Genomic DNA, 72,089 nt, shown 5'->3' with positions numbered 1-72,089 from the left:
CCAGTGCCAGCACATGCACAGACATCTCTCTCATGACTGCCCCTCCCCCCAATCCAATGCACATTTCTCCAGTCCAAAAAACAGAACCAGGGTGGGCTAGTACACTGGCTGGCACTACTGGGACGGGTGAGATGGTGGGAATGGGATCCATTAACTAAGTTGTTATAATTAATCAACCTACCTACCTGGCTGCCTCCTGTCACAGTCTCAGAAGATTCTTCTTTGTGTGGGCGGCGGGCCGCGGGCCTTCCCTGGCAGAGTCTGGGCTGTGGCTGGCTGCCGCTGGCGCTGCTCGCTTCTTCTTCTGCTCTGGGGGCGGAGCTGTGGCAACGTCAGACAGACGCGAAGAAGTGCCTGCCTGTGCGGCAGCGGCGGCATGCTCACTCACAGCCACCACTCGAGTCTCTTAAAGAGGCAGGCAGAGCGGGGCTCAAAGCGGCCGCCGGCGGGGGGGCCCCCTCCTTTCCATATTAGTCCGGACCGCGCGCCGCCCAGGACTCCATGCACAGCTGCGCTTAGCGTAGCGGAGTTAGAAAACTTAGCAGCGCTTGTATTGTGGGCCGGCGCTGGGGGGCCCCTGTAAGAGCCGCATTCAAGGGGCTAAAGAGCCGCGGTTTGCCGACCACTGATCTAGGGTGCTATCAAGAACCATATGAAGCTGATGCAGCAATCACCAGATCCTTTGAAGTCCCACTTCTAACCACATAATGGCACAGATTTGCTAATGTATACCTAAAATCTGTTTGAATAGTGTCAAAAATTAGCGCAATTTGAAACAACTAGGGTTTCTCCAAAATTTCTGACTCACTCAATAAGGAGATATGACATGGGGAAAGGGGCATGGCCTAAGATGTTATTTTTTGTGTCAAAATTGTACTACAATTCTGGAGTATAATTCTGTCTCAAAGTAAGCCAACCAATAGTTTGTACAGTCAGAGAAAAGCGTCTTTCCCTGCTCCACATTTATCATCTGGCCTGAACCCCTGTGATAAATCTGGTGTATATGCCATCTACAGGCTAAGTACAATCTGCCCCAATGTCACATAAGATTTTAGACCTTTTTATGAAGCTAATGCTCCAAAAAGAATAATCTGTTATGCCTTGTGTGATAAGGGGCCAAGACTTAGTGGAAAGGGGGTGGCTTGAGATGCAACAATGTAAACCAATAAAGGAAACCTATAGGTGCTATAAAGTTTGACAAAATTGCCTAGCCATATACCAATTTTTTTTATACAGCATATCCCAATGTGAGTAATGTGGTGCAACTTTAGGCCCCTGTCTATGTTTATGCTGTGTACATTTTAGACAAGATGTGTAAATCTGCTACTATGTGTTGAGCTGCCATTCAAGGAAGACATTTAAAGGGGTTTTCCGAGACTTTTCTATTGATGAGCTATCCTCTGATCAGTGTCAGTGGGGGTCTGACACTCAACACCTGACACTCCCGCTGATCAGCTATATGAGAAGGCACCAGCACCAGCACTGCAGTGCCATGACCTTCTCACATTTTTCCCAAGGCTATGTGACGGTCACATGGCCTAGGCGCAGTTCAGCTCAATTAAAATGAATGGGGCTGATCTGGGATACCAATCACAGCCGCTACCTAATGGACGACGCTGTGCTAGGTGAGCTGAGAGAAGACCATGGCACTCACAGGACTGTCGGTACCTTCTCAAACAGCTAATTGGTGGGGACCTGGGTGTCAAACACTGATGACCTATGCACAGGATAGGTAATCAGTAGAAAGTCTTGGAAAATCCTTTTAAGGTTTAAGAAAAATCTCAACTAACGAGTTGGTGGTTAGAGACATGTGGAAGAATAAGAAGCTTTAATTAGATGACAACCTTTGGTCTGAACACAAAATGGTCCATAAAGGAGATTTAGTAATTTAGGTGAGATATTTGCTAGCATAGAAGTTGGAATGTCAGCAAGCCAGGCAACATCGTGGTTCCAAATTTCAGGACCATGGACAGGCTCCTGTAAGAAACCCTCCCTAGTGTCATGGTCTTACCTTCTTGCTGTTCTCCTTCGTTTGACATGTGCTGGCGGCCATCTTGGTTTCTGGGTTTCTTGTAGCCTCCCACCCTGCGGCTCCTCCTTCCCACTGGGAGGAGCTGGATGCCCAGCTCATATATATAGGAGGTCAGTGGCTTCAGTTCCTTGCTTGGTCCTCCTGTGTTCACATGCTTCTAGACTGCTGCTGCTTCTGGTTCCTGATCCTGGTTTCGTCCGACTACCCTGCTGGTTCCTGATCCTGGTTTCGTCCGACTACCCTGCTGGTTCCTGATCCTGGCTTCGTCTGACTACCCTGCTGGTTCCTGATCCTGGCTTCGTCTGACTACCCTTCTGGTTCCTGACCTCTGGCTTCGCAAAGACTCTGCTTCGGTTTCGCCATCCGTTTAAACTTTTGCTTTACAGCTTTATTTTCAATAAAGCCTTCTTATTTTCACTTATCCCTTGTTGTACGTCTGGTTCGTGGTTCCGTGACATTAGGACCAAGCCATGAATTCTGACGGTACAGGGCCATCCTCGCTACCCACGCTGGTTGCCAGACTTGATCAGCAGGATCACCTGTTGGGTCGGTTCGCTGTGGCGTTGCAAACCCTGCTTGAACGCACGGCTCATTTCGCTCCCGTTGCCGATGGGTCGGTTGTCGCTCCTGGGCCCGCTCCTACTGCCGCTCCGGTTGTTGCGCCAGAGTCTACCCCGACACCTGTTGTTGCACCTGCGGTGTTTCGGGGTATGACCGGTTCTGCCCCTCTTCCACAGCGCTTTGGGGGAGAGCCAACTCAGTGCCGAGGTTTCCTTAACCAGGTGGGCATTTATTTCGAGTTGCTGCCACATGCCTTTCCCACTGAGAGATCAAAGGTGGGCTTCTTGATCTCGCTGCTCTCGGACAAGGCCTTGGCCTGGGCCAGCCCTTTATGGGAGAACAACAATCCGGTGGTTGCCGAGTTTTCCGGTTTTGTTGCTTCTCTTCGGAAGGTATTCGATGTGCCGGCTCGTGCTGCCTCTGCTGCGAAGCTCCTTATGTCCATCAGACAGGGTTCACGATCCGTAGCTGAATACGCCATTGAGTTTCGTACCCTGGCAGCAGAGGTGGGCTGGAATAATGAGGCTCTGGTCGCTGCTTTCTCTCATGGTCTCTCGGATGCCTTGAAGGATGAGGTTGCAGCTAAGGACCTACCAGTGGAGCTCGAGTCTCTTATTTCTTTCCTGATTTTGATTGACACCAGACTCAGGGAGAGACCTTCCTTTAAGGAGAGCCTGCAGAGGTTTTCTAACAGATTGGCGCCTACGTTTGCTGTCCCACCCGTGCCTCCCTCTCCTCCCACGCCTCCTGGGGATGACTTGTCTGGGGGTGAACCCATGCAGCTGGGGTTTGCTCGCCTGTCCGAGGGGGAGAGGGTACTCCGGAGACGCGAGGGCCGATGCATGTACTGTGGTCTCGGTGGGCATTTTCGGTTGGCATGTCCGAACCGTCCGGGAAACGCTCGCACCTGAGATCCTGTCGGGGGCAGATCTTGGGTGGAGTCTCCTCGTCCCCGGTTTCCCGTGTTGACAAACCACTGATCACTGTTGTCCTCTCCTGGGTCGGGGGCTCGGTGACGACCCAGGCGTTGGTGGACTCTGGTGCTGGTGGTTTGTTCATTGATAATGTGTTCGCTGCCGCCAATTCCATTCCTCTGCAGGCTCGAGGTTCCCCACTGGCTCTTGAGGCGATAGACGGCAGACCCCTTCTGCCGCCACACGTGACTCATGAGACCCTTCCAGTGGGGATAGCCATTGGTGCCGTTCACAGAGAGTCGGTCTGCCTCCAGGTTATTTCGTCTCCACACTACTCGGTGGTCTTGGGGTACCCCTGGATCCGGAAGCATAATCCGACTTTCGATTGGAGATCGGCCGAGATCCTCTCGTGGTCACCGCAGTGTGGGGCTAGTTGCATCCATGGGTCTGTCAAGTTGCTGTGTACTTCCTCGGACTCTCTGTTGCCTCCTGAATACGAGGAGTACCGGGATGTATTCGAGAAGGTGCGCGCGGTTGCCCTACCTCCGCACCGCCCATACGATTGTGCCATAGAGTTACAATCTGGTGCCGTTCCTCCTCGTGGCAAAGTCTATCCACTGTCGGTAGCGGAGAATGAGGCCATGGAGGAGTACGTGAGGGAGGCGCTTTCACGCGGACACATTCGCAAATCCTCGTCCCCGGCAGGGGCTGGATTTTTCTTTGTGAAAAAGAAGGGCGGTGAGTTGAGGCCTTGCATCGATTACAGGGGTCTCAATCGCATCACGATCAAGAACGCTTACCCGATACCCTTGATTTCCGAGCTGTTCGATCGCCTTAAAGGTGCCACGGTCTTTACCAAACTCGACCTGAGGGCGGCATATAACCTGGTAAGGATCAAGGCGGGCGATGAGTGGAAGACCGCGTTTAACACCAGGACCGGTCATTATGAATCCTTGGTTATGCCCTTTGGGTTGTTTTCCGTGACCTGTTGCAGCAGTGTGTGGTGGTCTATTTGGATGACATCTTGGTATATTCTGAATCCATGGAGGCCCACATTCTGGATGTCAGACGAGTGTTGCAACGGTTACGAGAGAACAAGCTGTTCGGTAAGCTTGAGAAATGCGAATTTTACCGATCCCAGGTAACCTTCTTAGGTTACATCATTTCCGCTGAGGGGTTCTCCATGGATCCTGAGAAGGTTTCGGCTGTCTTACAGTGGCCCCAGCCCAGTGGTCTTCGTTCCCTGCAGCGCTTTTTGGGCTTCGCCAATTATTATCGGAAGTTCATCAGGGACTTTTCCACGCTAGCCAAGCCTCTCACGGATCTGACCAGGAAGGGCAGTAATTCCCAGGTCTGGCCGCTCGAGGCCATCCGAGCTTTTGAGGCTCTAAAGTCCGCCTTTGTGTCGGCTCCGATTCTGTCGCATCCCAACCCTGGGTTGCCCTTTGTCCTCGAGGTGGACGCGTCTGAGACGGGAGTAGGCGCCCTTCTGTCTCAGCGTAGAACACCAGAGGGTCCTCTGCTTCCTTGTGGGTTTTACTCCCGGAAACTGTCTTCCGCGGAGTGCAACTATCAGATTGGTGACAGGGAGTTATTGGCCATCGTGCAGGCCCTTAAAGAATGGAGGCACTTGCTCGAGGGTTCGGTGGTTCCGGTCCTCATCCTGACGGACCACAAGAATCTGACCTACCTTTCTGAGGCCAAGAGATTGACACCACGTCAGGCCAGATGGGCTCTGTTCTTGTCACGTTTTAATTACGTGGTCTCCTACCTACCCGGTTCCAAGAACATCAGGGCGGATGCCTTATCACGGCAGTACTCCGAGCTGTCCAGGGAGGAGTCGATTCCGACTTCGGTCATACCTCCGAATCAGATCTTGGCCGCCATTCGCACCAGCCTGACCTCTCCCCTGGGTGAGCAGATTTTGGCGGCTCAATCTGGTGCTCCCTCTGGGAGACCCAACGGCAGATGTTTTGTGCCTGAGGAGTTGCGCACTCGGTTGTTGCGAACCTACCATAACTCCAAGACCGCGGGGCATCCTGGAAAGAATCAGCTGTCCTGGGCTGTTTCACGTCTGTTCTGGTGGCCTTCCCTACGTTCCGTCATCGCCGCATATGTAGCGGCATGCTCCGTTTGTGCCCAGAGTAAGTCCCCTCGGCACCTTCCGTTGGGCCTTCTGCAACCCATAGCCACCGGGGAGCGCCCATGGTCACACCTGGGGATGGATTTCATTGTGGACCTCCCTGCATCCCGAGGCCATACGGTCATTCTCATGATTGTGGATCGGTTTTCCAAAATGTGCCACTGTGTTCCTCTCAAGAAGTTACCCTCTGCACAAGAGTTGGCCACGATTTTTGCCAGGGAGGTCTTCCGGTTGCACGGTTTGCCCAAGGAGATTGTGTCGGATCTGGGGAGTCAGTTTGTGTCCAGGTTCTGGCGCGCCTTTTGCTCCCAGTTGGGGATTCATCTCTCCTTCTCCTCGGCCTACCACCCTCAGTCCAATGGGGCCGCAGAACGATCCAATCAGGCCTTGCAGCAATTCCTTCGTTGCTATGTCTCCGATCACCAAGACAATTGGGTTGACCCCCTGCCTTGGGCTGAGTTTGCCAGGAACACGGCGGTGAACTCTTCCTCTGGGACGTCTCCCTTCATGGCCAATTATGGGTTCCAACCTGCCGTGTTACCGGAGGTATTCTCTCCCCAGGATATTCCGGCTGTGGAGGATCACCTTTCCGTCCTACGTGCTTCTTGGGTACTGATCCAGAAGTCCCTTGAGGTCTCTGCGCAGCGCCAGAGACTCCAGGCTGATCGCAGACGAGCGTCTGCTCCTTCCTACCAGGTCGGAGACCGTGTATGGTTGTCCACCCGCAACCTCAACCTTCGAGTGCCCACTCCCAAGCTGGCGCCTCGCTTTGTTGGTCCCTTCCGAGTGCTTCGCAGGGTAAACCCGGTAGCCTATGCCCTTGCGCTTCCTCCTGGCATGCGGATCTCCAACGTGTTTCATGTCTCCCTGTTGAAGCCACTGGTGTGTAATCGTTTCACTTCCTCGGTTCCTCGGCCTCGTCCGGTCCAAGTGGGTAATCGTGAGGAGTATGAGGTGAGCAATATCCTGGACTCACGCCTGGTCCGCGGTCGGGTGCAGTTTTTGGTCCATTGGCGTGGTTATGGTCCAGAGGAGCGTTCCTGGGTTCCCTCCGCAGATGTCCATGCTCCTGCCTTGCTCCGAGCCTTCCACGCACGCTTCCCTCAGAAACCGTTCTTTACTCCGCGGAGGAGGGGCCCTTCAGGGGGAGGTACTGTCATGGTCTTACCTTCTTGCTGTTCTCCTTCGTTTGACATGTGCTGGCGGCCATCTTGGTTTCTGGGTTTCTTGTAGCCTCCCACCCTGCGGCTCCTCCTTCCCACTGGGAGGAGCTGGATGCCCAGCTCATATATATAGGAGGTCAGTGGCTTCAGTTCCTTGCTTGGTCCTCCTGTGTTCACATGCTTCTAGACTGCTGCTGCTTCTGGTTCCTGATCCTGGTTTCGTCCGACTACCCTGCTGGTTCCTGATCCTGGTTTCGTCCGACTACCCTGCTGGTTCCGGATCCTGGCTTCGTCTGACTACCCTGCTGGTTCCTGATCCTGGCTTCGTCTGACTACCCTTCAGGTTCCTGACCTCTGGCTTCGCAAAGACTCTGCTTCGGTTTCGCCATCCGTTTAAACTTTTGCTTTACAGCTTTATTTTCAATAAAGCCTTCTTATTTTCACTTATCCCTTGTTGTACGTCTGGTTCATGGTTCCGTGACACCTACAGTAGGTGAACCCGATTTTGTGTCAATCTCGCTCTCTTTCTCGGCGAGATTGAGCACCTACGAGCCCCATCGCGGGAGCCAGCGCCGAGCTGGCTTGCCGCGATGGAGACAGAGCCGTCATAGAAGCGACGGGAGATCCGACTTGGATTCCCGCCAATTCTACACGTGTGCGGCGTTTGTTATGAATCCTGAGGGGGAAGTCCCCGCCGGATTTTAAATAAAAATCCGGCCTGGGTCCCCCCCTCAGGAGCATACCGGGCCCTTAGGTCTGTTATGGGTTGTAAGGAGAGCCCCCCCCTACGCCGAAAAAAACGGCGTAGGGGTCCCCCTACAATCCATACCAGACCCGTATCCAAAGCACGCTACCCGGCCAGCCAGGAAGGGAGTGGGGACGAGCGAGCGCCCCCCCCCCCCCCTCCTGAGCCGCACTGCGGCCCCCCCACCTCAGAGCACCCTGTCCCCATGTTGATGAGGACAGGGCCCCTTCCCGACAACCCTGGCCGTTGGTTGTCGGGGTATGCGGGCGGGAGGCTTATCGGAATCTGGGAGCCCCCTTTAATAAGGGGGCCCCCAGATACCGGCCCCCCACCCTAAGTGAATGAGTATGGGGTACATCGTACCCCTACCCATTCACCTGCAAGAAAAGTGGTAAAAACACAAATAAACCACACAGTGTATTAAAATATTTTATTTTTCTGCTCCGGAGGCCGCCCCCTGTCTTCTTTATTAGCTCTTTTACCAGGGGGGGCTCTTCTTCTTCCGCTATCCCGACGGGTCTTCTCCGCTATCCGGGGGGTCTTCTCAACTCTCCGGGGTTCTCCTTCTGTCTTCTCCGCTATCCGGGGGGGTCTTCTCAACTCTCCGGGGTTCTCCTTCTGTCTTCTCCGCTATCCGGGGGGGTCTTCTCAACTCTCCGGGGTTCTCCTTCTGTCTTCTCCTTCTGTCTTGTTGACTCGGCGCACCCCGGTTCTTCGTCTCGCGAGACGTCTCGCGAGACGAAGAACCGGGGTGCGCCGAGTCTCGCGAGACGAAGAACCGGGGTGCGCCGAGTCAACAAGACAGAAGGAGAAGACAGAAGGAGAACCCCGGAGAGTTGAGAAGACCCCCCCGGATAGCGGAGAAGACAGAAGGAGAACCCCGGAGAGTTGAGAAGACCCCCCCGGATAGCGGAGAAGACAGAAGGAGAACCCCGGAGAGTTGAGAAGACCCCCCGGATAGCGGAGAAGACCCGTCGGGATAGCGGAAGAAGAAGAGCCCCCCCTGGTAAAAGAGCTAATAAAGAAGACAGGGGGCGGCCTCCGGAGCAGAAAAATAAAATATTTTAATACACTGTGTGGTTTATTTGTGTTTTTACCACTTTTCTTGCAGGTGAATGGGTAGGGGTACGATGTACCCCATACTCATTCACTTAGGGTGGGGGGCCGGTATCTGGGGGCCCCCTTATTAAAGGGGGCTCCCAGATTCCGATAAGCCTCCCGCCCGCATACCCCGACAACCAACGGCCAGGGTTGTCGGGAAGGGGCCCTGTCCTCATCAACATGGGGACAGGGTGCTCTGAGGTGGGGGGGCCGCAGTGCGCCCCCTGCCCCAGAGCACCCAACCCCCCCATGTTGAGGGCATGCAGCCTGGTACGGCTCAGGAGGGGGGGGGGGGGGGGGGCGCTCGCTCGTCCCCACTCCCTTCCTGGCTGGCCGGGTAGCGTGCTTTGGATACGGGTCTGGTATGGATTGTAGGGGGACCCCTACGCCGTTTTTTTCGGCGTAGGGGGGGCTCTCCTTACAACCCATAACAGACCTAAGGGCCCGGTATGCTCCTGAGGGGGGGACCCAGGCCGGATTTTTATTTAAAATCCGGCGGGGACTTCCCCCTCAGGATTCATAACAAACGCCGCACACGTGTAGAATTGGCGGGAATCCAAGTCGGATCTCCCGTCGCTTCTATGACGCGCTTGCTGGGATGTGCTGTCACTATTCCAGTGAGTGCGAGATCTCGGCACCATGTTGCCGAGTATCAGCACGACGCTGTCGTGCTAAAAGCACAATCTCACAAACACCTACTGTAGGTCGCTGCCCCTGAGATCCATGCGTACACTCCACTACCACATTTAGTTCTTGACTAGGGGTACTTTCATACTGGCGTCGCTGGATTCCGGCAGGCAGTTCCTTCGCGGATCCGTCTCACAAATGTATTGCAATACCGGATCCGTCTCTCCGGTTGTCATCCGGATAAACGGATCTGGTATTTACTTTTTCACATTTTTAAAGGTCTGCGCATGTGCAGACCGCAAAACCGGATCTTTTTTTCCAGAACACTTAGAGCCGGATCTGGCATTAATGCATTTCAATGTAAAATAAGGCCAGATCCGGTATTGCGGCAAGTGTTCTGGAATTTTGGACGGAGAAAATACCGCAGCATGCTGCAGTATTTTTCTCCATCCAAAAACCGTACAGTGACTGAACTGAAGACATCCTGATGCATACTAAACGCATTACTCTCCATTCAGAATGCATTAGGATAAAACTGATCAGTTTTTTCCGGTATTGAGCCCCTAGCACGGAACTCAATACCGGAAAAGAAAAACGCTAGTGTGAAAGTACCCTTAAAGGGAATCTGTCACCTGCTTTTACCATTTTAAGCTGGCACCATCACTATGTTGACTAAAGTACCTTATTTCCAGCAGTCTTCTTTTTACTTATTTTCATTTGTAGTTTTGATATAAAAGCGATTTTTATGTTATGCTAATTAGGGTCCAAGGTGCCCAGAGGGGCGTTTTTTTCACTCTCCGGAGCCCAGTGACGCCCCCCTGCAGTGCCAAGAATGCCTCCTGATCCTCAAATAACCTCCCACAGCCCCGGCAAACGGTTCCGCCCCCTCCCCACGTCATAGTCTACCTTATAGAAATGCCCCGCCCTTCTTCCTGTCTGCGGCCAGAAAACTCGCGCAGGCGCAGTACTGCCAGCGGCCTGCGCCTGCGCGTTCATCAACGTCCTGAGGTCAACAGCGCTCAGGTCACATCACTGGGCTCGGCGCATGCCTAGTGAGACTTTTGAGGCTGTTGCCCTCAGGACGTTGATGATCGCGCAGACGCAGGCCGCTGGCAGTACTGCGCCTGCGCAAGTTTTCTGGCCGCAGACAGAAAGAAGGACGGGGCATTTCTATAAGGTAGACTATGATGTGGGGAGGGGGCAGAACTGTTTGCCGGGGCTGTGGGAGGTTATTTGATGATCAGGAGACGTTCTTGGGCACTGCAGGGGGGCGTCAAAACTACAAAACGAAAATAAGTAAAAAGAAGACTGCTGGAAATAAGGTACTTTAGTCAACATAGCGATGGTGCCAGCTTAAAATGGTAAAAGCAGGTGACAGAATCCCTTTAAATAAACAATGGCTAGGAACCTTTAATTTACTTTTTCCACATCCTATAACATGATATCACATTGAAGTTTAGAACTGCTCCCTCTGTAGATACACAGAAAGACATAATAAACATTTCCTTCTGTATTGGCATACAGTGTGTGACTTGTAACAAACCCCTGGTAGTCTAGTTGTCCTTACATTGCTCGAGGAAGAACTTCATCTAACTTTTTATCCATTTTATTATTAACAAGTCCTTAAAAGACATCCTGTTTCTTTGGTTTCCTCTATTTCTGAAACCTGCTTCACTACTTATAACTTTCAACTGTGTTTTTAGCAATGTGTGCATTGCCATCTGTGGTGTAAATGTTGTTTTCATATGTAGCACACAAACAACTTCCAAGACGACATTGCTTCCAAAGTGAATGTAACCAAGATTTACCACCTCTAATTTCTTACATGAAATTAAAGGGGTTGTGAAGTGCAAGGTTCTCAATATAATGAAATCGACAGGAGTCCAACTCTTGGCACCCCAATCAGCTGCTTTTGCTGCAAAATTACCTGTGTGCTGTCTCCTTTGCAGCAGCGGCACAGTGTAACATAGTAACATAGTAACATAGTACATAAGATTTGTCCATCCAGTTCGGCCTGTTATCCTGCAAGTTGATCCAGAGGAAGGCAAAAAAAAAACTGTGAGGTAGAAGCCAATTTTCCCTACGTTAGGGGAATAAAAAATTCCTTCCCGACTCCAATCAGACAATCAGAATAACTCCCTGGATCAACGACCCCTCTCTAGTAGCTATATCCTGTAATATTATTACGCTCTAGAAATACATCCAGGCCCCTCTTGAATTCCTTTATGGTACTCATCTTTACCACCTCCTCAGGCAGAGAGCTCCATAGTCTCACTGCTCTTACCGTAAAGAATCCTTTCCTATGTTTGTGTGCAAACCTTCTTTCCTCCAGACGCAGAGGATGTCCCCTCGTCACAGTCACAGTCCTGGGGATAAATAGATGATGGGATAGATCTCTGTACTGACCCCTGATATATTTATACATAGTAATTAGATCTCCCCTCAGTCGTCTTTTTTCTAAAGTGAATAACCCTAATTTGGATAATCTTTCAGGGTACTGTAGTTGCCCCATTCCAGTTATTACTTTAGTTGCCCTCCTCTGGACCCTCTCCAGCTCTGCTATGTCTGCCTTGTTTACAGGAGCCCAGAACTGTACACAGTACTCCATGTGTGGTCTGACTAGTGATTTGTAAAGTGGCAGGACTATGTTCTCATCACGGGCATCTATGCCCCTTTTGATGCAACCCATTATCTTATTGGCCTTGGCAGCAGCTGCCTGACACTGGTTTTTGCAGCTTAGTTTGCTGTTTATTAAAATTCCTAGATCCTTTTCCATGTTAGTGTTACCGAGTGTTTTACCATTTAGTATGTACGGGTGACTTGCATTATTCCTTCCAATGTGCATAACTTTACATTTATCAGTGTTAAACCTCATCTGCCACTTATCTGCCCAAGCCTCCAATCTATCCAGAACCCTCTGTAGTAGTATACTGTCCTCTTCAGTGTAAATTACTTCACACAGTTTAGTGTCATCTGTGAAAATTTATACTTTACTATGCAAGCCTTCTACAAGATCATTAATAAATATATTGAAGAGAATAGGGCCCAATACTGACCGCTGAGGTACCCCACTAGTGACAGTGACCCAATCTGAGTGTGTACCGTTAATAACCACCCTCTGTTTTCTATCATTGAGCCAGTTACTTACCCACATACAGACGTTTTCTCCCAGTCTGAGCATTCTCATTTTATATACTAACATTTTATGTGGTACAGTGTCAAATGCTTTGGAGAAGTCCAGATATACGACATCCATTGATTCGCCGCTGTCAAGTCTAGAACTTACCTCCCATAGAAACTGATTAAATTAGTCTGACATGACTGATCCCTCACGAAGCCATGCTGATATGGCGTTATTTGCTTATTTCCGTTGAGATGCTCTAATATAGCATCTCTCAGAAAACTTTCAAACAGTTTACCCACAACAGATGTTAAACTTACCAGCCTATAGTTTCCAGGCTCTGTTTTTGGACCCTTTTTGAATATTGGCACCACATTTGCCATGCGCCAATCCTGTCGGATATTCCCTGTCAGTATAGAGTCTGCAAATATCAGAAACAAGGGTCTGGCTATGACATTACTTAATTCCCTTAGGATATGGGGGTGTATGCCATCCGGTCCTGGTGATTTGTCTATTTTAATCTTTTTAAGTCGCTGATGTACTTCTTCCTGGGTCAGACAGGATACTTTTAATGGGGAATTTACTTTTACATTCTGCATGTCATCTGACAGTTTATTTTCCTCAGTGAATACATTGGAGAAAAAAATATTTAACAGCTTTGCTTTCTCCTCGTCGCTCTCTGCGACTCCCCCCTCATTACTCTTTAAATGGCTGACACCTTCAGATTTATACTTTTTAACATTTATATAATTGAAGAACATTTTAGGGTTAGTTTTACTCTCTTTGGCAATTAATCTCTCGGTCTCTAGTTTGGCCGCTTTTATTTGTTTTTTACATGTTCTATTTTTTTCCTTATAGTTTTTCAGTGCTTCCGTGCTGCCCTCCAGTTTTAGTGATTTATATGCTTTCTTTTTGTCATTTATTGCTTTCTTTACAGTTCTATTTACCCACATTTTTTTTTTTTGTTCCTTAACCTTTTATTCCCATACGGTATGTACCTCACACAATGAGATTTTAGGATGCTTTTAAAGATATCCCATTTTGTGGCTGTATTTTTATTTTTGAGGACTTTGTCCCAGTTATTTAGGTCTATGGCCTCTCTTAGTTGGCTAAATTTAGCTTTTTTTAAGTTTGGTATTTTTGTTCCTCCCTGTAGAAACGCTCTTTTGAATGATAATTGGAAGATTATTACTTTATGGTCACTATTTCCCAGGTGTCCCCAACCTGCACGTCTGTTGTTCCGTCAGGCCTATTGGTTAATACTAAGTCCAGTATGGCCGTCCCTCTAGTCGGGTCCTGAACCAGTTGGTTGAGGTAATTGTCTTTGGTTATTGCCAAGAACCTGTTTCCTTTATGAGATATACAAGTTTCAGTTTCCCAGTCTACATCTGGGTAGTTGAAGTCCCCCATAATAACCACCTCATTATGATTTGCCACCTTGTCTATCTCGTTTAGTAGTAGATTTTCTGAGGACTCTGGTATATTAGGTGGTTTATAGTAAACTCCTATTAGTAATTTATTATTGTTTTTAGCTCCATGTATCTCTACCCACAGTGACTCCACATGTTCATGTCCCTCACTTATATCTTCACGGAGTGTGGGCTTTAGACAGGACTTTACATGAAGGCAAACCCCTCCCCCTCTCCAGTTTTGACGATCCTTTCTAAACAGACTGTAACCTTGTACATTAACTGCCCAGTCATAGCTATCATCCAGCCATGTCTCAGTTATTCCCACTATGTCATAGTTCTCCTCACACATCACTAATTCCAGCTCCCCAGTTTTATTAGTCAGGCTACATACATTTGAGAGGTTTATGTATATTTTTTACCTTACACCTTTCCTTCTGAACTGTTCTAGTCCCTCCTTCCATTCCTCCCCCAGTCCCACTACCTTGCCCCCGGTCTCTATCTTCCCCTCCTATAACATAATTACCCTCCCCCAGTCCCTAGTTTAAACACTCCTCCAACCTTCTAGCCATCTTTCTCCCCAGCTGCCCCTTCCCCATTGAGGTGCAGCCCGTCCCTACGATAGAGCCTGTAGCCGATAGAGAAGTCGGCCCAGTTCTCCAGGAACCCAAACCCCTCCTTTCTACACCAGTTCTTGAGCCACTTGTTAATCTCCCTAATCTCCCGCTGCCTTTCTTGTGTGGCCCGTGGTACAGGCAGTATTTCGGAAAATACTACCTTTGAGGTTCTTGCCCTAAGCTTTTGACCTAAATCCCTGAAATCATTTTTAAGGACTCTCCACCTACCTCTAAATTTGCCATTGGTTCCGAAATGGACCATGACCACTGGATCTTCTCCAGTCCCTCCAAGTAATCTGTCAACCCGATCCGCGATGTGTCGAACTCTAGCGCCAGGAAGACAGCACACTGTTCGGCGATCATGGTCTTTGTGACAGATTGCCCTATCTGTTCCCCTAATAATGGAGTGTAATTACAGCTTCTCATCCCATTCACTTAAATGGGACAAGAAGTTGTAGATATGTAGCAGGGGTAACATGCACACTCTTAACTCAAATTTCTTAACTCATCGCGTTATCTTGAAACAAAAGCCATTGAAAAGCAATTGCTTAACACATTTAGTTGTATTTAGTTTAGATAACATGTCTCATAAAGCATGTGTGTTAACCCTGCTACATCCGTACACTCTGTTACTTCTATAATTGAGATGACATGCAGGTAATTTTGAAGCAGCGCCACCGGTGCCACTACCTCTTCAAACAGCTGATCGGCGGGAGTGCCAGGAGTTGTACCCCTGCCGATCTGATATTGATGACCTATCCAGAGGAGAATTTTTATTTAAACAGTCCTCCTCATCATGCTGTTCACATTTTGACATCATGAGACCAAGACGACACCTAACAATTGATTAACAGTACCTCGCCATTGGAAGGCTTCAAGCAGGATGTTCTCAACCAGAAGTGGCCACTGAGCACAGAGTGTCACAGAGGGTCAACAGCAGGTTTTAACAGAAATACAGAGAGACTAGAAGAGTCACAGAAAAGTATAAAAGTCTACATCCTTTGGCCACATCCCATACTGATGACCACTTCATTGTAAACAATGCCCTGCGGAACCGGATGATAAATACCACACAACTCCAGGCCCATTTAAGGGAGGTAAGGGGCACCCAAGTGTCATGTCAGACCATTCGTAACCATTTACATCAGCGTGGTCTTCATGCTAGATGACCTGCAAGGGTATCTGACCACACCACTAGGCACAGGCATCATCATCTTGCATGGGTCAGGGATCATTTACACTTGATGAAAAGTTGATTCACGCTGAGCAGAAATTATGGCCACCAACGATGTTGGAGACGTCAAGGAGAGCACTATGCATCAGCCACTGTTGTCATCATACAAGCCTTTGGTGGTGGTGGTGTTACAGTGTGGCTAGATGTGTCTATTCAATATAGAATTGCCCTACACTTTGTGAATGGTACATTGACAAGACCATACTACTTGAATAACATCATTAATCCAGTCATTGTGCCTCTGCATGAACAACACAGGCTGAATTTGATCTTCATGGACGACAATGTGCAGCTCATCGAGGTCTCATCATTAGGGAACGGCTGCTGGTAACTGGGGTACGTCAAATGGAGTTGCCTGCACTTTCTCCAGACCTGAATCCCATTGAAAACCTATGCGATCAGCTGAGAGGCTCGTAACTCTTGACCCCAGAACCTCAATGACCTGAGGGCCGCCATTCAAGAAGAGTGGGATGCCATGCCTCAGCAGACAATAAGTTGACAGCATGAGACGTCGTTGTCAAGCTGTAATTGATGCTCAAGGACACATGACAAGTAATGGAGACACTGAAATTTTTTGTGGGTGTATACCCACCACTGTCGTCCTATTTGAGAAAATTACCGTTGCATGCTTCAGAAAAAAGACCTCACACAGCAACATAAAAAAAAAAAAGAAAAAGTTATGACTCTTGGAATGTGGTGAGACAAAAATGCAAAAATCTTCTTCTTTCTGAAGGCTAAAATGAGCTCTTAAGGAGTTAAAAAGACTTTACATAGGAGAGCAACTTGCATTGTCACATTAAATAATAATACAATTATCTCGCGTTTCCTAAAGGGACGTGTCTTAATAGAGGTTCTGACTTCATCTCGCTGCACATTTTGTAAGACTTTATTTCTGTTATATTCTTGTTTGCCTTGCTTGTCCTTGCTCTGCCTTCGTATCCTGTCTTGGCTGGGATTTATGTGGGACAATAGTAGTTGCTGTAAAAAGTGATTATATGGTCACTAGCAACTGTAAATAAAGGCGTTTTTCATCTTTTCGGTGTAATTTTCTGCGTTTTCACTGGAGGTTTCAGGAACCTCTTTAGTGAAGTGAAAATGAAGAAATGTGAGGAATTTAAGTGGAAGCTCCCGTTTCACTGCCAGAGGCATGAAGAGAAATTGTTGCTGTGATCCTGGCTGCTGGATAGCTAGCTGGATGTGTCTCTCTCTGCTGAGAGGTCACAGCCTGTGCTCGGTGAGCGATGAAGTGAGTCCAGCCGTTCAGGGAGCTCTGTACAAATATTTTCGTACAATAAAGGGAATATCAGAGTATGGCGGTAGTGAGGGAGAGCTTGGTGGTAGATGGGAATAAACGAGGCCCAGAGGATGTAAATGCTCCATCTGTACAGCAGCTACATGCCGTGAAATTTATTGCCTCTTAAATATACTGCTACAAAAAGTTTCTTCACTCTCACAGTCCTACCGAGGGCAATAACCGACCAAGGCTGGAAAACTCCTGTCTAGATCACTCTCCAAATGCAAAAAATTGTAGAGTGAAGAAATCCTGATCTTTATCATGCACTGCACCAACCGTTGCCCTAAAGACCAAAAAGTACTACTGAACCTGTCAAAAATATGTATGCCTATTTTACCCAATTACATTTAGTTGACTTTATGGTAGTTAAAGAGGTTGTGCCATAAACTACTTTTCACACTAAAGTTTCTTTTCATCAAATACTCTAGCTCCCAATCTTCTTTAGGTTGTTGTTTTTTTGTTGTTTTTTTTCCATTCTTTTTTATTTAAATCATTTGCAGTTTTCTCTTATCCCCCATGCTTGAATCCTACTTCCTGGTTTGTCATGTAACTACTATCCCATCATGCATTGGGGCAGTGAGATGTGTCCTGAAAGCAGGACCTGTAACACTAACCATTTCATCTTCTACCTCCACATGTTCAAAATGGTGACTTGTAACTTGTCCATCATTTGTTAAATCAAAATTCATTAATTTGTCTGTCTGTCTATCTATCTATCTATCTATCTATCTATCTATCTATCTATCTATCTATTGTCTTTCCATCCATCCATCAATCTATCCATAACTGACTCCACATATAGGAGTGGTTTTTGAAGAGAAGTTAAAGAAGCGCTATGAGCATGTGTGTCCTGTATTACAAGTCTCCAGTACAGGATGTAACCAACAGCAATTAATTCACCACAAGGTACAATGGTAGGCTAATAACTTTACAATAAGGAAGTTTTGGGAAAAGTGGTATAACAGCGATATCTGTTGGGCAGGATACATTTATATTAGTGGCACAAACCCCTTTTTTTTAACACATTTTACTGAAATATATAATGAATGTAATAATGAGTGAATAGAAGGAAAACGGAAAAAAAAAGAAGAAAAAAAAGAAAAGAAAATGAAAAGCACCAGTCCGGTCCCTTGCAGTAAACATCAAATCAGCAAATAATTATTAATCTAGGTCACACGATCCTAAATGAAAGGTTGAGAATGATGATACTTAAATGCCTTTACATTAAATCATTCCACAAAGGGGGACAACCCACAATGCACAGAAAGTGAGATCAAGAGAGATGTCAAAGATCAACACAAGCATAGCAATGAATGCGTCAAGGGGTCAAGAAGAGTGGAGTATCGGAAAAGTATGAGGATAGAGTGGGTGGAGGGTCATTTTAATCATCTGGGTGGAGAGGGCTGTATGTCCTGGAATCACTTTCAAACTTCCTATTGCTTAAGGAACTTAGGATGCGTTTGGGTTTCCCATATGAAAATGTCCTCAAAGTAGTATAATTGATCTACCTTTTGCTTACACTGCTGCATGGTGGACAATTCTGTAGAGAGCCAGTATTTTGATATAGGAAGGTGACTATAACTGTTTGAATAAAAGTGGCACAACCCCTTTAAGGCTGGCCATGCATTTTAGATGTCGTTTGAACACTGGTTTGGCTGCCAGCTGCCTCCCCTCCCCAATACACATAGTAGCTTGGCTTGATATGATTAAGAAGAGGCAGAAAGCTGCTGACAGGCACCTCTGGCAGCAGCTTATCTCCCTGAGAATAAAAGTATCGGACATGAAATCCAACAGCACAACCCTTCTTTTCTCCAATGGCATATGTCAGGAAACACCTATAAACCTTAGATCAGTGTTTCTCAACTCCAGTCCTCAGGTCCACCTGCTGGTCCCAGAATGAATACATGTCCTAATGCATGGACACTAGTTATTTTACCTGCTCGATGCTAAGGCTAGTTTTACACTAGAATTAAGAGATTGGGCAGTGTTTGTTTTTTTTCTCCGGCCGATTCTCGGGATATCAAGGATCTGGATCTCCCATCATTTTCATTTTTTAATTCCTATCAAAGGAAATGATTAACACAGATCTTCAAATAATGTCTTAAGTGTACACTGCATTTGTAATTATTCATAGCCTAAGGGCTGTTTCACACGAGCGGATGCCGTGCGTGACATCCGCTGCGTAAATGAGAGCCAAGACCCGCTGCGGACAAAAGAAGCACGAAGCATTATCATGATTGATTATGCTCCGTGCCTCTCTGTGACCTTTTTACTAAGAAATCACAGTGAGATAAAGTTGTCACTGTGATTTTGTAGTAAAAAGGTCACAGAGAGGCACGGAGCATTATCAATCATGTTAATGCTCCGTGCTTCTTCTGTCAGCTTGAAAAATGTAGCAAAAGTGAGCCACGCCTGTATTGAGCTCACAATACGCGCATATTACATTTCCGATTTTCGCAATCAAGAAAATAATGACTGGAGATCACGAATTCTAGAATTTGCAAATTTATGGCGAATATTAGGCCAAAAATTTTCAAAATGTTGCGAAAACAAATATGGACTATGCTGCTCATCACTATAGATGATGGGAGTTACAGTGTAAAGCAGCAGGCATCTATTCTCCGATATTGCACATAGTAGACTTTTTAAAAAAGGCTGTGTATATGAGGTGGCAATGATGATTGTAGTACATTGTAGTATATTAGGCAGACTAGATGGGCCAAATGGTTCTTATCTGCCGACACATTCTATGTTTACATGCAATCTTTTCAAATTGATCACAAGCGTGCAATTACTCTCAATATAGTTTCTGAAGTTCCCAGTTGCAGGGTGCAGTCCAAGATCCGATAACCAGTCCATCTCAGAAGTGTGGCGGGAGCTTGAAGCATTTAACCCTTTCCATATGCAGTAAAGTCTGTTGCCATAAATTTGCATTTAGCTTACTGTCTCAGTCCAGCACGGTGTTAAATTGGCTTTCAACCTTCTGTAAATATTCAATACTTTCCCTCTCTCCTTAGCAAAGTTGTTTTCTGGCAGTTTCCCACTTTTGGGAATGGTGTTTCCTTTCAGAGAACGGTAATATAGAAACGGAAATCTATAGGAAGCCCACGTCGAGCAATAGTCTTCTCCATTGGTCTAGCTACCACCCAACACCTCTCAAAAGAGGAATTCCAGTAGGCCAATATTACAGAGCGAGGAGGAATTGCTCAACAGAGGAAAGTTTTGAACATGAAAGTAAAATCTTATACCAAAAATTCTTAGAACGTGACTACCCTAAAAAAGTTCTACACAAAGCGTATCGGAAGGCAAAAGACAAAGGTAGAAATGATCTATTAAAGAATAAAGAAAAAACTAGCAGTGACAAAGTTGTGCGCTGCATAGGGACGTTTGATATTAAACATCAAGAGGTTAACAATATCCTAAAAAAATATTGGAACATTTTAAGATTGGACGAAGATATAAAAAATGTTATCGCTAAATATCCCTCAATTACATACAGAAGAGGTACCAATCTTAGAGAACAACTGGTTCATAGCCACTTTCAGAGGAATTCCCAACAAATGGAAAAAAACACATGGCTAACTACAAAAGGGTCTTACCCATGTGGAGACTGCCAATTCTGCAGCAAAATGCTTGTATCTAAAGAGTTTGAGAATCCGGTAGATCATAAGAAGTACAAAATCACTCAATACATAAATTGCAAAACAGCGGGAGTAGTTTATGCGATACAATGCAGCTGCCCCAAAATTTATGTAGGGAAAACTGTACAAGCACTCCGGAGAAGAATATCAAAACATCTAAGTGATATTAACTTAAAAACAGACACCACGCTCTCTAGACACATACAAGCAGAACATGACGGCAAAAGTGATAGTTTGAAAATATGGGGAATAACCAAAATCAAAGCAGGCCTGAGACAGGGAGATATAGATAAAAAATTGCAGCAGGAAGAAACCCGCTGGATATATAGACTCAAAAGTCTTTCACCCCTGGGCCTAAATGAAGGGTGCATCTTTTTTGTAAAAATTACTGTGAAAAACACCATAACAAAAACCAATAGTGGGAAATACAAATAAAATAAAAGAAAAGAAACTAGACCTTCTTGAATTTAATAGTTGAGAGAGTTAGACCCCAAAAAAATTAAACAAAGACTAAATATAGTAAAATATAGATTCCCAAATTATGATTGAAGTACATTAAGGAGCCTATACAATGTATTACCTACTGCATGATTCACTGCCACTGATAGATCTGTGGAACAAATGATAAACAATTACAATCAATACTAACATGTTGATAAAAATAAAAATAATAATGGGTTTATTACCTTCTAAAAAGATCTAGATGATGTCGACCGAGCCTGTAGGAAAAACAGGAGAGAAAAATTAATATAACCCAATAAAAATATTAGCATATGAAAAATTATGTAAATAATAATTACATAATTAATAACACCCAAATCAAGTATACAAATGAAATCAAGTTAGACTCTTCTGGCAAACTATCAATGCTCAATCAATATTAATAGAGAGTAGGCACTAATATATCCTATATTTAATAAAAGAAACTAAAAGAAGCAGATAATTACCTACACATTGAGAGAACTGCCAAGAAAAAGAAAAGCAGGAAAAAGGGACTAGGCAAAAACATCTAAGTATACAGACATGCGCAGAATAATGAGAGATTTAGTAGTCAAAAATCTCCAAGTACAGAGGCATGCGCGGCACCCTTTCCAGCTGATCCCATATATTCTAACTATACCAAAAGACCGGCGACCAATCCTAATGTAGGCAGACGAGTCAGCAGATCGGAATCGCAAAGCTCTAAGTATGGAGACATGCGCGAGAATGGAGCGAAATCGCGCGAGCACTGACGTCAGAGCCCGGGCGATACTAACAACCTATCAAAGATCATGATAGAAAAAACAGGAACAGGCTCAGTAAAGAGCAAGGCTATTGCTCAAACAGTACCGCGTCATACCGGTGGGAGTTTTCAAATATACCCGGCAACGCCACTCTCCTCACACACTGCCCGATCCCCTGAAGACGCCATATCTATGGCGAAACATGTCGGGAGGCAGCGCTTAAGATTTTAGACCACAGTGGGCCTATTATGAAGGTGCTAGCTACGGAATAGTAGATCATAGCTCAGCAAGTGACTGCGCCACCAGGACAGCACAGAGAGGGACTGAGCTGTAATCTAAACGCCACTGGACGAACCTCAGTAATAGGATAGGTAGCAGGCAGCTACAGAAGCACTTGCACCACTATTAATGTCATATCACAGTGCATATAAGCACCAATACCGTACAGCCTGCTGACAATGTGTAACAACTGTTGCAAATAGTGGACACTGGTATTCATTTCAGCACACAAAGAGGCTAACAGCCAGCTGAACAAAGCTACAGTTGCCACTGCCAAACGGCTGTCAGTAGACCAATATATCTAGTGCAGCACCGTCAGGCCCACTGGTGATAGTTTTAAATTTATAATTTAAGTAGGCTAGTTATTAGTTGTCATTATTTATTAAATTTAATAAAATAAAAGTTAATTTTTACCACAAATAAGATCACAAAAAAATAAATAAGTGCACGTCAAGAGCAGGCAACCAATGGTCTTATGACCAAATGTAAAATACAATTTTCCTGGATAAGGCACCTCTTTAGGCCTACTTTTCAGCAGCATAACACAAACACATAAATAGGTCTTGTCTGTTGCTCTGCTTGTTAAGAACTCTCCACACTACAAGCCAGGAGGGGGAAGGGCAGGATCAGCATGTCCCCCGGCAACCAAGTAAAGACTTCCAGAACTTCCTACCTATACATAACCTTTTGGAATACAGTGCAAACCTCATCATTACAGTGAACAATTTGAAGTGGTGAACCTGAATATTTACCCTTGTGCCAATCTCATCAGTTGCCATGTTGTCACGAGGGTATCAAGAGCCACGTCTGACTCCGTTATACCCGGGGTCAGGAGGTCGCAGCGGGTGGCTGCGCGCTCTATATCTAAAGATCACGTTGTTTCTTAGTGATTGTTTTCTGTGTTTGCCTTGCTATCCTTTTTGTCTCAATCAGGGATCCGTAGCTTCTCCTCCTCAGCTGTCTGCCACTCCCAACCTCCTTATATTCTCCCCTCACACTTCTCTAGTTGCCAGTTATAGAGCTTCCTGCCTGGACATCTATACTGACCCACTGGAGTTGTGAATCCTGGTTGTCGTTCCAGAGTGCTACCCTCCGGATCCCTGTTGGGCTTCTTGTTGTCTCCTGTTGTCGCCCACCTGGGATTATATGTTGAGTTTGTATTGTCTGTCCTTCCCTTGGTGTTTTCCTTTAGAGCTAGTGGTGTGGACTAGTGTTCCCACCGCCCTGTTCACTATCTAGGGCTCAGCTTAGGGAAAGCCAGGGCTTTAGGCACGTGATCGGCGTACGGGTGAGGAACCCGTCTAGGGACGTCAGGGCAGCCAGGTGCCAGCCGCTAGGTGAGTCAGGGGTCACCACCTTCCCTCTTACTTGGGCAGGGCCTTCCTTGTTCCCTCCCTCTGCGTCACGTATGTGATAGTCACGCCGACCGTGATATTATAACTGGCCTTTACTTTTTGATGAAAAAAAAAAATACTTATGGATCCTATTGCTGCCTTGGCAAAACAGCTTCAAGGCCTGTCTTTGGAGGTGGCAGGATTGAAGTCGTCTGTCCTCCAACAACAGCAGCAAATGCAGCTAACCGCACCCCCAGCGGTTGCTATGGGTAACCAGGTAGTTACAGAACCCAAGGTTGTTCTTCCTGACAGATTTTCTGGGGGAAGGGACAAATTTGCGACGTTCCGTGAGGCCTGCAAATTATACTTTAAGTTGCGCCCTTACTCCTCAGGTAATGAAGAACAGCGGGTAGGGATTGTCATTTCCCTGCTTCAGGGGGACCCACAATCCTGGGCGTTCTCTTTACCCCCTGGTTCCCAGGCTCTCCGGTCAGTGGAGGGATTTTTTGGGGCTTTGGGTCTCATATATGATGACCCTGACCGAGTCGCCCTGGCTGAGTCGAAGTTACGGAGACTCCTACAGGGAGATCGGTCAGCAGAGGAATATTGCTCAGAGTTCCGTAGGTGGGCTACGGATACTCAGTGGAACGACCCGGCTCTCAGGAGTCAGTTCTGCTCTGGGTTATCTGAAAGGGTTAAGGATGCACTGGCGCTGTATGAGACCCCCCTTTCCCTTGATGCTGTTATGTCCCTCTCTATCAGAATAGATAGGCGTCTTAGGGAGAGATCGAAAATTCCTGAGCAATTGGTTACCTCTCCCAAACAACAATTAGTCTGTACTGACTTAGATGAGCCTATGCAGCTAGGCGGAACTTCTCGTCAGGTCCGTCCTCCTGAGGTTCGCCGCAGGGGGGGGGCTTGTTTTTTCTGTGGGGGGAAGGGTCATTTCATTAATGTCTGTCCCTCTTTTCTCAAAAACAAAAGACCGTCGGAAAACTACTAACCCCAGGCTGTGCGGAGGATGTCAGCCGGGGGGTATACGTTTCCTCCATACGAACATCTCAATTTGTGTTACCAGCGGTTATTGTTTTTGGTGTTAAGACGGAGTCTATTTCTTTTTTCTAGACAGTGGAGCAGGGGTAAATTTGATAGATGCCCATTTTGCCCGCACTATGGGTTTGTCTCTCTGCACGCTGCAGAGACCTATTCCCGTATTCGCTATAGATTCGGCTCCTCTGTCTCAGAGAAACCTCACCCACATTGTTCATAATTTACACCTTCGGGTAGGGGACCACCATAATGAGTGTCTTTCATGTTACGTTCTGGAGGGCCTTCCCTCTCCTGTGGTATTGGGTCTCCCCTGGTTGGTAGCGCACAATCCAGTGGTGGATTGGCAGGCCAGGGAGATATTGGAGTGGAGTGAGCATTGCAGAGAGAATTGCTTAAATAACAATTGCTTAATCGCCTCCATAGCTTCCCTACCTACATTTATTTCGGACTTTGAGGACGTTTTTTCTGAAAAGGGTTGTCAGAAGCTACCACCTCATCGTCCTTATGATTGCCCGGTTAACCTGATTCCCGGTGCAAAATTACCCAAGTCCAGGTTGTATAATCTTTCGGGTCCCGAGAGACAAGCCATGAAAGATTATATCTCCGAGAGTCTGGCTAAGGGACACATCAGACCCTCTTCTTCACCCGTGGCTGCAGGGTTTTTCTTTGTTAAAAAGAAAGATGGGGGCCTGCGTCCTTGCCTAGATTTCCGTGAGCTAAACCAGATAACCATCCGAGACCCATACCCTCTTCCTCTCATTCCTGACCTTTTTAATCAGATTGCGGGTGCTAGGTGGTTCTCCAAACTTGATCTTAGGGGGGCCTACAATCTGATTCGTATCAGGGAAGGGGATGAGTGGAAGACAGCTTTTAACACCCCTGAGGGGCATTATGAAAATCTAGTTATGCCTTTCGGTCTGACCAATGCCCCCGCTGTCTTCCAACATTTCGTTAATGATATTTTTAGTCATCTCATCGGCAGGTTTGTAGTCATATACCTAGATGATATCTTAATTTATTTGGCTGATCTGAAAACACATGAGGTGCATGTCAGGCAAGTACTGCAGGTCCTACGGACGAATAAATTATATGCGAAAATTGAAAAATGTGTCTTCGCCGTTCAGGAAATACAGTTCCTGGGATATCTATTATCTGCTTCAGGTTTCCGTATGGATCCTGGGAAGGTCCAGGCAATTTTAGATTGGGATCTTCCTGAGAACCTTAAAGCCCTACAACGGTTTTTGGGTTTCGCAAATTTCTATAGAAAGTTCATTAAAAATTATTCAGTGATCGTTAAACCCCTTACCGACATGACTAGGAAGGGGACAGATTTTTCCAAATGGTCTGACGCCGCTAAAAATGCATTTTCCTCTCTAAAAGAGAGGTTTACCTCGGCACCTGTTCTAATTCAACCTGATGTCTCCCAGCCTTTTATTGATGAGGTAGATGCGTCAGAGGTGGGAGTGGGGGCTGTATTGTCTCAGGGTCCGTCTCCTGGCAAATGGCGCCCTTGCGCTTTCTTTTCCAAAAAATTATCTTCTGCAGAGAAGAACTATGATGTTGGAAATAGGGAACTGTTGGCGATTAAACTGGCGCTTGAAGAGTGGCGTCACTTCTTAGAGGGAGCAATCCACCCCGTCACGGTGATTACGGATCACAAAAACCTTCTGTACCTAGAATCGGCTAAGCGTCTCACCCCTAGACAAGCTAGGTGGTCGCTATTCTTTACCAGATTTAACTTTGTAATCACCTATCGTCCTGGGGCAAAAAATACCAAGGCAGACGCGTTGTCTCGTAGTTTCCCTGGAGGGGGTAATGTTAGTGATCCGGTACCTATTTTACAAAGAGGAGTGGTTGTCTCTGCTGTACACTCTGTTCTAGAGGGAAAGGTGTTAGAGGCCCAGGGGGACGCCCCGGCCTCTTGCCCCTCAGAGAAATTGTTTGTACCGTTAAACCTGCGTCTTGAATTATTAAAAGAACATCATAATTCGGCACTTGCTGGGCACCCGGGTAGTAAAGCAACCTTGGAGCTATTATCTCGTCGATTTTGGTGGCCAAGGTTGCGTCAGGATGTAATGGATTTTGTGTCTACTTGCTCTACTTGTGCACGCGCGAAAGTCTCTCATACACGTCCAGCAGGGTCTTTATTGCCACTTATTATCCCCAATAGGCCATGGACACATCTGTCAATGGATTTCATCACTGACTTACCGTTGTCTGCGGGTAAAACAGTTATTTTGGTAGTAGTAGACAGGTTTAGCAAAATGGTACACTTTATTGCGCTACCCGCACTTCCTAATGCTAAAACTCTTGCTCAGGTGTTTGTCAGTGAAATCGTGAAGCTTCACGGGGTCCCTTCCGATGTGGTTTCGGATCGGGGAACCCAGTTTATTTCTAAGTTTTGGAAAGCTTTTTGTTCCCGTTTGGGGGTACACTTGTCCTTTTCCTCAGCTTTCCATCCTCAGTCGAATGGACAGACTGAGCGTACCAACCAAAACCTAGAAACATATTTAAGGTGTTTTGTGTCTGAAAACCAAGAGTTGTGGTCATCATATTTACCGTTAGCTGAGTTTGCCATAAATAATCATTATCAGGAGTCCACTGGCAAGTCACCATTCCTTGGTGCATACGGTTTTCATCCCCAATTTTGTACTTTCAAAGAGGGGGGGTCTTCTGGGGTTCCCGAAGAGGAAAGGTTTTCTTCATCTCTTTCATCGGTATGGCAGAAGGTGCAAGTTAACTTGAAAAAGATGAGTGGTAAATATAAATGCATGGCCGATAAGAAACGGTCGCCAGGTCCGGACCTAGGAGTGAATGACTATGTGTGGTTGTCTACTAGGAATATTAGGTTGAAGGTTCCCTCTTGGAAACTGGGCCCTAGGTTCATTGGTCCTTATAAAATAGTAGCCGTTATTAACCCTGTGGCTTTTCGCCTGGAGCTACCTCAAACTTTTAAGATCCATAACGTCTTCCATAAATCGTTACTCAAGAAGTATGTTCCACCTCTAGAACCATCACCACTTCCACCTCCTCCTGTTATTGTGGATGGTAATCTGGAGTTTCAAATAGCCAGAATTGTTGATTCTCGTCGGGTCCGCCGCTCTCTTCAGTATCTGGTGCATTGGAGGGGTTACGGTCCCGAGGAAAGAATGTGGGTTCCAGCGTCAGAGGTAAACGCCAACAGGTTAATTCAGGCTTTCCATACCTCTCATCCGGAGAGACCTGGTCCTGAGTGTCCGGAGGCCCCTCGTGAAAGGGGGGGTACTGTCACGAGGGTATCAAGAGCCACGTCTGACTCCGTTATACCCGGGGTCAGGAGGTCGCAGCGGGTGGCTGCGCGCTCTATATCTAAAGATCACGTTGTTTCTTAGTGATTGTTTTCTGTGTTTGCCTTGCTATCCTTTTTGTCTCAATCAGGGATCCGTAGCTTCTCCTCCTCAGCTGTTTCTTGTCTGCCACTCCCAACCTCCTTATATTCTCCCCTCACACTTCTCTAGTTGCCAGTTATAGAGCTTCCTGCCTGGACATCTATACTGACCCACTGGAGTTGTGAATCCTGGTTGTCGTTCCAGAGTGCTACCCTCCGGATCCCTGTTGGGCTTCTTGTTGTCTCCTGTTGTCGCCCACCTGGGATTATATGTTGAGTTTGTATTGTCTGTCCTTCCCTTGGTGTTTTCCTTTAGAGCTAGTGGTGCGGACTAGTGTTCCCACCGCCCTGTTCACTATCTAGGGCTCAGCTTAGGGAAAGCCAGGGCTTTAGGCACGTGATCGGCGTACGGGTGAGGAACCCGTCTAGGGACGTCAGGGCAGCCAGGTGCCAGCCGCTAGGTGAGTCAGGGGTCACCACCTTCCCTCTTACTTGGGCAGGGCCTTCCTTGTTCCCTCCCTCTGCGTCACGTATGTGATAGTCACGCCGACCGTGATACATGTGGTATGTTGAGACATATTCCTGGAAATGTTTCATAAATGTCACCCATCTCAGGGTGATATATTACTTTATTACCAGACAGATTTAAAGATGCCTACCCCATGAACTGTTTCTCTGGACACTGTATTGAAATGTGTCTTTTACTGCCCTCTCCTGCCCCATTCAGTCATATTCTATTTCCCATTGGCATAGACATTTTAAATGTTCACAAAGGTCACATAATTCATTGTGGTGACAGCAAGTGAATAATTACAAACTTTTGGGACAAAAATGCGAAGAATAGTTTTTCAACAGCAGCCGACCATTGCCACAGGAAAATGGAAGAAAACAAAAGTGTTCTTGTGTAGCACAGGAGATCTCATCAATGCATTTCTTGTTTAGAGCAGCAATATAATGAACAAGCCAGCCAATATATTATCCAGCTAATTACTATAGTAAGTGATACAGAGGAAGCGCAGTAAGTGCATTTTGAAAAGATGAGCTAAACCCCACTGTAAGGAGTCTTCATGCTTTCCAAGTTAAGGAACCAAATGTTGCATTTAAATAATTTGTTCAGCTCCATTGTACATGTATGTATAGACAGCTACATAAAATCTTGAGAAACATCATTTAAATTCATTGCCTTAGGCCTCTTTCACACGGGAAAAGGTGCGGGTGCGTTGCTGGAACATGCACGATTTTTCAGCACGAGTGCAAAACATTGTAATGCGTTTTGCACGCGCGTGAGAAAAATCGGCATGTTTGGTACCCAAACCCGAAGTTCGGGCTTGGGATCGATGTTCTGTAGATTGTATTATTTTCCCTTATAAGATGGTTATAAGGGAAAATAATAGCATTCTGAATACAGAATGCATAGTACAATAGCACTGCAGGGGTTAAAAAATAAAAAAATAATTTAACTCACCTTAATCCACTTGATCGCGCAGCCCGGCTTCTCTTCTGTCTTCTTCTTGGCTGTGTGCAGGAAAAGGACCTGTGGTGACGTCACTCCGGTCATCACATGGTCCGTCACATGATCTTTTACCATGATGATGGATCATGTGATGACCGGAGTGACGTCACCACAGGTCCTTTTCCTGCACACAGCAAAGAAGAAGACAGAAGAGAAGCCGGGCAGTGCGATCAAGTGGATTAAGGTGAGTTAAATTATTTTTTTATTTTTTAACCCCTGCAGTGCTATTGTACTATGCATTCTGTATTCAGAATGCTTGCGGATGCTTGCGATTTATACGCACAAGTGATGCGTGAAAATCACTGCTCGTGTTCACAGCCCCATAGGAATGAATGGGTCAGGATTCAGTGCGGGTGCAATGCGTTCACATCACGCATTGCACCCGCGTGGAATACTCGCCCGTGTGAAAGAGGCCTTAGAGTTAGAGATTGATTTATAACTCATTTTCAAACACATTCAAACTTCTGAAGCTTCTTAACTCAATACCCCAGCATTCCCTGCTTGTTTAGCATCTTTATGGTACCTTTTTTATAATTATGTGCAGTGTATAAAGCGTAGTCTTTACAACAGACACAGCAATGAACACGGTATTATAGAAGCTTAGCTTAGTTGAAAGGGGTGTGTTGGTTGGCTAACTATTGACTGCTGAATTGGGACTGCAGCTCTGGGCTATATTATGGGTCCTAAAGGCTATGTACTGTACACCTTTGGGGACATTTTTTATTATTACATTGTACTCATCTTGAGCTGAACATAATTTTTCTCAATTGGTCTTTATTAAGCTCTTTTCTCTGTACAGTCTTGAGATTTTCTAGTAGCATGCTACCTGTCTTCACTCTGTTAAGGCTGTATTACACGTCCTGACGTGGCAGAAGTTTGTCGGGAGGGAAGCGTTCCCTCCCAGCAATCGCCTGCTTGCTAGTGGAGGAGACTGCTTCTATTACATGCAGAGATCTCCTCCGCAGCATAGGGAGGAGCAATAACATCGCTCCTCCCCATGCTGTATAGTGATTTGCCGGTGGTAGATCGTTATTAAACACCACAATCTGCCGCCTTAAAAGATTTGGATTGCCCGATAATTGAGCGTATTACACTCCAAAACACGGACGAACAGGAGTCTCCACCGGCCAAGCTGCAAAGAAAGGAGACAGATTTGGATTGCCTGATAATTGAGCGTATTACACTGCAAGATAATCGCATGAATGCTCATTAGCGATTATCAGCCTTTAGGACAAATTGTTTGCAATGTTTAAGACAAGTGCCTGCATTTACTCTGAGGAGGAATAAGGGAGCATGTCACCTCCTACAGCGTCCCTAATTCTGGCCCTGACTACTAACCGTATGAGCCAACCCAGATGGTAGGAGGGCTCATACTCCGGAACCTCGGGGCCCTACTAACCCTCAGGAAATTCCTGTACTAGGAGCAGGGTAAAGACGACCTGTTCCTCCAAAACACGGACGAACAGGAGTCTCCACCGGCCAAGCTGCAAAGAAAGGAGGCAGTATACAGCATATGGAATTGGCAGGTAAGCGATGAATGCATCACACTTACCTGCCACAGGCACTCCGACTGGAACCCGTGCACAAGATCTAATGTCTACACACATTAAGGATACAGCACACACAACAACCACACAGGTATCCAGGACACACATAGCTGCGTATGGACAATTGGTCCCCCCTCTGGGGAACCAGAGACCCCCTTCCGGTTACAACGTAAGACAGGGGAATGTCTAGCAAACATGCTGGACACCAAACACCACCAGACATGTAACAATAAACTAGACAAACACCCTGAACATAATCCACTCCAAACAAATATGGATAGGAAGGGAAGGAGACACCGGATAACATTGATGACAACTAGGATGGCCCTCAGATGACAAAGAGCTAGGAGCAAGGTCCTAGTCCAACAAAGGCAGTAGAACCACTGCCCCCAGCCAGCAAGCCACAGGTTTATATAAAGCTTGCGGCCACACCCAGGAAACACCTGTCACGACCATGTTCATGGCCGTGACTTCTGGAACCGTATGCTGTTGCCTGCGGTCTCGTGTGGTTGTTTCAACCACAGATGAGGACCGTTAGTATGTTGCCTCACTTGTGGTTGCCGCTGGCAACATGTAGTTTATTCGCAGTTTAGCAGCCTGAGCTGGTGCTGGGCACCTTGCTGCAATGTGCATGCGGTTGCACCTGGCAACCTATCTTTGTTAGGTGTGTCTTTTATATATCTGGTGTGCACGAAGTTTGGATGTGTGCACTGGGATGCTTTCCCTTCACTTGTGGCTGCCCGAGGTAACGTGGTGTTTTCTGTACATGTGGTGGCGGTGTCTCGGCCTTCTGGCTGACTCCCAGGATACGGTGGCCACGCATGTCGTTGCCTGCGGTAACAGCTGCAGAGTGATAAGGGTTTGTTCACTTCCCCTGTATGTGGCTGTTTTCCCTTCCCTGGTGTGAGAAGGGTTAATTCCCTTCTGTGTGTGTGAACACTGGGTGTGTCTGTGTGGGTGTGGCTACTTGGGCTATAAAGCCTCAGTGGAGACCTGAAGCTGAGGGGTACTTCAGCCTGGTTTGTAAGCTGGAGGCACCCTCCTGGTTTATACCATCTGCCACTGAGAGCCACCCTTGTGGTCATAAATCTTGTTTGATGTTATGAAGATCTGTCTGTGGTATGCTTGTTTATTGCAGCTTATGGTCCTGGGTTCCTGTGTGATGTGTGCTGTGTCCGTTTGTGTTTTAGGACAGCAGCTCTTGCGCATGGGTTCCAGGCTTTGTGTCTGTGGCAGGTGGGTGTTGTGCTTATGGCATTTACCTGCCATTGCCATAAGTTGTATATGTTCCCCTTTATTGTAGCCTGGTCTGTGAGACTCCTGTTCCTCCGTGTCTAGGAGGAACAGGTCGTCTTACCCTGCTCCTAGCTTTAGGGATCTGCGGAGGGTTACTAGGGATCCGAGGTTCCGGAGCATGAGCCCTCCTACCTTCAAGGTCGGCTCATGCAGCTAGGAGTCAGGGTCAGATTAGGGATGCGATAGGAGGTGACCTGCTCCCTAATTCTGTTCTCCTGGCCAAGCAGCGACCACCATCTTCCGTCATCGCACGGCTGAGGGTTTTCCCCATCCTCAGCCGTGACAACACCTTAATCCTCACTAGCCAGAAGATTAACCCCTTGCTCCCTAAACAGCAGGGAGGCACACCTTAAAGGGGAAGTGCACGTGCAAACCACAAACTACACATTGCCCCTGGCAACCAGTCTGCACGGCAACCGCGTCACGGTCAAACACCAATATGACCGTGACAGCACCCCACCCTACATCAGGCAGAAGACCTTCACTAGGGTGTGCCCTGGAGGAACAAAGAGGTGGGCCCCTCTTCACTGTACATGGTCCACGGACCACTGGAGCAAGACCACATTCACCATGAGTAACACGTTCCTCTTACAAGACTACTCCCATCCTCTGCATCTTATGCCTCCCATGTGGGCCGCTGCAAACGTTTCTGGTAATTGTTGATTAGTCCTGCACATCAGCTTTGAGTAATTTTAGCCCGTTCCACTCTGTTATATTGGTGGGTTTTCTCCCATGAACTGCTCGCTTCACGTCCAAACACAACATGTATAATGAGACCTAACATGCATTTATGACAATATTTATAACATTATAAAAGCCCTTCTGGGAGAAATTGAGGGAAAAACTGATAAAAATGTATTTGAAAAACAGCAAAGCAATGACAAACAATATGAATACCGGAAGCAAATACAGAAAACAAAACAGTCGCAATGGGATATAAGATAGGAAAGCATTTAGACTTCTCACATGGGACATCCTGGAAATGAGTGTAATAGAAAACCATGCTGTTGTCTATCAGATTTGTTTAATAAGGGGAAATGTTCTTGGTGTCTGTTGATAACACATCAATTTTATATCTGCAGTTATCTTAATACAATGAGACAGCATATCGCTCTTCCCTGCGGAAAAGCTGTATATCTTGAGAATTGATGAAGAAGAAAATGTTTCTTCTTTTTTGGTAATTATATAGGGGTAATGTACACCCTACTTTAAATAATCAGACTATTGGAAGTCACCAAGGAGTATCCTGATCAACTAACTCTGAGGAGACCTCTACTCATAAGAACATACTTAGAGATGAGCGACACGAGCTTCGGATGTTACATCCGAAGTCGCTTTATTCATAACTTCGGATTAAAACTGTATCGAGATCCGTCTCCGTAAAGTATTAAAATGTATGGGCTCTGATGAGCAGAAGTTAGTTATTCGCAAAGTCGCGTGTGACTTCGTTGAATAACTTCGGTAATTGATTTTTAAAATGGAAAGCCACTTTAAAACTTGAAGCCGGAATCATCTTCAGTTCTGTGGTACCAGTTGGAACTGAAGCCGAGTTTGGTTTCAAGTTTTAAAGTGGTTTTCCACTTTGGGTCGAATTTCTGAATTTTAGAATTGATTGGTTCATCTCTAAACACAGTCTAGAGGAGTAAACTTATCTGTACAACTGTAGTGTCACTAAGATACTACTAGTGGCTAATGAGTATGTCTTACCATGTTTCTAATGGTTTGTGCTGCTTTGCACTGTTTTACTTTTGTTTGCAGAGAAATACTGTACTGTAACTTTTAGGGTCTATTCGCACGTCCTCAAGTGTTTTGCGGTCCGCACATGGCTGGCACTATGATAAAAAATGCCTATTCTTGTCCATGGCTGTGGACAAGAATAGGACATGCTCTATCTTTTTTGCAGAGCCGCGGAACAGAACTATGGATGTGGACAGCACAGCTCTTCCTGTTGAGAACCCATGCACACTTGGCCGAACTGAGTATGCGTGTGTATGGAGGGGTCGGTAGAGATGTCGTTGACCAAACAAGCATTTGCTGACAGCCGTCTAATTTATCTGGATATTTTACATGGCTAGCCAACTCCTATAAAATTAGTCTATAAGTGATGGCTATGTCTTTTAAAGAACTAGGCCTGAAAAATAATTGTTCCTTGCCTCATAACATCATGTTTTTCTCATATCTATGAATGCCAATCCTCGCAATTTGTAGTTGAACAATAAGCACATTGTGCATATAACAGTCCCCATGCAATGCACTTTTTATACAATTACGGTTTTGTATTTCAGAAAGTTCTTTCTTTTTTGTGCCTAATAATCAAAAACATCCTGTGCGTAATAATCGTCCCTTTCCATGCACCGGCATAAATAAAGCATTGTTTAAACTTAACCGCCGCTGTAGTCTTTATTTCTAGTGACATCATCATAAAAATTATTTGGTTGGAAATAGCACGGTTTCCAACTCTGGATAAGAGCTACTATGCCTTTTTTGTCTTTGAAGTGTATAACTTTATATCATGGTGTATTCAGTATGGGTTAGACTATTGTACTGGGACATTTCTCTACTATACGATCAGTTAATATACCGGAGCGTAGCTTCTCACTTGTGAACAATTTTCATTTTCTATGTATACAAATTCATCATAGTTTGCGGCAAATAGTGAGACACATGCATATGTATTAAAGGGACCTTGTATATGTAGTCTGATCTGGGTTGGAATCCAAGTATGGGCAACATCTCCAAGGAATTTGTATGCTCTCCCTGTGTTTGTGTGGATTTCCTCTTTGTACCCTTGTTTCCTCCCACCCAAAATATACTGAGTTAGAAAAACAAAAAGGGATGAAATCTGGTTGCTCTAAGCATTAAAAGGAACCTATCACCATGAAAATGCAGAGCAACCTCCCAGCAGCATGTTATAGAGCAGGAGGAGCTGAGCAGTATAGAGTATATAGTTTTGTGGGAAAAGATTTAATATAGCTTAGCATTTGGGTTCCAACTTCCTAGGTTGGATTCTAACCATGGACAACATCTCCATGGAATTTGTATGTTCTCCCCATGTTTGTGTGGATTTCCTCTTCGCAGCCTGGTTTCCTCTCACAATCCAAAAATATACTGAGTTAAAAAAACAAAAACAAAAAGATAAAATCTGGTTGCTCTAAGCATTAAAAGAAACCTATCACCACGAAAATACAGTGCAACCTCTAAGCAGCATGGTATAGAGCAGGAGGAGCTGAGCAGTATAGAGCATATAGTTTTGTGGGAAAACATTTAATATAGCTTAGCATTTTATTCCTTTAAATTTCTGCTCATTCTTGGCTTTGAAGTCCAGGAGGCGGAGCTATCAGTGACAGACAGCCTTTCCTCTATGACTGTGAATATAGACATAGTTGTCAATCACTGATAGGACCACCTCCTGAACTTCATATCCCAGAATGAACAGGAATTTAAAGGAATAAAATGCTAAGCTATATTAATTATTTTCCCACAAAACTATACAGGGTGGGCCATTTATATGGATACACCTTAATAAAATGGGAATGGTTGGTGATATTAACTTCCTGTTTGTGGTACATTAGTATATGTGAAGGGGGAAACTTTTCAAGATGGGTGGTGACCATGGCGGCCATTTTGAAGTCGGACATTTTGAATCCAACTTTTGTTTTTTCAATAGGAAGAGGGTCATTTGACACATCAAACTTATTGGGAATTTCACAGGAAAAACAATGGTGTGCTTGGTTTTAACGTAACTTTATTATTTCATGAGTTATTTACAAGTTTCTGACCACTTATAAAATGTGTTCAATGTGCTGCCCATTGTGTTGGATTGTCAATGCAACCCTCTTCTACCACTCTTCACACACTGATAGCAACACCGCAGGAGAAATGCTAGCACAGGCTTCCAGTATCCGTAGTTTCAGGTGCTGCACATCTCGTATCTTCACAGCATAGACGATTGCCTTCAGATGATACGAGATGTGCAGCACCTGAAACTACGGATACTGGAAGCCTGTGTTAGCTTTTCTCCTGCGATGTTGCTATCAGTGTGCGAAGAGTGGGATTAAAGGGTTGCATTGACAATCCAACACAATGGGCAGCACACTGAACACATTTTGTAAGTGGTCAGAAACTTGTAAATAACTCATGAAATAATGAAGTTACGTTAAAACCAAGCACACCATTGTTTTTCTTGTGAAATTCCCAATAAGTTTGATGTGTCACATGACCCTCTTCCTATTGAAAAAACAAAAGTTGGATTCAAAATGTCCGACTTCAAAATGGCCGCCATGGTCACCACCCATCTTGAAAAGTTTCCCCCCTCACATATACTAATGTGCCACAAACAGGAAGTTAATATCACCAACCATTCCCATTTTATTAAGGTGTATCCATATAAATGGCCCACCCTGTATATCAATCTGCTCAGCTCCTCCTGCTCTATACCATGCTGCTTAGAGGTTGCACTGTATTTTCGTGGTGATAGGTTCCTTTTAATGCTTAGAGCAACCAGATTTCTTTTTTTTTTCTTTTTTTAACTCAGTATATGTTTGGATTGTGGGAAGAAACCAGGGTGTGAAGAAGAGGAAATCCACACAAACATGGGGAGAACATGCAAATTTCATGATGATTGTAACGGTCGCGTACACACACACACAGGGGGGAGGGAAGTGACCACTGCGCTCCACCCTTACCCCTGGCCCTGCCTACTTGCCTCGCGAGTCCTAATGACAGGAGACAACTGGACGGCAATCCCTAACTTGGAATAAGTGCAGGGATGACAGACAGACAAACAACAGGACGTGAACGGACCGAGTCAATACCAGGAAAGCTGCAAAGTACAAATGGAGCAAGCAGAGAATTGTCAGGAGAAGCCGGGGTCATAAATACCAGGAGAGCAGAGAACTACAAGAGGAGTCCTAAGAGAGTAGTCAGGTGGTAGCCAAGGTCACAATACCAGGACGGATGCGCAGTACAGGAGGAGCAGGCAAAAGGATGGTCAGGGAACAGGATTAGGGAAGTATTCAGCAGTCCAACAAATAGCCAGGAACCTAGAAATTAACAGGCAACCTGTAGCCAGCAGGCTGCCTGTATTTATAGTGGGGAGTGAGGGTAATGTGACGTGGCCAGCATCACATGACCGACAGACCAACCAGTCGAGCACTGAGTGATCAGCTCAGCGCTCAAGGCAGACTAGGAGCAGGGAGCCACCCAGCTAGTAAAGCCGCCCTGGGAATGAGGTCAAACACAGAACCTCATTCCAAAAGCTAAGCAACAGGTCTGCGGGCAATGGGGGACCGAGTGCACCTTCGGAACCCCGTGACAGAACCCCCCCTTTTACGAGGGGCCACCGGACCCAAGACTTCAGGCGATGGCTTTTCAGGGTGTTCTAAAAAAATTTTATGAACAAGTCTAGGAGCATGAACCTCCCTGGCAGGTACCCAAGATCTCTCTTCAGGTCCATACCCCTTCCAGTGAATCAGGTACTGCAAGGAATTACGCACCTTCCTGACATCCACTATTTTAGACACCACATACTCGACAGGATCATTAACAAGAACCGGCGGAGGCGAGGCTTTTGATGGTACTACCGGTTCCAAAAAAATTTTAAGCAGAGATTTATGGAACACATTATGAATGTGGAATGACTCAGGCAGCTCCAACCTAAAAGATACCGGGTTAATCACTTCCGTGATCTTATATGGTCCAATAAAACGAGGAGCAAATTTTTTAGAAGTTACCTTGAGAGATAGATTCTTGGAGGACAACCATACTTTATCCCCAACCTGAAAGTTTACCCCCCTTGAACGTCTCCTATCAGCCTTGAGTTTTTGAGAACATTGAGCCTTTTATAGGTTCGATTGAACCCGGGCCCAAACTGTGCACAGTTCGGAGGAGAGTTCATCCGCTTCAGGGTTAGAGGAGGAGACGGACGACCCAGAATGAAAACGGGGATGAAAACCATGGTTACAAAAGAAACGGGAGACCCCAGCAGAAGAATTGACACGGTTATTCAAAGCAAATTCAGCCAACGGAAGGAATTTGACCCATAATTGCTGGTCATCAGCAACATACAACCTCAAGAATTGTTCCACAGACTGATTAAGGCATTCAGTCTGCCCATTACTCTCAGGATGGTAGGCGGAAGAAAAAGACAATGAAATTTTACATCTTTGACAGAAGGACCTCCAGAATTTGGACACAAACTGCACACCCCTGTCAGAAACAATATTTTCCGGGATGCCATGTAAACGAACAATCTCTCTCACAAAAATAGACGCCAGGGTTTTAGCATTCGGAAGTTTAGACAGGGGAATGAAATGAACCATCTTGCTAAACCTATCGAGTACTACCCAAACCACAGTCTTACCCTCCGCCAGCATTAGGTCAGTTATAAAGTCCATCGAGATATGGGACCAGGGTCTACTGGGAATGGGTAGGGGTCGTAGGTTACCAGCAGGGCGAGTCCTAGGTGTCTTGGACCTGGCACAAACCTCACAGGCTGACACGTAGGACTTGACATCCCTAGTTAGAGTGGGCCACCAATAAGATCTAGAAACCAGATCCTTAGTGCCCTCAACACCCGGATGTCCACAAAAGGCAGAATCGTGACACTCACCCAACAGCTGGAGACGAAATTGTACGGGAACAAACAACTTATCTGTTGGGGTGGATACCGTGCCAGATGTTGTTCAGACCTAATGCGAGCCGAGATATCCTGGGTAAGAGCTGCTAATAAGATTTTTGCTGGTAGGATGGATTCAGGTGGTACCTCAGTAGGTTGAAAAGCCTGGAAGCTCCGAGATAATGGGTCCGCCTTCACATTTTTACTTCCCGGCCTGAACGTGATGGAAAAATCAAAACGAGTAAAAAACAGAGCCCATCTGGCTTGACGGGGATTCAACCTCTTAGCAGACTCGAGAAACATAAGGTTTTTATGGTCAGTTACAACAGTTACACAATGTCTTGCACCCTCCAGGAAATGCCTCCACTCCTCAAATGCCCATTTAATGGCCAGCAGCTCCCTATTCCCTATGTCGTAGTTTCTCTCCGTGGGAGAGAATTTCCTGGAGAAGAAGGCACATGGTCTCAGATTAGTGAGGCTAGCAGGACCTTGTGAAAGGACTGCTCCTACGCCGTCCTCGGACGCATCCACCTCCACAATAAAAGGTTTCTCCTGATCAGGCTGGATCAGAATGGGAGCGCTACTGAATGCCTTTTTTAATTTTTCAAATGAAGAAATGGCCTCAGTAGATCAATTCTCCAAATCCGCCCCTTTCTTAGTAAGGTCAGTCAACGGTTTAGCAATTACGGAAAAATTCATAATAAATTTACGATAGTAATTGGCGAAACCTAAGAACCGTTGTAAGGCCTTTAAGGATGAAGGTCTTACCCATTCCTTAATTGCTAGTACCTTACCAGGATCCATCTTGAAGGCGTGAGGAGTCAGAACATGCCCTAGAAACAGAATCTCCTGTACACCAAAGACACATTTCTCTTGTTTAGCGGATAGCTGATTCTCCCTCAACACCTCTAATACTTGTTTAACATGAGACACATGGGATTCGAAGTCAGGAGAGAATATCAAAATGTCGTCAAGATAGACAATAACAAATTTACCTAAGTACTCCCTAAGAATGTCATTCATGAAGTTTTGGAACACAGCTGGGGCATTGCTGAGTCCAAAAGGCATCACTTGATATTCAAAGTGTCCTACCGGAGTATTGAACGCCGTCTTCCATTCGTGTCCCTCCTTGATTCGGATTAGATTGTATGCCCCTTTCAGGTCAATTTTGGAAAACCAGGTTGCCCCCAGAACCTGGTTAAATAAATCCGGAATCAATGGGAGGGAGTATCTATTCTGGCCAGTGATTTTATTTAATCTTCGGTAATCGATACATGGCCTAAGACCACCATCTTTTTTCTTAACAAAGAAAAACCCCGCCCCCATAGGAGAGACAGAAGGTCTAATATGCCCTTTACCAAGGCTCTCCTTAATATAATCTTCCATGGCCTTGCGTTCGGGCATAGAAAGATTATAAATTCGTCCTTTAGGAAACTTGGCCCCCTCTACTAGCTCTATGGTACAATCATAAGGTCTATGGGGGGGTAGAACCTCCGGGGTTGGTGATGAGAATATATCAGAATATTCTCTAACAACAGAGGGTAAAGTATCAGACTTTACTGAGATCCCAGCCTGTACCACGGACAAGCACGAGTCACACTTAGGCCCCCATCTCACCAACTCCCCATTGGACCAATCTATGGTGGGGTTATGTAGTCGGAGCCAAGGCAACCCTAGTACCACCTCAGCAGGTAGGTTCTCCTGGACTTGAAGCGAACATCTCTCTGAGTGGCACACACCCACGGTTAGAGAAATCTCCGAGGTACATAAGCTCACCGTACCACCAATAAGAGGAGTAGCATCAATAGCCATGACATAGATAGGAGTTGGTAAGGCAAACATAGGAATACCCATTCTTACAGCATACTCAGAGTCAATAAAGCTAGCCGCTGAGCCAGAATCAATAAAGGCCTTACCCGGCCATTTATCTACTCCCAGAGAAATCGTAATGGGTACCGAAAGCTTACATTTAGAAAATTCAGGGTGTACCTGGTCTTTAGGTTGCCTTGTCTTAGGAGACTTGACAGAGAGGACCTTCTTAGGACACTGGTTGATCCAATGGTCAGGATCTCCACAGTAAAAGCATTCTCCACGTCTGCGGCGAAGATTCCCTCGGGTCATGCCAACCTGCATGGGTTCCTCGGTGGAGACCTCAGCATTGTCTCTGGGATAGGCCTCTGGCTGGACCACCATCTGGGAAGAGAACTGTTGTTCCTGTCGTCTCTCTCTAACCCGTCGGTCAAGTCGGACAACAAGGGTCATCATCTCCTCTAAGGTCTCTGAATGTTGATAACTGACCAGAAGATCCTTTAATTTATCAGACAGACCTGACCTGAACTGACTCTTCAGGGCTGGTTCGTTCCATCCTGAGGGGACACACCACCTTCTGAATTGGGTGCAATAATCCTCCGCTGGTAAATTGCCCTGAACCAGTGCCTTTAGAGCCGTCTCGGCTACTAGAGCCCTGTCTGGTTCATCATAGAGGGTACCCAAGGCCTGAAAGAACCCCTCCACAGAATATAAACAACTGGTGCCAGCAGGTAAAGAGAACGCCCAGTCCTGGGGATCACCCTGTAATCGGGAAATGATAATGCCCACGCGTTGACTCTTGGGGCCAGAGGACACGGGGCGCAAACGGAAGTAAAGTTTGCAACTCTCCTTAAAAGAGAGAAACTTCCTCCGGTCTCCAGAAAAGGGTTCTGGGAGCTTAATCTAGGGCTCAAAATGCGGACTGGAGGCCTGAGGAGTGGAAGAACCTTGCCCTAACTCAAAAGAACTGAGTTTTTCCCCTAACTCCTGCACCCTCTGCGTCAGATTAGAGACATGGTCAGTCAGGGTCACCAGAGGATTCATAATACAGTGGTTATTTGGCCTGTTAATCTGTAACGGTCGCGTACACACACACAGGGGGGGAGGGAAGTGACCACTGCGCTCCACCCTTACCCCTGGCCCTGCCTACTTGCCTCGCGAGTCCTAATGACAGGGGACAACTGGACGGCAATCCCTAACTTGGAATAAGTGCAGGGATGACAGACAGACAAACAACAGGACGTGAACGGACTGAGTCAATACCAGGAAAGCTGCAAAGTACAAATGGAGCAAGCAGAGAATTGTCAGGAGAAGCCGGGGTCATAAATACCAGGAGAGCAGAGAAGTACAAGAGGAGTCCTAAGAGAGTAATCAGGTGGGAGCCGAGGTCACAATACCAGGACGGATGCGCAGTACAGGAGGAGCAGGCAAAAGGATGGTCAGGGAACAGGATCAGGTAAGTATTCAGCAGTCCAACAAATAGCCAGGAACCTAGGAATTAACAGGCAACCTGTAGCCAGCAGGCTGCCTGTATTTATAGTGGGGAGTGAGGGTCATGTGACGTGGCCAGCGTCACATGACCGACAGACCAACCAGTCGAGCACCGAGTGATCAGCTCGGCGCTTAAGGCAGACTAGGAGCAGGGAGCCACCCAGCTAGTAAAGCCGCCCTGGGAATGAGGTCAAACACAGAACCTCATTCCAAAAGCTAAGCAACAGGTCTGCGGGCAATGGGGGACTGAGTGCACCTTCGGAACCCCGTGACAATGATGTTGTCCATGGTTAGAATCCAACCCAGAAAGTTGGAACCCATTGTGGACCACTGAGCCACTGTGTTGCCCAGCTGCTTTTGTACTTGAGGCCCATAATGTATTCAATGGGATTGGTGGTATTATTTAAAGTTTCTCAGCAAAATCTGTAACAGGGCCCCCAACTATCACACACAGTTACTGGTTTCTCCACTCAATGTACTTCTTGTTACCTACTACTTCTATATGCTTATCCCTCTGGGCTTTGCACAGATGGCAGGCTGCAAATCTACCCATCCGGAACTAGTGACACTTTATATGTTTAGCAGTGACCCCTTTCCTAGTGGCCTGCTGAACAAAGAAAAAAAGGGGGTAATAGCAGACAAAATCAAACACAGTAAGGGTGATAAGGATTCCTCCGCTTACAGGCAAGGCCATATGACAAATACAGTAGTTGCCCAAACACACTTCGGACTATGGTGGTCTAATTTACTGACTACTCTAAAATTAGTACCTAAATCTGCTCTACTTCATGGAAAACTACATTTTTGTAACCTCAAGCAAAGGGTGACTGGGCAATGTCTTTGCCATCTTTTTTTCTGACATGGAAAATTGAATTCTTACTTCCTTCAGATGATGGTTCATGTACTTTCATAATAGTTTTTTGCAGGCCTTGTTTACTTAACATCAACCTCTCTATGAAAAAGAAAAGTATCTTCTACCACAACTGAAAAGAGGCAAATGATTGTGGACACAGCCATGAATTATCACAATATGACTCGGTGGCACGCTTCTCTTCATTTGACTCCTAAACAAGTGTCCAGCACTTCTGGAAATACAGTATTTTGGCAGAACTGCATTCACATCTGTCTTCAGGAATCTGAAGCTTGTATAAGGGACATTTTGGATGAGTAGAAATACAAGATTTGGATTCCTAATCATCTGAAGAACTATTCAGCATCATCAAAGTATCAACGGTCTCAACGGGAAAGGTCTCCACCGTTAACATACACATCAGAAATACTGACATCATCAAAGTATCAATGGTCTCAACGGATAAAGTCTCTACCGCTATTATACACATCAGGAATACTGACATCATGAGCAGGCGGAAGGTAATTAGTACACGTCTTCAGTTTCTCTTGCCTTTTTCTTCCTCTTTGTGTAAGTTTAACATTGATAAAGAAAAATACAATATTTAAGAGCTACCTACAAGATAAGACCTAAGGAAACATGACTGTTCTTAAAAGATTACCGAAGCAGTAGGACAGTCTACAACTTAATGGTCTGTCACACCAGGAAATTCATTTTTACACCAGGTACAATGTCTTGTAAGGCTAGCTCAGCTGCATGCCATGATACCTTTTACCTTGAATCTATATGCAAATGAACAATTAAGTGCACTGAGTGTGGCCTGAGCCACCGTGTGAACCCTGCTCCTTCTGCTTCCTAATTCTTGGTTAAGGCAAAGTGACTTCGCAGGAAGAAGGAGAGGGAGGCGCTTGCAGAGGAAGCAGGAAGAGCATCGGTGAACAGAGTAGTCCAGATCCACCCTTGGTGCACTTAACTGCTCATTTGCATATGGATTACAAGTACTTTTTCTACAGAATGAAGCAAAGAATCTCTAAGTGAATGGTATTATTACATTCAGTTGAGCTAGCCCTACAAGCCATTGTGCCACTTTCCCAGTGACAGACTCCCTTCAAACAATTAGACAAATGGCTTCAAGCTCCAGATATTATCTGGATATAATTTTAATTGAGATATTATGTGGATATAATTAGTAGGTAGAATAATAACACTTGCAAACTAGCCCCTGACCCATATAAGACTTGTACACCCGAGCCCATTGTGCTACACATGCAGCAGGCAGCCACCTTTGAATCTAGTAGAGGGGCATTCTAAAAATTTGTAAAACATTGTTTATGAGGATTTGAAACACTATAGACACAATATAAGTAGTATTAGTTAAAGGGTTTTTTCAAGACTTTAATACTGATGACCTATCCTCTGGATAGTTTATTAGTATCTGATTGGTGATTCGTAGTTTCAGGTGCTGCACATCTCGTATCATCTGAAGGCAATCGTCTATGCTGTGAAGATACGAGATGTGCAGCACCTGAAACTACGGATACTGGAAGCCTGTGCTAGCATTTCTCCTGCGGTGTTGCTATCAGTGTGTGAAGAGTGGGAGAAGAGGGTTGCATTGACAATCCAACACAATGGGCAGCACATTGAACACATTTTATAAGTGGTTAGAAACTTGTAAATAACTCATGAAAGAATAAAGTTACGTTAAAACCAAGCACACCATTGTTTTTCTTGTGAAATTCCCAATAAGTTTGATGTGTCACATGATCCTCTTCCTATTGAAAAAAACAAAAGTTGGATTCAAAATGTCAGACTTCAAAATGGCCGCCATGGTCACCACCCATCTTGAAAAGTTTCCCCCCTCACATATACTAATGTGCCACAAACAGGAAGTTAATATCACCAACCATTCCCATTTTATTAAGGTGTATCCATATAAATGGCCCACCCTGTATAATGAGGTAGTAAAATCATTTGAACCCAGGGCTGCAGCACATAGGGCACGGAAAGCAGCTGAGATATGTAAACTTGACTTGAGTTGATTTCAGCATTTTGTATTACAAGGTAGTCAACTGAAAACTTCTACCTAGGTAACACAACAACAATGATTAGCTTCAGTATTTTTTCCAAAAGTGTAAATCATTATGTTACATTTTCAATTATTAAACCCCATCTCTTAACACTTACATGTCCTCAGATTACACGCAATTCTTTACAACCTCCTTTTTACTGCATCATATTTTCAGAAAATAGTCTCATGAGTACCAATTTATAATGACATATTTCAGTAAATCCGATGCAATTCAATTTGCAGATCACTTAGGTTTCTCAGAAAATAACAAAGCACATCAGTACTGAACATAAGAAAACCATATTGCTCAATTCATAGCATTTCAAGACTTTATTTCCTATTCCATGCTGCTTGATTTACTAGAATTTTAATTGGCTCAACTAGAATAGAAACTTTTTTTGTAGACATTACTGTATATATGGGACAGCTAAAAAATGAGTAAAAAATTCCAATAAAATCATAAAACTTTTCTGGAGTCTCTCAGAACGGGATACAAAGTAGGGTTTTATCGGGACCGACATTTTTTTCAGGTAATCACGTAAACATTATACCGTAATTAAAGAACCTGTTTGGTGTACTAGATATTGAGGACCTATTCTCAGGAAGGGTCATCAATATCAGATTGGTGTGAGTCCAACACCCCACACCACCACCTATTAGCTGTTTCTGGCAGCTGCAGGGCTGGAAACTATACAATGTACAGAGCAGAAGCAGAAGGCTCCATACATGGTGTAGTTTCTGGTGCTGTCTTACTGCAGTGTAGCTTCTATTCAGTTGAATGGGGCTGAACTGCAGTACCCCAGCATGGCCACAACACTGTAGAATTTATGTTGCTGGGGCTGCCTGAAACAGCTGATCGGTGGGGGTGCCAGGTGTTGTACCTCCATCAATCTAATATTGATGAACAATTCTGAGGATAGGTCATCAGTGTCTGTAACCCGGATAACCCTTTTAAGCTGCCATATGCTCTTGATAGCTGTCAGCTGGCTGATGCTTCTCCTGACCCCAGCCCCCCATACACATACATGCTAGGCCAAGGGGAGTAAGCATCTGCCAGACTGCTCTGGTGGTGCCCCATCTCCCCTGTGAACAAAGGGTCAGATATAGGGTCAGATGTATGTTAAAAATCTAATAACGTGATCCAGTCCTGCCAAAATTGGTCTATGGACAGGTTCAGAGCTTCAAAAGCAAAATAAAGCTATTGTATGATTGAACCTCCCAAGATAGTGGGATGATACCTTAGCTGCTTTGTCAATGACTCTAAAGAAACCCCTCATTCTTCACCCTTTCATGGGTATATGGGATCTCCTACATGAATCCTCAAATTGTGGAGCTCAGAGTAGTCATTAAGTGGTCTCTGGTGTGCTACAGAGGATACTACAAGAAAATTTAGACTAGCACATCCATGTTCATAATCACAGGTGCATATCCATCAAGCAAACATGGTTGATACAAAAAATGGCTGCACAACATTTCACATGCAAACAATAGAATTGAGAAATGTGGATCATTCTAGATTAAAGTGGTATTATACCTACTATAAATGAAAAAATAGAAGCTCTTTGAGCACACGTTTGATCAAAGATGTGCGCAAAGAGCTTCTATTTTTTCATTTATAGTAGGTATAATACCACTTTAATCTAGAATGATCCCCATTTCTCAATTCTCAATTGTTTGCATGTGAAATGTTGTGCAGCCATTTTTTTTATCAACCGTGCTACAGAGGATGTCAGGCAAAAATGAGGTGGATGCGTAGGTCAGGATTGCCAAAGGGTCTATAAAATGAAAAACTTCTGATCCAAACAGATGTACCAGGGATGATCAAGTTGCAGTCAGAAAATGGAGCCAAGTTCAATCACACAGAGAGCAACAGCAAAGTTCCAAGTGTGAATCCAAATGGAAATATATCAAATTGGTAAGGACACACAAAAAAAAAATGTTGCATGAAGACAAGAAAACTAACCTAAAGATGAAATTGGGTGATGCGGGTGATATCCCTTCAAATATGACACTGAAAAATGACGTGATTGGGCTACACTGGTTGCTACATTTGTGATGTCAGTATCTATCAATTCAAGTAAATAATAGTAATATTGGTTATGATTTGAGTTGGCAAATTACCCTAAACACACCAAATGTTGCCTGTGAACACAATGGACTATAAATAAAGGTTGTTACATCTCATCTTCTGCATGGTTGACACTAACATAGATTAGCATGAGTAGTTGTGTGGATAAAGTAATAATGTGACTGCAGGAGAATACCTTGGGAACTGCATTTGTCAGACTCCATTACACTTCACTTTGGTGCGGCCTGCGTTTCCCATGTTGGATCATGCATTTATCACGTCTCTTCTACTCCTAGTGTCCATATCATATATTACATTTATTCCAGAATGATGTAGATCATCACAATGACATCTGGTGACTCTATGGCAGTAATATTTGGACTCTGACTGTCTCTTATGATAACTTCCATTTACATGTTCTCACGACTAAGAAAATCTTTAGTTCAGAGCAAAAAATAAATCAACATGTTTATTTTCAGGGATGAAATTTTTCATGCTAACAATATTAGCTAATTAAGGCTACTTTCACATCTGTGGCATTGCAATCCGGCCACCAGTTCTGGCGAAAAATGCCAGGGATCAGCCAGACACAAACCACAGCATGCAGCAGCTTCTATCCAGTCAATTCTCTGCATTTTTGTCGGATTGCAGCCGAATCTCCGCCGGACCCCATTATAGTTAATAGGGTCGGCGGGCATACCGGTTGTATATCCAGCAGTGCCGGACCTGGAGAATTCCGGCTAGCTGTTCTCTGCCGGAACAGCCTGCCAAAATAGCTGTCAAAGATGTGAAACTAGCTTAACCCCTTCAGGACCGGGCTCATTTTCACCTTAAGGACCAGGCCATTTTTTGGAAATCTGACCAGTGTCACTTTAAGTGCTAATAACTTTAAAACGCTTTGACTTATCCAGGCCATTCTGAGATTGTTTTTTCGTCACATATTGTACTTCATGACACTGGTAAAATGAAGTAAAAAAAAATATTTTTTTTGCACAAAAAAATACCTAATTTACCAAAAATATGGAAAAATTTGCAAATTTCAAAGTTTCAGTTTCTCTACTTCTGCAATACATAGTAATACCCCAAAAAATTGTGATGACTTTACATTCCCCATATGTCTACTTCATGCTTGAATTGTTTTGGGAATGATATTTTATTTTTTGGGGATGTTATAAGGCTTAGAAGTTTAGAAGCAAATCTTGAAATTTTTCCGAAATTTACAAAAACTCAATTTTTAGGGACCAGTTCAGGTCTGAAGTCACTTTGCGAGGCTTACATAATAGAAACCACCCAAAAATGACCCCATCTAAGAAACTACACCCCTCAAGGTATTCAAAACTGATTTTGCATACATTGTTAACCCTTTAGGTGTTGCACAAGAGTTATTGGCAAATGGGGAGGAAATTTGAGAATTTCATTTTTTTGTCTAATTTTTCATTTTAACCCATTTTTTCCACTAGCAAAGCAAGGGTTAACAGCCAAACAAGACTGTATCTTTATTGCCCTGACTCTGCCGTTTACAGAAACACCCAATATGTGGCCGTAAACTACTGTACGGCCACACAGCGGGGCGTAGAGTGAAAGGTGCGCCGTTTGGTTTTTGGAAGGCTGATTTTTATGGACTGGTTTATTTACACCATGTCCCATTTGAAGCCCCCTGATGCACCCCTAGAGTAGAAACTCCCTAAAAGTGACCCCATATAAGAAACTACACCCCTCAAGGTATTCAAAACAGATTTTAAATACGTCATTAAACCTTTAGGTGTTGCACAAGAGTTATTGGCAAATGGAGATGAAATTTGAGAATTTCATATTTTTGCCTAATTTTCAATTTTAACCCATTTTTTCCACTAACAAAGCAAGGGTTAACAGCCAAACAAGACTGTATCTTTATTGCCCTGACTCTGATGTTCACAGAAACACCCCATATGTGGCCGTAAACTACTGTATGGCCACACAGCGGGGCGTAGAGTGAAAGGTGCGCCGTTTGGTTTCTGGAGGGCTAATTTTGCTGGACTGTTTTTTTTACACCATGTCCCATTTGAAGCCCCCCTGATGCACCCCTAGAGTAGAAACTCCATAAAAGTGACCCCATCTAAGTAACTACACCCCTCAAGGTATTCAAAACTGATTTTACAAACTTTGTTAACCCTTTAGGTGTTGCACAAGATTTAATGGAAAATAGAGACACAATTTCAAAATTTCACATTTTTGGCAGATTTTCCATTTTAATATTTTTTTTTCCAGTTACAAAGCAAGGGTTAACAGCCAAACAAAACTCATTATTTATGGCCCTGATTCTGTAGTTTACAGAAGCACCCCATATGTGGTCGTAAACCGCTGTACGGGCACACGGCAGGGCGCAGAAGGAAAGGAATGCCATACGGTTTTTGGAAGGCAGGTTTTGCTGGACTGTTTTTTTTGACACCATGTCCCATTTGAAGCCCCCCTGATGCACCCCTAGAGTAGAAACTCCATAAAAGTGACGCCATCTAAGAAACTACACCCCTCAAGGTATTCAAAACTGATTTTACAAACGTTGTTAACCCTTTAGGTGTTCCTCAAGAATAAATGGAAAATAGAGATTAAATTTCAAAATTTCACTTTTTCGGCAGATTTTCCATTTTAATATTTTTTTTCCAGTAACAAAGCAAGGGTTAACAGCCAAACAAAACTCTTTATTTATGGCCCTGATTCTGTAGTTTACAGAAACACCCCATATGTGGTCGTAAACTGCTGTATGGCCACACGGCAGGGCGCAGAAGGAAAGGAACACCATATGGTTTCTGGAAGGCAGATTTTGCTGGATTGTTTTTAGACACCATGTCCCATTTAAAGCCCCCTGATGCACCCCTAGGTTAGAAACTCCAAAAAAGTGGCCCCATTTTGGAAACTAAGGGATAAGTTGGCAGTTTTGTTGGTACTATTTTAGGGTACATATGATTTTTGGTTGCTCTATATTACACTTTTTTGTGAGGCAAAGTAACAAAAAATAGAAATTCTGAAATTTCATCTCCATTTGCCATTAACTCTTGTGGAACACTTAAAGGGTTAAAAAAGTTTTTAAAATCAGTTTTGAATACCTTGAGGGGTGTAGTTTCCAAAATGGGGTCATTTTTTGGAGTTTATACTCTAGGGGTGCATCGGGGGGGCTTCAAATGGGACATGGTGTCAAAAAACCAGTCCAGCTGCCAAAACTGCCTTCCAAAAACCATATGGCGCTCCTTTCCTTCTGCGCCCTGCCGTGTGGCCATACAGCAGTTTACGACCACATATGGGGCATTTCTATAAACTAAAGAATCAGGGCAATAAATATTGAGTTTTGTTTGGCTGTTAACCCTTGCTTTGTTATGGGAAAAAATGAATTAAAATGGAAAATTTGCCAAAAAATAGCTGTTTTGGCACTGTTTTTATTTTTTATTATTTACAACGTTCATCTGACAGGTTAGATAATGTGCTATTTTTATAGAGCAGGTTCTTACGGACGTGACGATACCTAATATGTATACTTTTTTATTTATTTAGGAATTACACAATAATATCATTTTTGACACAAAAAAAAAACATGTTTTAGTGTCTCCATAGTCTGAGAGCCATAGTTTTTTCAGTTTTTTGGCGATTGTCTCAGGTTGGGTATTATTTTTGCGGGATGAGATGACGGTTAGATTGGTACTATTTTGGGGTGCACATGACTTTTTGATCGCTTGCTATTACACTTTTTGTGATGTAAGGTAACAAAAAAATAGCTTTTTTGACACCGTTTTTATTAAAAAAATTTTACAGTGTTCACCTGAGGGGTTAGGTCATGTGGTATTTTTATAGATCAGCTTCTTACGGACATGGCAATACCTAATATGTCTACCTTTTTATAATTTATCAGGGTTTTACACAATAATATTTTTGAAACAAAAAAAAAATCATGTTTTAGTATCTCCATAGTCTGAGACCCATAGTTTTTTTTATCTTTTGGGCCATTGTCTCATGTAAGGGCTCATTTTTTGCGGGATGAGGTGACGGTTTGATTGGTACTTTTTTGGCGTACATGCGACTTTTTTGATCACTTTTATTACCTTTTTTGGGAAGTAAGATGGGCAAAATTTCAATTTCTTCATAGTTTTTATTTTTTTATTTTTATGGCGTTCACCGTGCGGGGAAAGTAACATGACCGTTTTATAGATCAGGTCGTTACGGACGCGGCGATACCTAATATGTGTAGTGTATTTTATTTGTTTTATTTTTATTCAGTGATAAATGTGTTTTTTTGAAACTTTACTTTTTTCACTTTTTTTAACTTTTTTTTTGACCCAGACCCACTTGGTTCTTGAAGATCCAGTGGGTCTGATGTCTGTATAATACAGTACAGAACAATATATATTGTTCTGTACTGTATTTTACACTTGTCTGAACAGATCTATGCCTTTTAGCATAGATCTGTTCAGCACCATGGACAGCAGGATGCCTGAGAGGCGTCCTGTTGCCATGGGAACCTTCCCCGTCTGCTCAGTACTGGTCAGAACTGCGCAGACGGGGAAGGGTAAGTACAGGGCTGAGGGGGGCTCTCTGGGGGCTCTCTCCCTCTCCCATCGGGGGGCTGCAAAGGCACAGCAGCCCCCCGATGGGAGAGGGAGGGAGCTCCCTGCGCTGTTAACCTTTTCCATACAGCAGTCCGTACGGACCGCTGTATGGAAAGGGTTAAACGGCTGACATCGCATCGCAGATGTCAGCCGTTTATACCAGGGTGCCAGCAATGTGCTGGCACCCTGGTATACACACTAGACACCAACGATCATTGAAGGGGAGGCGGGCGGGGGATCGCGATCCCGCCTGCCGCACCGCCCGCCTCCCGCACCTTACCGCACCTCCTGCGACACCCCCTCTGCACCACCCGCCCACATATCATCATTCAGGGGTGCAGGGGGGGTGAAACATCTTTATTTTGGGCATACTAAAGTTTCTGATCCCCGCGGTCAGGGACCGCGGGGATCAGAAACCGCAGAAAGCGCTACAAACCGCAGGTCTGAATTGACCTGCGGTTTGCAGTGATCGCCGACATGGGGGGGTCACAGGACCCCCCTCGGCATTGACCTAAGGTGCCCGGCTGTGTGTGACAGCCGGGATCTCAGCGCTGTCACCATGTCTGCAGACATGGTGACAGTTTATGCCATGACGTGTATACTCATCATGGCGCGCTAAGTAGCAGTGCGCCATGACGAGTATACTCGTCATAGGTGGGGAATAATTTCACACTTTCTCCTTCTCTGATCGCTTCCCTGACAGGAATTGGGGCGATCAGAGAAGGAGAAGCACATAGTCCCTCCCTAACCCCCCTTACCTGCCCCGATGCGCTGTGATTGGTCCCTCTGCAGTAATGGACCAATCACAGCGATCGCGGGAGGGTCAGTGCTCCAATACAACTCCTGCCGGCTTCTCTGGTTGCCTAGCAACCCCAGCACGCCGGCTTCACTGAAGCTTCAGCGCTTCGCTCCCTGCGCTGACAGTGAAACCCGATCACGTACATGCACGTGGGGATGCGGTGAGGCACCACATTCCCCCACGTACATGTACGTGATGTTGCGTGAAGGGGTTAAAGGGGTTCTCCGGGAATTAAGAACATGAAAAATTACTTTATAATAAATATATTCCCAAATACCTTTCATTATTTATAATGGCTCATGTTGTCTAGGGAGCAATCATCAGGGGAAACAAAATGGCTGCCGTCCTGTTAGTACACACAAAATCTGTCCTAATCACACAGTAGGACAAGTTACTTCACATCACTGAGCTAAAGAACTGCCCCATCTCTTCTCTACCTGTCAGGGGTTATGATCCTGAATACAGATGATAAGATCTTCAGCTGAATCTCTGTAGGAATAGAGATCATGAGGAGACATGAAGTACACACAGGACAGACTGTGGGCTGTGGTAATGGAGACTGCATATAATAGCTGCTGCTCATTACCCACTCCCCTCTGTACTTCAGGTCCCCTCATGAACTCCATTCTTACAGAGATTAAGCTGAAGATCTTATCAGCTGTATACTGACAAAAAGAGCAGAGAGGAGGATGAGGCATCTCTTTAGCTCAGTGTTGTGAAGTAACTTGTCCTTCTGTATGATTAGGACAGGTTTTGTATGTACTAATAGGACGGCGGCCATTTTATTTCTCCTAATGATTGCTCCCTAGACAAAACAAGCCATTATAACTAATGAAAAATTTTTGGGAATATATTTATCATAAATTAATATTTAAGTATTTTCATTTTCTCAATTCCTGGAGAACCCCTTTAAGCAAATATCTAAATGGTTAAGGGGCTGTAGCAATTTTCATAGGTATTTATGCAAACACAAATGCAAGTGTGCCCGCACATTCCCTGATGGCCTGCATCATCCTCGTGAGTGTGCACAACATCAGACCCAATCACTTGGCCACTTGTACTCTAATAAATATTGCCTCCACTCTGAACATTGTGCTTGCAATTCATATGTCACCCACACACTGAAAAATACATTTTCAGTGTAAATGGGGCTGAAGACAACCTTACCATAGAAACAGGCAGTGGATTACAAGTTTAGGTGGTACTGACGGACCGCAGAAAGTTGAGTTATGGGCCAGATGTCTGGATGAAAATAGTCAAAAATAGAAGTAAAACATATTTCACATATTTTTGTATGGACCAGTAGAATCCATCAATGAAAAAATGCAGTTTCCCTTTAATAAAAGTAATAATAATAAAAAAAGAATCTATAATTATATGTACACATAAACAGTGCAACAGAAAAATACAACTCATCCTGTAAACAAGCAAGACCTCATATAGCTATGTCAAGAGTAAAATAAAAATGTTATAGTTCTTGGAATCTGACTATAGAAAAAGTGTGGGTTTCACAAGTGCTTTGCCCATTAAATACAGGCACACAAATCCTGGTTACTGACAAATCTGCCCTCATCAAGAAAGATTACTTACTCTGAACCAAGTTACTTACTCTGAACCTCAGAAGATACATTATAGAAACACAACTGGAAGTTAGAAAAGGCTAAAAAGGGATTGCTGAAGACCTGGGCATACTTCAATCCTTGGTTATACAAAATACCTCCAAAAAGAAAAGAAAATCCGAACTGTTGCTACACTCCTAGTCCCTAGGAGTGGGTGTCTTGTTAAGATCACTCCAAGAACAGAATGGACAATCTTGAAGAATGTAAGAAAGATCTCCAAGAGTAAGATGTTACAAACTGCAAAAACCTCTGTTCAATCAGAAAAACACTGAACAAGTCGATTTACTCTCCTTTTTCCAGAATAATACTCTAACATTGCTCCACGTTATTAGATGTATGTTAGCTGCTACCCAAATTTTTGGGAAATATACAGGTTCAGTGAATCCTACATTGGTCGAATAAGGTAGACCAACTTGCTTGATTAATTCTAAGGTTTATTAAAACATTGTACACAAGAATGTATGACCTCAAGCGGAAGAGATATTGAGTGAAGCAGCAAGGCAATAAGTAAATCAACTAAAGAATGGTTTAATTTTTTTTAAAATGTATTTGAAAGGCCATCAGAACTGTGTGTGCAAAGCATCCCAGAAATATCAATGATCTGAAACACATTAGTCTGCCAGCGCCACATGCTGTGCTGTGACCTGCGCACAACGTAAGGACATCAGAACGCTCTGTGACCTTACACTGTGCGATGTCAGGTCACAACTAAGGATGAGCAAAGAAAAAAATAAGGGGTTGGGTCAGCACAACCTGCCTGTAGGTGCAGATCACTATGGCGAAATACATATATAAACGGAAAATGCAAATGTGATCGCACACTACATCCAGCACTCTGCCCTCCATGCTGGATGAGACATTGGTTTATATTTTGGCCAAAGCATAGTAAGCCACTCACCGCGTCAAGGTCGTCTCATGAGTGGTCCCTAACTCTTGTTCCTACCTGTTCATGGGCCATGACAGCCACATAAAATCCAGGGAATGCAGGTCAGCATGCAAGCCAAGTATACTTTGCTTGTAACCCCGTCCGGTGCCATTACAGCTTTCATCGGATCCAGGGATGCAAGTACCAACATGCATGCTGAACCCACCATACACTTCTCCTGGAGCCAGATGGCTAATGGTAGGTTCTATACAAGCAGACTCAGTTTTATACTGACTTTAAAACCAGCCTCAAGGACAGATTAACTGGTCAGGTGTGCAATGACTCCAAGGAGATCGCCACGCCTCCAATATATACTACAAAGAAAAAAATAAGGGGTTGGGTCAGCACAACCTGCCTGTAGGTGCAGATCACTATGGCGAAATACATATATAAACGGAAAATGCAAATGTGATCGCACACTACATCCAGCGCTCTGCCCTCCATGCTGGATGAGACATTGGTTTATATTTTGGCCAAAGCATAGTAAGCCACTCACCGCGTCAAGGTCGTCTCATGAGTGGTCCCTAACTCTTGTTCCTACCTGTTCATGGGCCATGACAGCCACATAAAATCCAGGGAATGCAGGTCAGCATGCAAGCCAAGTACACTTTGCTTGTAACCCCGTCCGGTGCCATTACAGCTTTCATCGGATCCAGGGATGCAAGTACCAACATGCATGCTGAACCCACCATACACTTCTCCTGGAGCCAGATGGCTAATGGTAGGTTCTATACAAGCAGACTCAGTTTTATACTGACTTTAAAACCAGCCTCAAGGACAGATTAACTGGTCAGGTGTGCAATGACTCCAAGGAGATCGCCACGCCTCCAATATATACTACAAAGAAAAAAATAAGGGGTTGGGTCAGCACAACCTGCCTGTAGGTGCAGATCACTATGGCGAAATACATATATAAACGGAAAATGCAAATGTGATCGCACACTACATCCAGCACTCTGCCCTCCATGCTGGATGAGACATTGGTTTATATTTTGGCCAAAGCATAGTAAGCCACTCACCGCGTCAAGGTCGTCTCATGAGTGGTCCCTAACTCTTGTTCCTACCTGTTCATGGGCCATGACAGCCACATAAAATCCAGGGAATGCAGGTCAGCATGCAAGCCAAGTACACTTTGCTTGTAACCCCGTCCGGTGCCATTACAGCTTTCATCGGATCCAGGGATGCAAGTACCAACATGCATGCTGAACCCACCATACACTTCTCCTGGAGCCAGATGGCTAATGGTAGGTTCTATACAAGCAGACTCAGTTTTATACTGACTTTAAAACCAGCCTCAAGGACAGATTAACTGGTCAGGTGTGCAATGACTCCAAGGAGATCGCCACGCCTCCAATATATACTACAAAGAAAAAAATAAGGGGTTGGGTCAGCACAACCTGCCTGTAGGTGCAGATCACTATGGCGAAATACATATATAAACGGAAAATGCAAATGTGATCGCACACTACATCCAGCACTCTGCCCTCCATGCTGGATGAGACATTGGTTTATATTTTGGCCAAAGCATAGTAAGCCACTCACCGCGTCAAGGTCGTCTCATGAGTGGTCCCTAACTCTTGTTCCTACCTGTTCATGGGCCATGACAGCCACATAAAATCCAGGGAATGCAGGTCAGCATGCAAGCCAAGTACACTTTGCTTGTAACCCCGTCCGGTGCCATTATATTGTAGTATATATTGGAGGCGTGGCGATCTCCTTGGAGTCATTGCACACCTGACCAGTTAATCTGTCCTTGAGGCTGGTTTTAAAGTCAGTATAAAACTGAGTCTGCTTGTATAGAACCTACCATTAGCCATCTGGCTCCAGGAGAAGTGTATGGTGGGTTCAGCATGCATGTTGGTACTTGCATCCCTGGATCCGATGAAAGCTGTAATGGCACCGGACGGGGTTACAAGCAAAGTGTACTTGGCTTGCATGCTGACCTGCATTCCCTGGATTTTATGTGGCTGTCATGGCCCATGAACAGGTAGGAACAAGAGTTAGGGACCACTCATGAGACGACCTTGACGCGGTGAGTGGCTTACTATGCTTTGGCCAAAATATAAACCAATGTCTCATCCAGCATGGAGGGCAGAGTGCTGGATGTAGTGTGCGATCACATTTGCATTTTCCGTTTATATATGTATTTCGCCATAGTGATCTGCACCTACAGGCAGGTTGTGCTGACCCAACCCCTTATTTTTTTCTTTGTAGTATATATTGGAGGCGTGGCGATCTCCTTGGAGTCATTGCACACCTGACCAGTTAATCTGTCCTTGAGGCTGGTTTTAAAGTCAGTATAAAACTGAGTCTGCTTGTATAGAACCTACCATTAGCCATCTGGCTCCAGGAGAAGTGTATGGTGGGTTCAGCATGCATGTTGGTACTTGCATCCCTGGATCCGATGAAATCTGTAATGGCACCGGACGGGGTTACAAGCAAAGTGTACTTGGCTTGCATGCTGACCTGCATTCCCTGGATTTTATGTGGCTGTCATGGCCCATGAACAGGTAGGAACAAGAGTTAGGGACCACTCATGAGACGACCTTGACGCGGTGAGTGGCTTACTATGCTTTGGCCAAAATATAAACCAATGTCTCATCCAGCATGGAGGGCAGAGTGCTGGATGTAGTGTGCGATCACATTTGCATTTTCCGTTTATATAAGGATGAGCAAACCCTAGCATTCCTAAGAATGCAAAACAATATGGCCATTTAAGGGTTTAAAAAAAAAAATTCACCTCAACAACTCGCAATGGCCATATTCTTTTGCATTCTGTCTGTTTTCCGATATAACCATGTTATAACGGAAAATAATAAAGTGAAGTTTGGGTCCCCATTGACTTCAATGGAATTTGGGTTCGTGGTCAAGTTCAGGTCAAGTTCAGCTTCTGAACCCGAACTTAGCCATGAAGTTCGGGCGAACCTGACGAACCCACGGGTTCGCTCATCCCTAGTCACAACACAGCATGGCAGGAAGAGGGTTTTCTGGGTGACGACATCATCCAGAGCAGGAGAGGTGTTTTAATTACTTTTTTTTGGGCTGATATGAGGTATAAGCATCACTGTGATCTGAGGTGTGAAACACACTGAGGGTCTGATCTGAGGTCTGAGAATCACTGGGGGTCTGATTGGGGGGTCTCATCAACACTGGGGGTCTGATATGAGGTCTGGGACACACTGAGGGTTTAATCTGAGGTCTGAGAATCACTGGGGGTCTGATTGGGGGTCTTATCAACACTGGGGGTCTGATATGAGGTCTGAGAATCATTAAGGGTCTCATCAACATTGGGGTTCTGATCTAAGGTCTGAGACATACTGGGGTTCCAATCTGAGGTCTTTGTATGGTCGCCATGTAATACCACATTTTCCCTGCAGTGGCCGCTGCTTCCCCATCAGCTGATCTTGATGAGGCAGTACTTTGACCTTCCTTTCATAAAACCCATGGTTATGTCAATAGACAAATCAATATTAAAACACAATGGGCCAGATTTATCATTAGCTCAAGTCAGAATAATGGAGTGAAAAAGTCGCAAATTTTTGCGCAATTGCTTAGACTGCGCAAAAATGTGCGACTTTTATTGGCTCTGCACTGTGCTCGGCAGTTTTCTGAAAGTGGGCGTGTTTTCTTATGTAAATTAATCTCTAGACAGATTTACTAGTGCGACAATTTAAAAAGTCGCAAAAAAAAGTCACAAAAAAATGCGCAAAATCTCTCCAGTGAGGACCATGCTTATCTTATGCGACTTTTTAAAAGAACATGCGACTTTTTCGTAAAACGTGCGACTTTTGTAAAGCCGCTTACTGACGGAAAAAACTGCTATCGTCAAACCACATTTATTACAGTCTTAAAGGCCGATCATAAATCTGACTTTAGCCATATGTGAAAGTGGAGTGAGCTGTCAGAGGAATGATTACTCTTTGCTCCACATTTCATCCCTTTTATTAAAGACATGCCGTAATGTAACAATGTTGTACCCCACTTGCTAACTGTTATGTATCATGTATTGGTGAACAGAAGAGTAGAGGCTGTTTATATCTGGGGTGTAGGATGATGAAGATGTTGATTCTTTCTTAGTTCCACTAAACTCCCCCTAGACAAGAGTTTAGTAGCTATATTACTGTGTAAGGAGAGCTCTCAGCCAGTGTCACCGCGCCCGCTTTATCTCTCTCTGATGTCCCCTGCTCCTCCTTTTCTCTTTTCCTGTGTGACAGACTCTATGTCCGTGTTCCGTGTTCTTGTCTTATTATCACAAACAGACGGACAGTTCTGCTTTGAAGTGCTTCTCCCTGGCAGTGGCAGCGGGATGCCAGGCTGTAACTTCCCGGGGGATTAATTATCACACAGACAGTTTCTTTTTCATGTTCTTGAAGAAAGTCACCCACGAACGTGCATAAGCTGCTTTCTTACTCAAAATCTAGAAATTTAGGGAACCCTTAACTATTCATTTTAAAATGGCAGGTCACTATGTATATATGAGCCAGTATATAATCTCTAGTGCTATTAACATGATGGAGGGTCTGTGATGCTCACCTTATATGGGGTAGAAACCTGTTACTGAGCAGCACACTAAAGGAAAGACTGATGTAACAGCAAACTAGGGGACATTGACTGAAAAGTCAGGAATTAGATATTTGAAGGCGTTTTCCAGGCTCCTGATATTGATGACCTATCCTCAGGACAGATCATTAATATCTGATCAGAGAGGGATCGTCACCCCGCACTCCCACTGATCAGTTGTTCCCGGCAGACACTGGCACTGTGAATGGAACAGGAAGCACAGCTCAGTTCAAAGTGTAGTGGTTGTACTGGGCTCCCTTTCATTTCAGTGGGAGATGACCTGCAATTAGAGTTGGCCTTGCGGTTCGCCCGGCGGTCGTTTCACGGCGAGCTTTGCTCGTTCGCGATTCGCCTAACATGAGAACATATGGCGATATTCTCACGCGCCATATTTTTTTGCATAGTGCCGAACTTTGACCCATGACACATCCATCAGGTGGGACAGGACAGCCAATTGAGACGTTTCAGCACATGGACACACCCCCAACCCTATAACAGAACCCGATCTGGCTGCCATTTTACATTTAGTCTTTTGCCAGTGTAGGGAGAGGTTGCTGTGTGGAGCAGGGACAGGCTGTTAGGGACACCAAACGCTAGCTAATAGGGCCACAAAAGTCTTTTTAAGGACTGGTATAGGTGTGCTATCGATAGGTGTGATATAGAGGGGTGTGATATACTTATAATATACTTTCTAACATAGAAATTACATTATAGTGTATTTGTATTGTGCAGCAGTTGTGTGCGGTTCTGCTGCGATACTGCAGCTAAATAGAGGGACAAACGCTATTGGAGTAACTAATTGGAACGGGTGTGATATACCTGTTGCCCCCCCAAAAAACTGCTTGAGGGCTGTGATATACCTTCTTCCACAAAATCCTGATTGAGGGGTGCTATATACCTGTTTCTGCCAAAAACTGATTGAGGGGTGCTATATACCTGTTTCCACCAAATACTGATTGAAGAGTGCCATATACCTTCTTCCACAAAATACTAATTGAGGGGTGCTATTGCTATATACCTTCTTCCACCAAATACTGAATGTGGGCTGCGATACCCCTGCTTCTACAAAATACTGATTGAGAGGTGCAATATACCTGTTTCCGCCAAATAGTGATTGAGGGGTGCTATATACCTGTTTCTGCCAAATACTGATTGAGGGGTGCCATATACCTTCTTCCACAAAATACTGATTGAGGGGTGCTATTGCTATATACCTTCTTCCACCAAAAACTGATTGAGGGCTGCGATACACCTGCTTCCACAAAATACTGATTGAGGGGTGCCATATGCCTCTTTCACCAAATACTGATTGAGGGGTGCTATATACCTGTTTCCGCCAAATACTGATTGAGGGGTGCCATATACCTTCTTCCACAAAATACTGATTGAGGGGTGCGATATACCTGCTTCCACAAAATACTGATTGAGGGGTGCTATATACCTTCTTCCACTAAATACTGATTGAGGGCTGCAATACACCTTCTTCCACAAAATACTGATTGAGGGGTGCCATATACCTGTTTCCGCCAAATACTGATTGAGCGGTGCTATATACCTGTTTCTGCCAAATACGGATTGAGGGGTGCCATATACCTGTTTCCGCCAAATACTGATTGAGCGGTGCTATATACCTGTTTCCGCAAAATACTGATTGAGGGGTGCCATATACCTTCTTTCACTAAATACTGATTGAGTGGTACTATTGCTATATACCTTTTTGCACCAAATACATATTGAGGGCTGCGATATACCTTCTTCCACAAATACTGCTCTTTTCTACGAACGTAGGCAGAGGGTCATGTAGAAAATGACAGGCAGAGGAAGAGGCAGACTGTTCCGCAGAGATGGTAGGAATCGGGCAGGTGCACCAGGCCGGAGCCTAAATGGGAAGTTTGAGAAAGCGCGTGCAATAACTTCAAAGGGCGCACCAGAGTTGGTTGAGTGGCTCACTCAGCCTTCCGCTTCTGCACCCTCCTCATCCTCTGTATCTGCACCCTCCTCACTCTCTGCTGTGGGCATCCCCAAAGACACCACCACCACCACCATAGCCCCTCCACTCGAGTCAGAGGAATTATTTTCCCATCCATTCCCAGACCTTACTGATGCTCATCCATTCTTGGCATCAGATGAGGAAGAGGAGGTAGCAATGGCCGCCACCCAGCGGTCTGACGATAGTAACCAGATCAGCCCAAGGAGGGTGGTCCCCGCTGTTGCTGCCTACTGCGAGATCTCTAATGTCAGTGGTGGTGAAGGTGACGATGATGACGTGTCGATGGATGTCACGCGGGTGCCCACAAAAAGGAAGAGGAGGGGAGTTCAGAGGGAGATACGGAGCAGCAGAGAGGGAGGAGAAGCAGGCAGAACTCGCAGTGCACAGGAGGCAAAAAGCAGACTGCAAATGTATCTGGAGCGAGCCATCCACCATGCACAGTCACATCTTGCGCTCCCAGGACGCTGACACATGGCTCTGCAGTGTGGGCTGTTTTTGAACATGTCAGCTGCTGATAATAGTGTTGCCATCTGCAGTGTGTCAACGCATAAGTCACCGTAAGCCCAACACTCACCTAGGGACGACCGCCTTAAAAAGGCACCAAAGCCACACTCCCGGCGCTCCATGTCCTGCCTCTTCTCCTTCTCCTCTCTCCTACCATTTGTCCTCCACTCCACCTTCTACCATGCCGTCGTCGCGTTCATCTGGCACAAGACAGGTTTCCGTGGCCCAAATGTTTGAGCGTAAAAAAATGATGACGCTGGATAATCCTCTTGCCCAACGGCTGACCGCTGGCTTGCCGGAGCTGCTAGCCTGCCAACTACTGCCATATAAACTGGTGGACTCGGAGGCCTTTAAAAAAATTTGTGGCCATTGATTGGCACACCGCAATGGGAGGTCCCTGGAAAGAAATATTTCTACAAGAAGGGAATCCCTGAACTATATGGCCATGTTCAGCGGCAAGTTAATATATTTCTGGCACACAGTGTTGGTATCAAGATACATCTGACCATAGACACGTGGTCTAGCAAACATGGGCAGGGAAGGTACATAACTTTTACTGTCCACTGGGTTAAACTTCTGACGGCTGTAAAGCATGCAAACCGAGGCACCCGTGTGGATTTGGTGTTACCACCATGGATTGCATGCAGGCCTGCCTCTTCTTCTCCTCCTCCATCCTCCGTCTCATCCTCGGCTGACTCCTCCATTTACACTGCTACCGCCTCTTCGGCTGCACCCCCCAAGCTCCCCAGAACCTATTTGACGTGCCAGGTGAGACGTTGCGATGCTGTGCTGCGGCTGTTGTGCCTGGAAGCCAAGAGCCACACCGGTCACAGGCCGATCAGTGGCTAACCCCGCTCAATTTGACAGTTGGTAAAGTGGTGTGCGACAATTGTGCCAATCTGCTGAGCGTGCTGAAACAGGGCAAAATGACACACGTGCCGTGCATGGCACACGTCATGAACTTAGTTGTGCAGCGATTCGTTGCCAAATACCCCAGGGTCCAGGATGTGATGCAGCAGGCCAGGAAAATCTCTGGCCATTTTAGAAGGTCTTACACGGCCATGGCTCGCCTTGTTGACGTTCAGCGGCTACACAACTTGCCCATCAGATGTCTGATTTGTGACAGCCCGACGCGCTGGAACTCCACCTTGTATATGCTTGATAGGCTGCTCCAGCAGAAACGTGCCGTTATTGACTACCTGTACGAACTCTGCGGCAGGACAGGTTCTGGGGAACTTGTTTTTTTTCACCGAGCCAGTGGCTGCATGCGCGACGTATGCAGACTACTGCAGCCATTTGATGAGATGACCTCGTCAGTCGCAGCCAGGGCGCCATCAGTGACATCGTACCTTACGCCTTCTTTCTGGAGTGTGCATTGTGTCGTGTCATTGATCAAGCCGTCGAGGAGCAGGAGCTGGCTGATGAGGAAGTCACAATGCTGAATGAATTCCCAGGGGAGGCTACTTCATCTGAGACAAGTCAGCAGGAGTGTGAAGAGTAGTCAGAGGAGGATGGTGGCTGGGGGGAGGAGGAGGAGGAGGAGCAAGAAGAGCAGGCTTTAAACTTTTCCGGGATCCTTGGTGTTGTCCGTGGCTGGGGGGAGGAAACCCAGGATGACATTCTCCTGGGCGATGAGCAGGGGCCTTCATGCTCCAGTGTTTGAAGAGGGACACCCGTTTAAAAAGCATAAAGGTCAAGGACCTGTATTGGTTGGCAACATACTTAGACCCCCGGTACAAACACAAAATGGCGGACATGTTACCAGCATCACAGAGCGCTGTCAGAATGCAGCATTTACAGGCCTTGCTGCGAGAGATGCTGCATTCTGCTGTTGCGGGCACTGGCAGAGGAATTTCCACCCACAGCAAAACAGGTGCGGGTACCAATCCTACCGCTCCTGCAAAAAGAGGGCGGTTTGAAGATGTGTTGGTCACTTCGGATATGATTTTATTCTTGCAGCCAACCCATTGACAGCTGCCCTCCGGATCCAGCCTCAGGGAACGCCTAGACTGACAGGTGTCTGACTACACCGGGTTATCGGCCGATGTGGATGCTCTGAAAAGCGAGGAACTCCTTGACTACTGGGTGTGCAGTCTTGACCTGTGGCCAGAGCTGGCACAATTTGCCATGGAACTCGTCGATTGTCCTGTCCGAAAGGTATCGTGACCGATAAGCGCACTCGCCTAGCTCACGACAGTGTGGACTACCTCACATTAAAAAAAATAAATGAGGCATGGATTTCGGAGGAATTCAACACCTGTGATTCAAAGTTCTGTGCTGTCTGGTGAATGCCTATTGGCAAATGTTTGGGGCCTGTACTGGCCGACAGTTATATATTTATCCTGTGACCACCTAATGCACCTCCAGCCACAGAATCTAATGTTCTTTGCTGTCAAGTGAATGCCTATTGCCTAATTTTTGGGGCCTGTACTGGCCAACAGTTAAAAAAAATTTCTCTAGCCACATAATAACACCCCTGTCTCACTCCTCTGCCTCTCATTATGGTGGCGTATGAATGGAATTCACCATAAGGACCATCTAATGTCACAGGGTCATGTGACTGTACCCCCCACCCCGTACTGTGCCCCTCACCCCGTACTGTGCCCCCTTATACCGTGCCCTCTTACCACACCCTGTGCAGTGCCCCTAGTCATTCCCTGTACTGTGCCCTCTTATACCCTTTTATCCGGTCAAGGTATGGTGGTGTTATTCGGTCAATGTATGGCGTTGGTATCCAATAACTGGATGTCCATAACTTTATCCCTTTCCCTGCCCATGCCATTCTTTTTTAGACCTGGCATAAGCATGAAAAATATTCAGATTGCGGTGCTAAGGACCTTTGAGCCACAATCTGTGTCAGAAATACGCCTAACATAGATGTATTTCTATATAATAAATGACTACCTAATTGTATTATTATTCGGGGGTAGGGCTAATATCTTTATATTATATAGATTCTAGTGTATTATACTGTGCCCTGTATTTCCCAGTAGAAAATGATCCTTGGGAAACACAATCCTCATCCCTGACCACCAGGACCAGGTAGCGCTCTGTCAGTACATGGCGGCCTCCCCTCTCCGCCACGCTGCTCTGCTGTGTACTCGTGCTTATTCTGGCATTAGGGCTGGGTTCACATTCTATTTGTGCCATCCATTTAATGCACACCAAAAATGTATGCGTTAACAGATGCCTCAGACTGATGCCGTACAGTGGCGTCTGTTCACCATACAGTTCCATGGTAGAAAAAAATATTACGTTATATTATATTACGTTAATATATGCATTTTGTTAATAGACTCTGCAGGATACAAAAACGTAGAGTACTACACATTTGTATACATCAAACCGATAGGAAATAAAAAATTTCTAGGCTCCAGCAGGGCACATTTTTGACAGTTTCCATTTAAGACGTATAAAAATGGCCCCTGATTAAAATACATATTTTTTGTGGGAATTTTTGGCAATGACCCCCCTCTGGTATGTCACTGTCCATGTTGTGGGACTATTTGTGTACTTATAGTAAATGTTTGCTGGCTGCAAATATGACCTGAAGGTTTTTCAGGTTCGCCTGCCATTAAAGTGAACGGTGAACATTTGATCGCGAACGCGCGTTCGCATTCGCGAATCGTCCCGGCCGATGTTTGTCCATCACTACCTGCAATAACCAAGCAACAGAACTTTGTACGCATTGCTGAGAAAAATTATGTTTTAATATATGCATGAGCCCAGGGGAGTAACTACCATAGCGGCAGACCATGCGACTGCTATGGGGCCCAGGGCAAGAGGGGGCCCAATTGGGATCATCCCCTCTTCTACTGGGGGTGAAAACTTGGTCAGGACTCTATCCTCTAAAGGAACAACTTTTAGCAAATGGCCCAAGGGTTATTGAAAAGGGGTTTAGGCAGAAACCCTCCCATCCTGTGTGGGGGCCTGGTTTGATCCTTGCTATGGGGCCTTTACTTCTCTATGTACGCCATTGCATGAACCTCTAGGAGCAATGGGGGCGTTGCCATTACACCTAGATGCTCCACTTTCTCTGCAACTGCCAAGCCCTCTGCACTTTAATTGACAGGGCCAGGCAGTGAAAACTTGGTCATGCCTGGCCCCATCACTCAAAGTTTTGAGGGCTCAGCAGTTGCAGAGAGAGCAGAGGCTCTAGGTCTAACGGCAACGCCCCGTTGCTCCTAGAGGCTAATTTTCATATTTTAAAGCTTCATTTTTCTTAGCAATGTGGACACATATGAAGATAGGACCAACACAGGTGCCTTCAGTTGCCAAGCATGCATGCAACAGGTCAGCCAGTGTCATAGGTACAAATCTGCTGACTAATGCCCTTTAATATCATGAGCCAGAGTGTATTATGACTTACTGTTACTTTATTCTATGGATACCTTTTTCACACGGGTGAAAATAATCGTATAAAATTGCTCTCTTCTACGGTTCTTTGTGTTATTTTGTGTATCACATATGGTACTGAAGGTAGATAATAATTACAGGTACCTTGTGTATTGTGTTGTCCTCCTTGTGCATTACTGTAATCTGCAGACTATATGTCGCTAAGGCCTCTTTCACACTTGCGTTGTCCGGATCCGGCGTGTACTCCACTTGCCGGAATTACACTCCGGATCCGGAAAAACGCAAGTGTACTGAAAGCATTTGAAGACGGAACCGTCTTCCAAATGCTTTCAGTGTTACTATGGCACCCAGGACGCTATTAAAGTCCTGGTTGCCATAGTAGGAGCGGGGAGCGGGGGAGCGGTATACTTACAGTCCGTGCGGCTCCCGGGGCGCTCCAGAATGACGTCAGAGCGCCCCATGCGCATGGATGACGTGATCCATGCGATCACGTGATCCATGCGCTTGGGGCGCCCTGACGTCACTCTGGAGCGCCCGGGGAGCCGCACGGACGGTAAGTACACTGCTCCCCCGCTCCCTGCTACACTTACCATGGCTGTCAGGACTTTAGCGTCCCGGCAGCCATGGTAACCACTCTGAAAAAGCTAAATGTCGGCTCCGGCAATGCGCCGAAACGACGTTTAGCTTAAGGCCGGATCCGGATCAATGCCTTCCAATGGGCATTAATTCCGGATCCGGCCTTGCGGCAAGTGTTCCGGATTTTTGGCCGGAGCAAAAAGCGCAGCATGCTGCGGTATTTTCTCCGGCCAACAAACGTTCCGTACCGGAACTGAAGACATCCTGATGCATCCTGAACGGATTACTCTCCATTCAGAATGCATTAGGATAATCCTGATCAGGATTCTTCCGGCATAGAGCCCCGACGACGGAACTCTATGCCGGAAGACAATAACGCAGGTGTGAAAGAGCCCTAAGGCTACTTTCACACTAGAGTTTTTACTGGATCCGGCAGGGTTCAGCAATAACGCTTCCGTTTCTGATAATACAACCATCTGCATCCGTTATGAATGGATCCGGTTCTATTATCTTTACCATTGCCAAGTCAATGGAGGACGGATCCGTTTTCTATTGTGGCAGATTGCGTCAGAGAAAATGGATCTGTCCGCTTTGACTTGCATTGTGGGCCATGCCGGATACGTCTTGCTCTGCATCCCAGGATGGAAAGCAAACTACAACATGTTGCGGTTTGCTCTCCGGTATGAGAACGCAACTAAACGGAATGGAATGCATTTTGGAACATTCCGTTCTGTTCAGATAAGTTTTGTCCCCATTGACAATGAATAGAGGCAAAACTGAAGCGTTTATTTTCCGGTATTGAGCCCCTATGACGGCTCTCAATACCGGAAAACGAATACGCTAGTGTGAATGTAACCTAAGCTGCATTTCTCATGTTAAAGAAAACTCCAATAAAAATAATTATTAAACAAATTATATAAGCCCACTCGCCAGCTTGATGCTGACCTCTTTGAAGTGGGGCCTTATTCTATGGCAACCACTGCCACCACAACAAAGCACCAATGCAAGTGAGATTTGGAAAACATGTGTGTTCATTACAAACTAAGGTTGGCTCACCATGACACCATAACATATGCATAAGTCTCATAATGGAGATGCCCGATTTATGGCGTTTTTTGGTCTGTTACGTGTTTTTTCATCAAGAGCAGGTAGGGATACACACAGGGAGCTCCTGTGAAGAGAAGCTGAGATGATAAAGACCCAGGCATTAGGACCGCTTGGCCTTAATGATAAAAATGACCTAAATGAATTTTTGGATTCAAATATATATATAGCCTAACATTTTTTTTTTTATATATATATATATATATTGCACGTTAGCCTCATGTGTTTTGTAACAATGTTTGTGTTTGCTGGTACATATATAAGGGACGGGTCTTATGACGCTGTGTAGGCCAGATGAAGTGCAGGTGTGCATGAAATGGCCGTCTCCAAATTTGTCCACATCTTACCGTAGAGTGAGTGTCATGTATCTTCCAGATTGAACATTCTAGGATTTGTGCACAATGCACCACTATGGAGCAGTAAAGCAGTTGAGTCTCAGGACTGTATGATATTATAGAGATCACATTAGGATTTGAAGGAGCGGGAGTGCTAGCCTTCTTTGTTGATGACACCCATGGGGGGAAGTTGGTCCAGCCGGCGAACAACATCCCTGTTACCAAGATCCTATAGCCCCAGACCACATCACCTCACAGGGGCAGAAATAATAGCTGCCATGATGCACTGCACCAGGTGAACACAACACAATCCCTCACCTTCACCTATGGTACCAGACTGTGGGTGCTGTGTTGCAGTGGTGTTGGTGGTCATGCAGTGCTGTACCTATTAGGTAAATTGTGCTGGTCAGTGTCGTCTTTAATACTGATTGGACCCTGGGCAAGAATTTACTTGGCCCCCTGGATCCCGTCTTCCCACACCCTAGCCTATGCAATCACGCCCTCCACCACAACACACACACAAAAAAATCCACACACCTTGTAGAGTAGTAAACTTTAATAATGATGCGTGGTCACTAGAGGTGTTCCTTGGCAGTAATGTAAATACTGCCTTTTTTTCTGAAAAGGCAGTGTTTACATTAAAAGGCTTGCAGAGACATGTTATAAACACCAGAACTACTATGTTTACCTGTTGTGGTTCTGGTGACTATAGTGTCCCTTAATATAGAGGGGGAAAATGAATCAGCACAAAAGTATCAAATAAAATGGCTGTATCATTATTCTAAAAATTTTAAAAGCACAACTTCTGACACAAATATATAGTATTTTGCAGATTACTTTTTTTTACAATGTCCATCCACCCCTACATACAGGGTAATACAGCGCCCCATACCTCTTACATCCAGTGACGTCTCTTTAATGTAGATGTTCTCTTTCCTCATCTTCTCCTTTCAGACCTTCAGACCAGACCACCGTTTTTCAGCCATTTATCATCTCTGCATTTTGAGAAACAAAATCTTAGTTTACTACTTTTCCATCATCCTCCAATCTTCTAGACAAATCATCCTACCACCCCCAATACTGTGCTGCTGTGCTCCCCAATTCTATACTGCAGAAACAGATAAACCCCCTGATAAAAGTAGTACCATGCAGATAAATAACTGCCCCGCGTTAAAGACGGCTCTGGTCAGTGTATAACACTTTTGTCTACATTTTAGGTGAATTAATAAATCCAACATATTTAATTGTTCAGCTTTCATTCTTAGGCCTCATGCACACGACCGTTGTGTGCATCCGCGTCCGTTCCGTCATTTTTCACAGTTTAGCGGAGGTCCTATTCATTTATATGGAGCTGTGAAAAAAAACTGATAGTCCTCCTTTCTACAAGACCTTGGTGCAATAAAATTCCACTTTTCATTAACCTTCCTTTTTTCCCCCCTGTCAGACAAAAAAAAAGGAAGACACAAGGAAACACAACTGAAGCGAAATCGGACGCGGACCACTGAAGCCAAATCACTGACAGTGAAAAAACACTGTCGTGTGCATGAGACCTTAGCCATATAAAAACAGCTGTGATAGTTTATTTCAGTCATTTGCATTTATTAGTTTTTTTTTATTTCATCCCATACATTGAACAACCTACACTATGGAAAGTGTACTTGTATGATATATAGATGTATTTTAATCACCGGTTGCTTCCTACCAGTTCTATCCTCAGTGTAGGACATATTCACCTCAAACAGATTGCACAATAGACGTCTCTTACTCTCTGCAGCTCGTCTCTACACTTTACAGTGCTGGAAGGGTAAAGGACGTCAGGGAAGACTATTCTGATAAACGCCTACATGGAAAACTAGCAAGTACTTCTGATCTTCCTAGACAATAAGCAGCATTTGATGCAACCTAAAACCCTGGAGCCTTCAAGACTCCAAGACTCTTATTTGGCAAGAAATTGTATTTACTTCTTATGTGTCTAAATCTAAAAGCTGTGCTATAAACGAAAAAAAATATTCTCGTGGAAGATCCTGGTCTCCACTTTGAAAAGTAGAGCTACGCACTCATCATTTTACCATATCTAATTCAGTATAATGGCTAGGCTCTTGTCCCCAGTCGGGCATTTATAAGAGGACCTTCAACTGCCATTTGCCATTATTACTGGTGTTTTCTTATGTGGCAGAGTGGCCCTTTTGAGCCCGTTCAGTATGACTACTTCCCCTGCACTACCTATGTTCCTGAAGACATATGTAAATCACAACCATATCCAACAGTTATCGGTTTTGATTACATGGTTGCACAGTGTAGCTTAATGGACATCCAAGATACTGTATGTCCATTTTTCCTTCATCCATCTTTTGTAAATTAGAGGAAGAGAAGAAGGAAGAGTCTTTGCAAGCCTTAGGTTGAAGGGTTCATGAGTTGGAGACTCCCCACTATGTCCTGATAGTGTATATAGACAGCGGTCGTCTTCATGAGGCAACACTTTTAACTTACAAGTCATTTAGTAGAGGGGGCAATTACTAAAGTAGGTTTAGTTTTTTTCATTTGCATGCACATTTTACAATTTTGGCTAGGTCATCAACGTTTGATCATTGAGTGTTAGATTCTGGGGACCCCTGACAATCTTTTGAAAGAAGTGAAGTGCTGTATCCTCTTCATTGTTAAAACATATAGAGCCCTATACATACAGTGGGATGCGAAAGTTTGGGCAACCTTGTTAATTGTCATGATTTTCCTGTATAAATCGTTGGTTGTTACGATAAAAAATGTCAGTTAAATATATCATATAGGAGACACACACAGTGATATTTGAGAAGTGAAATGAAGTTTATTGGATTTACAGAAAGTGTGCTATAATTGTTTAAACAAAATTAGGCAGGTGCATAAATTTGGGCACTGTTGTCATTTTATTGATTCCAAAACCTTTAGAACTAATTATTGGAACTCATATTGGCTTGGTAAGCTCAGTGACCGCTGACCTACATACACAGATGAATCCAATTATGAGAAAGAGTATTTAAGGGGGTCAATTGTAAGTTTCCCTCCTCTTTTAATTTTCTCTGAAGAGTAGCAACATGGGGGTCTCAAAACAACTCTCAAATGACCTGAAGACAAAGATTGTTCACCATCATGGTTTAGGGGAAGGATACAGAAAGCTGTCTCAGAGATTTCAGCTGTCTGTTTCCACAGTTAGGAACATATTGACGAAATGGAAGACCACTGGCTCAGTTCAAGTTAAGGCTCGAAGTGGCAGACCAAGAAAAATCTCGGATAGACAGAAGCGACGAATGGTGAGAACAGTCAGAGTCAACCCACAGACCAGCACCAAAGACCTACAACATCATCTTGCTGCAGATGGAGTCACTGTGCATCGTTCAACCATTTGGCGCACTTTACACAAAGAGATGCTGTATGCGAGAGTGATGCAGAGGAAGCCTTTTCTCCGCCCACAGCACAAAAAGTGCCGCTTGAGGTGGGCTAAAGCACATTTGGACAAGCCAGCTTCATTTTGGAATAAGGTGCTGTGGACTGACGAAACTAAAATTGAGTTATTTGGCCATAACAAGGGGCGTTATGCATGGAGGAAAAAGAGCACAGCATTCCAAGAAAAACACCTGCTACCTACAGTAAAATATGG

Source organism: Bufo bufo, chromosome 1 (assembly GCF_905171765.1).
Source record: "Bufo bufo chromosome 1, aBufBuf1.1, whole genome shotgun sequence".
NCBI classification, from domain to species: Eukaryota; Metazoa; Chordata; class Amphibia; order Anura; family Bufonidae; genus Bufo; species Bufo bufo.
This window is presented reverse-complemented; position numbering follows the sequence as displayed.